Source organism: Pyrus communis, chromosome 17 (assembly GCF_041283825.1).
Source record: "Pyrus communis isolate YQ-2024b chromosome 17, ASM4128382v1, whole genome shotgun sequence".
Lineage (NCBI taxonomy): Eukaryota > Viridiplantae > Streptophyta > Magnoliopsida > Rosales > Rosaceae > Pyrus > Pyrus communis.
This window is the reverse complement of record NC_142581.1, coordinates 12,867,315-12,938,752: the sequence shown is the minus strand read 5'-3', so window position 1 is coordinate 12,938,752 and position 71,438 is coordinate 12,867,315. Positions and strand designations below refer to the sequence as shown.

The 71,438-nt window shown below is 38.5% G+C and overlaps 5 protein-coding genes and 2 long non-coding RNA genes across 9 annotated transcripts; 5 read left to right on the top strand and 2 right to left on the bottom strand.

Annotated features, from left to right (window-relative positions):
- Positions 1-1,354: 1,354 nt before the first annotated feature.
- Positions 1,355-3,122, top strand: LOC137721190 (uncharacterized). The gene is made up of 3 exons (XR_015958750.1): positions 1,355-1,651; positions 1,752-1,913; positions 2,015-3,122. It is a non-coding gene; the product is annotated as an uncharacterized LOC137721190 (long non-coding RNA).
- A 5,022-nt stretch (positions 3,123-8,144) lies between these two features.
- LOC137730590 (uncharacterized) lies at positions 8,145-9,662 on the top strand. The gene is made up of 3 exons (XR_015958101.1): positions 8,145-8,242; positions 8,343-8,504; positions 8,606-9,662. It is a non-coding gene; the product is annotated as an uncharacterized LOC137730590 (long non-coding RNA).
- Positions 9,663-11,965: 2,303 nt separating this feature from the next.
- On the top strand, positions 11,966-14,197 carry LOC137708841 (mitogen-activated protein kinase kinase kinase 20). Its single transcript, XM_068447997.2, has one exon. It carries the CDS (start codon positions 12,386-12,388, stop codon positions 13,454-13,456), a length of 1,071 nt encoding a protein of 356 aa, XP_068304098.2. The 5' UTR covers positions 11,966-12,385; the 3' UTR covers positions 13,457-14,197.
- On the bottom strand, positions 14,018-16,237 carry LOC137708842 (Reticulon family protein). 2 transcript variants are annotated; one of them, XM_068447998.2, is made up of 4 exons: positions 15,965-16,237; positions 15,007-15,148; positions 14,306-14,375; positions 14,018-14,196 (listed from the first exon to the last, which is right to left on the bottom strand). In XM_068447998.2, exons 1-4 carry the CDS (start codon positions 16,150-16,152, stop codon positions 14,057-14,059), a joined length of 540 nt encoding a protein of 179 aa, XP_068304099.2. In that variant the 5' UTR covers positions 16,153-16,237; the 3' UTR covers positions 14,018-14,056. The 2 variants fall into 2 exon arrangements, with proteins under 2 accessions (XP_068304099.2, XP_088546055.1); XM_088689929.1 differs by having other exon boundaries at positions 14,018-14,228; positions 15,965-16,235.
- An 11,447-nt stretch (positions 16,238-27,684) lies between these two features.
- LOC137709489 (putative mitochondrial adenine nucleotide transporter BTL1) lies at positions 27,685-31,627 on the bottom strand. 2 transcript variants are annotated; one of them, XM_088688648.1, is made up of 6 exons: positions 31,378-31,627; positions 30,950-31,105; positions 30,462-30,556; positions 29,485-29,818; positions 28,971-29,208; positions 27,685-28,294 (listed from the first exon to the last, which is right to left on the bottom strand). In XM_088688648.1, the coding sequence occupies exons 1-6, from the start codon at positions 31,411-31,413 to the stop codon at positions 28,044-28,046; spliced, it is 1,110 nt and encodes a 369-aa protein (XP_088544774.1). In that variant the 5' UTR covers positions 31,414-31,627; the 3' UTR covers positions 27,685-28,043. The 2 variants fall into 2 exon arrangements, with proteins under 2 accessions (XP_088544774.1, XP_068304683.2); XM_068448582.2 differs by having other exon boundaries at positions 30,950-31,130; positions 31,378-31,509.
- Positions 31,628-33,763: 2,136 nt separating this feature from the next.
- Positions 33,764-59,168, top strand: LOC137707838 (P-loop containing nucleoside triphosphate hydrolases superfamily protein). Its single transcript, XM_088689134.1, has 23 exons — positions 33,764-34,619; positions 36,252-37,618; positions 38,357-38,741; positions 38,854-38,970; positions 39,077-39,156; positions 39,475-39,621; positions 39,714-39,862; positions 39,953-40,083; positions 40,199-40,321; positions 40,453-40,526; positions 40,926-41,510; positions 41,637-41,748; positions 41,934-42,071; positions 51,380-51,700; positions 51,973-52,216; positions 52,345-53,615; positions 54,035-54,437; positions 54,530-55,443; positions 55,531-55,596; positions 55,677-55,802; positions 56,471-56,715; positions 56,877-58,099; positions 58,645-59,168. The coding sequence occupies exons 2-22, from the start codon at positions 37,488-37,490 to the stop codon at positions 58,072-58,074; spliced, it is 6,960 nt and encodes a 2,319-aa protein (XP_088545260.1). The 5' UTR covers positions 33,764-34,619; positions 36,252-37,487; the 3' UTR covers positions 58,075-58,099; positions 58,645-59,168.
- A 9,581-nt stretch (positions 59,169-68,749) lies between these two features.
- On the top strand, positions 68,750-69,538 carry LOC137709046 (uncharacterized). Its single transcript, XM_068448188.2, has one exon. It carries the CDS (start codon positions 68,790-68,792, stop codon positions 69,363-69,365), a length of 576 nt encoding a protein of 191 aa, XP_068304289.2. The 5' UTR covers positions 68,750-68,789; the 3' UTR covers positions 69,366-69,538.
- Positions 69,539-71,438: the final 1,900 nt, after the last annotated feature.

The window sequence follows — 71,438 nt, the reverse complement described above, 5'->3', positions numbered from 1 at the left end:
TGGGCAACTTAATTTGGTATCGAATTCGCTATCCACAAGATTTGAACCAGACCATGGTACTAAGTGGCTAGTTTTTTAAAGGGTAAATTACAAAAAAACTACCTTAACTATTGGGTCATTAACAGTTTCATACCTCATCTTTAAAAAGTTTCAATGTCATACATTTACTTACGAATTTGTTGCAATGTTTTACCCCCGTTACGTTGTCTGTCAATTCCTCTGTTATATGCTGACGTGGCTTTTGCTGTGTCCCACCCTCCATATGTGAACTTTCACATTGGTTTCTGATACACGTGGATCATCTAAAAGGATGACACGTGTATATTACAAAAAAAAAAAAAAAAAATTAAAAATTAAAAAAAAAAAAAATTTTAAATAACCAAAAAAATTTGTTTTTTAAAATTTCCCTCGTGAAGCGTGCAATTCGAATTGAAGTCTAAAGCCCCAACCGTGCAATTCCATTCCATTTCTTCATTTCAGTTCCCAAATCAAAGAACCCCAACCCTAATTTCATATCACTCACCCCAAATCGCCGCCCAACTCGCGATTAATAGTTCATTCAGCGAAAACCCTAAGTTCGTCTTGTCGTCACCTACCTCCCGTTTGTTCATTTTTGTTGAAAACCCTAAGTTCTTTTGGTTTTCGAAGGATTTGACAGTATTTCGAAGGATTCGAAAGGGGGTGGAATGTGCGCGAGGATCCCGAGCAAACGACGCCTACCTACTGTAAGTACAAATTTTAGTTCGTTTTGTGCTTCGTTGCTTCCCTTATTTTATTCCCATTATTCTGGGTTTGTTGATTCCAAAATCTTTGTTGGCGATCTGTGGGTTTCATTGATTGTTTATTCGAAATGCTTACTGATATGTTGTAGAATGGGGGTCATGTGGGTGCTTTGTTTATTGTTGTCGAGAAAAAGGTTGTTTGGGTGCTGGTTGTCACAACCCGTCCCGGAATTTTAATTCCGAGGATGTGAAGTTATGAAAATGCCCTTAAACGGGACTAAGGGGCGTAAAATATGTTGTAACTTGATGATTTGGGGATTGGGTAGGATCCCACCTCCCTCAAATCTCTCCCTCATTCCTGCATCTTGTCTCTCTCTCTCTCCTCCCTCACAAATCTCTCATTCTCTGAGAGTTCTCTCTCTCTCCTTCGAACTCACACAGACCACCCACAAACCACCCCAAAATTATACCAACGAAGGATCTAAGACCACCATCGTACTCCTGAAGACCACACGAACACGATGGTACCAATTTCAGGTGAGTTTCACTTCGGAAAACCTGGATTTCAATTTCACTGTGCGTGTGCACTGTTCATGCACACGTAAAACTTGATGTTTTCTGGGATTTTGAAGCTTGTAGGAAGCTTGGTGAGGTCCTAAGGAAGCTCGGAGTGCTTCGTTTGAAGGATTTGGACGTCGGGATCACAAACTGTAAGTTCGGCCGAATTTTCGTATTTTTGGAAAAGTTTGATTCCGTTGTTTTTAGGCCCTAAAACTAGTCCAACGTGGTAGATTATGATTAGGGCTTCATTTTGGTATAAATTACGTGAAAAATGGACATAGGAACACGGAGAATGACAAGTTCAAAGTTTGGCCGGAACTGTCGGGGCTTTTTCCGGTGAAACCACGGCGAGTTAGGGGTCGAGATAGGTATGGATGTGTTCGTCTCGTCAATACCTTCAATTTGATATATAGTACGTTGAAAATGGTTAAGAAATGAAGAAGTTATGACACTTTGAAATTTACCCAGAAATTCCGGCAAAACACTATTTCCGGCGAAACCAGTCCGGCGACGCGAGGAAGAAGACGCGCGCGTGGGCAGCGCGTGAACAGTGCGCGTGGGGGCGCGTGAGAGCTCCAAATTGAGTTCTGAAAATTGTCACGCGTTCGTGACGTCGTGTAGATCACCGTGGTATATTCATACACCCAAATTGAGCAACGTATGAGAAAGTTATGGACGAATGTTTGGTGTATGTGCGTTAAATAACGTCAATTTGGTTACTTTTTGTATAGGTGAAAATTATACAGAGGAAGAATGTAACCAATCTAGGGGAGGCTCAGGGACCTACGAGACGTCGATGTGATATGTGAGTGGGCAGTTATTTTTCAGTATATATATATATACGTATGCTTGACGTATTTCCCAGAAAACGTATTTTAAAAGAAATACGAATTAAATATCCTGTCATATATGCATCATATTTTAATATGTGCATTACCATAATTATGCATACTGTTGCAAGGTGCTGAGGAGGCCCAGGTAAGTGCCAGGTAAGTGGTATTCATGTTTGTATGCAATATTAGTAGTTGAGATGTTTAGAGAGCTCATAATCTGCACCCCCGGTGTTAGTGCTCCCGCCCAGGGCCAGGGCACAGTCCTTCACGTGATGTTCACCAGCACCACACGCTCGCCTTGGATCCAAGTTAGGTGCAAGCCTTGTCGTACAGACCACATTAGGTGGTTCCGACTCGTAGGTGACCCGCGATTATTCGCACAGTCTTCACGTGATCGTAGCACTAGAGCGTATATATTACACCCAGTCTTGTCGTACAGACCACGTTAGGTGGTTCCGACTCGTGTGCAGATTCAGATGTTGAGTTGAGATTGGAGCTCTATATGCAGCGGTACATGTCACGTTAGGTGACTCCCGGCTGCCAGATTATATGTTATTGATGTGAATTATGCTTGAGCATTTACATTTGATTATGAGATTCTGTTGTGGCATATTCTCGAGCATGAATGGCATATTGCAAGCATGATTGATATATCTTTGAGCATGACTGGCATATCTATACATACGTATATATGTTATTTTCTGGGAAACTATACTTGTTTTACAGCGAGGGGTTAGTATATGCAAAAGAGAAAAGAAGGTTTTGAATACGTTCGTTTTGCTGACCCACTCAATTTTGTTTTGCGCCCCTCCAGGTTCAAGATTTGCAAAGGTGTGGTGACTACGAGGAAATTCAACGGTGTTCTGACAGAATGGACCAAATAAGGACTCACATTCGGGTGTTTCATTTTAGAAGTTGTATATCTTTAAAGCTTCCGAACTGTGCAAATGGTTACGTCACTCTCACGTGACGGCCAGCATGCCCTCCTTCGGGACGGGGTGTGTCAGTTGGTATCAGAGCCTAGTTTCAATCTTGGACATCTTGAGAAGTTCTAGTGAATTCTGTCAGAACTACACCGCCTCGTAGCAAACCACGTAGTTAGAGGAATTTAGTCTCCCTGATTTAGCTGTTAGGGGAAAGTATTATTTTGGTGATTCAGTATATTATCAAAAAGGGACATTTTAAGATGGGTTATAAGTTGAATTTGAATCACCTTATGAAATGATGAACCTGAGGGAGCAAAGTGATGGATTAACCGATTGGAAAAGATGTTTTAGATTATGCAAGTCAAAGGAATCTTCCTTTTGACAGAAGGGTTGAGACGATTACCTGGTTTGAGTTATGAACTTGTATCCTGGTGGAAACAGGAGTATAATTCGTTGTCACCGGAGGAAACAACCGGTTGAGAATTGTTTAAGGACTTGTTTAAAGAAAAGAATTATTTCTTTTGGCATCTTATGATGGTAGAAAGCTGACGATCAATGAGTATTATAGAAAGTTCTCAGACTTGCCTCGTCCCATTCGAATATTGCTGCTATTTTGATTGAAGTGTTATATTGTTTTAGGCTGGGTGGCATAAGGCAGTGGTATTTTGGGTGACCACTATCCATTGTAATTCTTACCAGGAATATACAAGATGTTGTTGAGCCTTGAGGACTCTGAGAACATGTTCAGCGAGAGTAAAGAAGAATGATAAAAGTATGGGAATCAAAAGAGGACGATAAAGTTAATGATTCGTCATATCAAGAATATAGAAAGATTCGGAACTTCAAAAGAAGTGAAGCTAATTCTAGTTCTTTTGGCAAAGGTTTTAATGCCATTGATCAGAGGTGAAGTGATAGATGTATTGGTAATCTCAGATCTCAGAGACAAGGTGATTTTGGTAAGGGAAATGTACCTTTGTGCTGTAGGTACAATAATGGACACCTTTGAGAATGTAGGCAAGAAAGCATTGGGCGCTTTACAAGTGGATAGATGGGACATAGAACTGCAAATTATGTCCAAAGCCAACAGAGGCCCTAACAGTCTTCTTTGCCACAACTGGCGCCGATCCAGCAAGTTCCTGGATATATTAATTATGGTCAGTTAGGCCGTGGTGTACACGAGCGAAGTATTTACACTAATAGAGGTTGTGGGAGACAACAACAAGCCCAGGGATGTGTTAACCACACATCACTGCAAGATACTCAGAATTATTCGGATTTGATTAGGAGTACGATAATTATTCTTAATGACTTAGCTAAAGTCTATTTGTTGTTAATGTAGAAATTTTACGTTATTATTGTTATTGCCTAGAAAGTAGTATTTAAACGCGGTTGAGACGTGTGTATGTATTTTCTAATGAGTGGCAAAATAGTAATATTACACCCTCGAGAGTTGTTGCTTACTTATCGAGACAACGATGATTTATCAGTATTGCGGGCTGCAGACCGTAATATTAATAACTTATTCGTGGATTCGTTAAGCAAGCAAACCGGTAGGTTATCCTATGTTAGTATCGTACTTATTTAGAGTGCTCAGTAATAGTAGAGTATGTATTGTTGCCAGCTATTTTTGTTTCATTAGATTGTGGATTTCGATGTTATTCTAGAGCATTCTATTATGATACTTGGCATGACATACATTCATATTGTCTAGCATTTTTGAGATATATTACGTATATGAGTATATACTTTAATTCCGGGAAACCAGTTATTTTCCATCGGTCTGGATGACTAGAGATTACTTTTGTAAGTATGCAAAGTGGAGTGAGGCAGGCCGTTATTTATGCTGTGAGAGCAAAGAGATTATTATCAAAAGGCTGCCAAGGATATTTATCTCATGTGGTGCTAAGTGATGTCACTTCTAGTAGTGTGGAAGAAGTGGGAGTAGTCAAACATTTACCTGACGTTTTCCCTGAGAATTTACCTGGATTGCCACCAGTCAAAGATGTAGAGTTCACTATGGATTTGTCTCCAGGTACAAACCATATATTATAGAATGTGCCTTTTGAACTAAGAGAATTGGAAATTGGTTGATAAAGGTTTTTATTCAACCTAGTACATTACGTTGGGGGAACCCCAGTTTATTGGTGAGAAAGAAAATGGACTTTAAAGACTATCCATTGATTATAGACCATGGAATCGGGTAACGATTGAGAACCGTGATCCATGATGGTGTACTGATGTTTAATGAATCAGCTCAGAAGTATTTGTGTATTTTCTAAGTTTGACTTGAGGTCTGGATATTATTAGTTGAAGATTATCGGTGAGGATGCCCTTATGATAACTTTCAGGATTCGTTAAGGTCATTTCAAGTTTTGGTGATGCCATTCGGAGTGACGAATGCATCTACTACTTTATGAATTTGATGAATGAAGTATTCCAATGATATCTAGACCGATTTGTTGTTGTTGCTATTGAAAGGATTGATAAGACTAGAGCAAAGTATGCTAAACATCTTAAATTGGTATTGCAAAGATCGAGGGAACGTTGGGTGTATGCTAAGTTTAGCAAATGCTAAAGTTAAATGAATCAAGTGGCATTCTAAGATTTGCTATATCTGCTGAAGGTATTCAAGTGAATCCTTAAAAGGCAGCAGGAATTGAGAATTTGGAACAACCACGAATCGTGATTGGGATTCGGAGTTATCCTAGCTTAACAAGCTATCATGGACGGTTCGTGAAAGATTTTTCAGTCATTGCTTTGTCATTGACGAGATTGTTGAGAAAAGAGGTTATGTATGAGTGGGAAGGAAATTGTGAGCAAAGGATTCAACAACTGAAGTATTTCCTCACTCATGTACGTATTCTAGTATTCCCAGAAAATAGTGGTAATCATAAATTTTTAGTGATGTTTCTTGAATGGTATTGGATGCATGTTGATGCAAATGTTAGGGTGATTACATACGTTTCACGACAAAAGGAACCTCATGAAATGAATTACCCTACTGGTGATTTGGAAGTCATGATTATCATTCTTGCTGTGAAGTTATGAAGACATTATATTTGGTAAGAATGCAAGATTTTTACGAATCCAAAAAGTCTCCAATATCCATTACTTGGAAGGATTTTGATATAAGGCAGGGAAGGTGGATTGAATTGTTTAATGAACATGATTGTACGACCAGGGTGATCGTAAAATTGTTCTAGCTGATGCACTTGGTGAAAAGACGGTGGTAAGAATTAATGTCTGGCACGCTTGCCAAGATTGTCTTCTTGTGGATTGGAAATCAACTGAAGTAAAGTTGAGAATGAAAGATTGAGAAGAAGTTGTAATTGCTAATTTTCAAGTTAAGCCTTTTTAGTAAGGTCGTACTCAAGACTCAAATGGTTAACGAAGAAAATTAAGAATTAACCAAGGCAAAGAAAGAAGGGAAAAAGAAAGATTGCTGAGTTCGAGAATAGGATGGTTATGATTGAACTTGAGGTGATAGTTGATCAATGTACCAAGTTAGTACATTTACTCCAGTGTTGAGTAACAACCACAGTACAACAGTACTTATAAGTTTTATGGAGAAGAGATTTGGGTTACGGAACTGCTGAGTTTCTTAAGTATGTTGGTTGCACAGTTTCCAAAGTAACGCCATAAGGACCGTGAAATGTGTCGATTTTTGTTGAATTGTGGAAGAAATACTTCTGGATAGAGAAGATTCGATCACGAAAGAGTTTTTGGTAGGCCCTGAAACTATGGATGAGTCTTCTCAAAGTATTCAGGTGATTAAGTTTAACCTGAGAGTAGCCAGGAATGGCAAAAGAGATTAATAGTTGAACATGTCACTAATCGAGTGTTTAACGTAGACGATCTTATAATTTTGAAGTTTTTACTTTAGAAAAGTAAGATTGGCTGGGAAAGGAAAGCAAATTAAGTCCTAAGTACATCGGACTTTATGTGATCATCGAAGAGTAAGTGAAGTTGCTTGAATTACTTCCAGAGTTATTGTAAGAGCATGATGCGTTTCATGATTCAACATTTTTAGAAATTTCATCACAAAAAGAAATAGTGAGATTTGGAAAGGAGACAAAATAAGTCTTAAACACATCAGACCGTTTTTGACCACTAAAGGAATCGATGAAGTTGCATACAAGTGGTGATGTCTTCAGAATTTGCTAAGGTGCATAATGTATTATATTTCGATGCGTTGTCACTAGGTGGCAGATTCGTCACATGGAGTTCCGGTGCAACTATTGAGAATTAATCCGGATTAGACTGGTTGAGGAACCAAGGACGACTTTGGATTGGAAAAAGAATGTATTGAGAATTAAGACAGTGTGATTGGTAAAGAATTTGTGAAGAAAGCATTCAGTGGAAGAAATTACGTGGGAGAAGGAGAATCGGATGAGAGAGATTTATCCGAAGCTATGGTATGAGTTTAGATGATTAAGTTGGTTGTTGGAATTTCGGGGACGAAATTCTATAAGAAGGGAAGGTTGTCACAACCCGTCCCGGAATTTTAATTCCGAGGATGTGAAGTTATGAAAATGCCCTTAAACGGGACTAAGGGGCGTAAAATATGTTGTAACTTGATGATTTGGGGATTGGGTAGGATCCCACCTCCCTCAAATCTCTCCCTCATTCCTGCATCTTGTCTCTCTCTCTCTCCTCCCTCACAAATCTCTCATTCTCTGAGAGTTCTCTCTCTCTCCTTCGAACTCACACAGACCACCCACAAACCACCCCAAAATTATACCAACGAAGGATCTAAGACCACCATCGTACTCCTGAAGACCACACGAACACGATGGTACCAATTTCAGGTGAGTTTCACTTCGGAAAACCTGGATTTCAATTTCACTGTGCGTGTGCACTGTTCATGCACACGTAAAACTTGATGTTTTCTGGGATTTTGAAGCTTGTAGGAAGCTTGGTGAGGTCCTAAGGAAGCTCGGAGTGCTTCGTTTGAAGGATTTGGACGTCGGGATCACAAACTGTAAGTTCGGCCGAATTTTCGTATTTTTGGAAAAGTTTGATTCCGTTGTTTTTAGGCCCTAAAACTAGTCCAACGTGGTAGATTATGATTAGGGCTTCATTTTGGTATAAATTACGTGAAAAATGGACATAGGAACACGGAGAATGACAAGTTCAAAGTTTGGCCGGAACTGTCGGGGCTTTTTCCGGTGAAACCACGGCGAGTTAGGGGTCGAGATAGGTATGGATGTGTTCGTCTCGTCAATACCTTCAATTTGATATATAGTACGTTGAAAATGGTTAAGAAATGAAGAAGTTATGACACTTTGAAATTTACCCAGAAATTCCGGCAAAACACTATTTCCGGCGAAACCAGTCCGGCGACGCGAGGAAGAAGACGCGCGCGTGGGCAGCGCGTGAACAGTGCGCGTGGGGGCGCGTGAGAGCTCCAAATTGAGTTCTGAAAATTGTCACGCGTTCGTGACGTCGTGTAGATCACCGTGGTATATTCATACACCCAAATTGAGCAACGTATGAGAAAGTTATGGACGAATGTTTGGTGTATGTGCGTTAAATAACGTCAATTTGGTTACTTTTTGTATAGGTGAAAATTATACAGAGGAAGAATGTAACCAATCTAGGGGAGGCTCAGGGACCTACGAGACGTCGATGTGATATGTGAGTGGGCAGTTATTTTTCAGTATATATATATATATACGTATGCTTGACGTATTTCCCAGAAAACGTATTTTAAAAGAAATACGAATTAAATATCCTGTCATATATGCATCATATTTTAATATGTGCATTACCATAATTATGCATACTGTTGCATGGTGCTGAGGAGGCCCAGGTAAGTGCCAGGTAAGTGGTATTCATGTTTGTATGCAATATTAGTAGTTGAGATGTTTAGAGAGCTCATAATCTGCACCCCCGGTGTTAGTGCTCCCGCCCAGGGCCAGGGCACAGTCCTTCACGTGATGTTCACCAGCACCACACGCTCGCCTTGGATCCAAGTTAGGTGCAAGCCTTGTCGTACAGACCACATTAGGTGGTTCCGACTCGTAGGTGACCCGCGATTATTCGCACAGTCTTCACGTGATCGTAGCACTAGAGCGTATATATTACACCCAGTCTTGTCGTACAGACCACGTTAGGTGGTTCCGACTCGTGTGCAGATTCAGATGTTGAGTTGAGATTGGAGCTCTATATGCAGCGGTACATGTCACGTTAGGTGACTCCCGGCTGCCAGATTATATGTTATTGATGTGAATTATGCTTGAGCATTTACATTTGATTATGAGATTCTGTTGTGGCATATTCTCGAGCATGAATGGCATATTGCAAGCATGATTGATATATCTTTGAGCATGACTGGCATATCTATACATACGTATATATGTTATTTTCTGGGAAACTATACTTGTTTTACAGCGAGGGGTTAGTATATGCAAAAGAGAAAAGAAGGTTTTGAATACGTTCGTTTTGCTGACCCACTCAATTTTGTTTTGCGCCCCTCCAGGTTCAAGATTTGCAAAGGTGTGGTGACTACGAGGAAATTCAACGGTGTTCTGACAGAATGGACCAAATAAGGACTCACATTCGGGTGTTTCATTTTAGAAGTTGTATATCTTTAAAGCTTCCGAACTGTGCAAATGGTTACGTCACTCTCACGTGACGGCCAGCATGCCCTCCTTCGGGACGGGGTGTGTCACTGGTGGTCTAGGGAGTCCGATGGGTGCTTTGTATATTGTTGTCGGGGAAAAGGTAGTTTGGATGCTGGTGGTCCTGGGGGTCCTTTGGATTATTGTTTAACAAAAGTTCAAATTTGGGTGCTTTTATTTTGTTTATTCTAATGTTGGATAATGGAAGGTCTTTTTGGTGTTTTGTTTGTTGGAGATGGGTGGGTTGTTTTCAAATTGATTCAAAATGCTTACTGATTTGTTGGATAATAGGGTCCTTTTAGGTCCTTTTGTGCTTTTGTCTGTGATGTGCTTTGTGCTTTGTGCTTTGCTTTGTTGTTGGCTGTTGAATATGTTGAATTGCAATTTTTTACATTTGGGGTGAGTGTGTTCCTAAGGTTTGTTGGCTACACTAACTGGGGTCCTTTTGGTGCTTTTTTGTTGGTGAAAAAGATGTAGTGTTTTCTTTGTGTTAGGGCTTAGGGCTTAGGGCTTATGGGGCTTAGGCAAAAGCCTATTATAACTATGCTGCAAATGATTCACACTGTTGATGAAGAGAATTCAAATGAGGCGAGGTATAATGATGAAGCAAGTAGGAGATCTTTGCCCTAAGATTAAGAAGAAGTTGGAAGAAGCCAAACTCTTAAGTGGCAGATGCATTGCACAATGGTCAAGAGAGAAAAACCTAAGGATTATGTGGATGCTTACTATTCAAAGGCACGGTACTTGGAAGTTTATTCTCACTTAACAATGTCAATGAATGGTATGTCATTGTGGGAGGATACTAAAAACCCACCAATCTTGCCTCCATTATATACAAGGCAACCTGGAAGACCAAGGAAGAAGAGAAACAAAGAAGCTGCTAAATTGGAGAAAGATGGTGAACAAACTCCCACCAACCCACCAAATAATCATAAAGGTCCTCCTAAGCCACTTAAGCTAGGAAGGAAAGGGCAAGGTGCTTTGAAGTGTACTATATGCAAGCAAGAAGGACATAATTCAAGGACCCATCATCGACATCTTCCTCCAAGGGACAAATAAGTAACATTTTGTACTTTCTTTAATCCTTTCACCCTTTAATCCTTTATTGAATGATTTTATCCTTTGTTATAGGCATCCAACCAGCAAAAGGGAGAGCATCATCATCAGCCGAAGCTGCACCTAGAAAGAGAACAAGGAAATCTAAGGTAAAAACTTAATCCTCTCCTTTGTAGTTTACAACAGCAAGTTTAGTTTAGAACCTTGCTTTGCATCTGACCTTTTGTAATGAACATTGAAATTAGGCATCACAAATAGAGGATGGTTCATCTACAAATCCTGAAGCTCATTCACCGAGAGCCACCAAGCAGAGAGACAAGGCAAACCAAGACCTAAAGATGCCAGAAATTATAACAAATTACTATTTTTTTAGTTCATGTTTTATGTGCAATAGGGACTGAAATTATGGTACATGGGTTCTGGAATTAGACATCACAAACATTGAATTTCTTTTGTTTTTTTTTTGAACTGATTAGGAACCTGAAAATGCACTATTTTGCTAGATGGATTTCAGTAGGTTTTTTGAATCAATGCACTGTGCATTTTGGGATATTTAAGGATGTCTAATGGATATCTTTGTAAATGTTGGATGGATTAACGATGCCATATGAACTATAGTTCATCTTTTGGTCTTTGCAAATGTTTTGTTTGAAGTGGACTTTGTGTTCATCTTTTGGTTATATCATGTCTTTATGTAGGATTTGTGTTTATCTCTAGCTTACATCATGTGTTTATGTAGAATTTCCATTTGGTTTTTTTAGGTTGTATTATCTTCCAAAATCGGACCCGTTAAAAAATTAATTGTTTTTAATAATATTTTTTTTGCTGCCGTGGACTAGTTTTGGCAGGAAAAATTATGTTGAAAAAAAATTTCAAAATTTTTTTTTGAAAAAATGACGTGGAAATCAATTTCGGCGGGAAATTTATGTGGCAGACCATGGGGAAGTTCATATGTGGAGATGGTGGGACCCAACTTCAGCCACGTCAGCATATAATGGAGGAATTAACAGACAACGTAACGGAGGTAGAATATTGCAACAAATTCGTATATAAGGTATGATATTGAAACTTTTTAAAGATGAGGTATGAAACCGTTAATGACTTAATAGTTGAGGTAATTCTGTGTAATTTACCATTTTTTCAATTCTAATTTGCTAATTTGACTTGAAATGAGGTAATTGGGTAAGTTGGTTAAGATGGGCCAGATGGCGTAAGATCTACGGTCGAAGATATTTCAAATTTCAAATTTACGAAAGTATGTGATGTATTAAGATATTTTCTTTTGGTTGCATTAATTGGAGCGTAAGAACACCGCGAAGAAAATATGACCGTTGGAGACATAATTCCCTCCGCGCGCTTTCTTATATAAGCCCCAATCCCTGAATTCCAACTCCCACTAGGAAATCCAAACTCTACTTCCCCCCAAATCCTCCTTACACAGTAGCGAATAGCGACCGCCTTCAATCCAACCAAACCCTAGAATTTTTTATTTCAATCGCGATTCTTTCGTCTTCGTCTTCTGCGTCGATCACTGACGCCGCCGACTTCACTCCTCCGCCGCCAACCAGTTCAGTCTCTCTGTTTCTTCTCTGATTACTCTGATTCTCTTCTTACCCATTCCATCGGTGCCTCTTTTGATCATTTTTTTCTGAACCCAGAAAACAATGGGTTCGATGAAGAGGAAGAGACCGGACGAACCAGAGAAGAGCTTTTTCCGTTCGAAATTCGAGTGGGTTCGAGGGCCGATGCTCGGGAGTGGGGGATTCGGGTCGGTTTATCTGGCGACCGTGAAAAAGTCCAAGTTGGGTTGCGAGGGTTTCCCGACGGTGATGGCGGTGAAAACCTTCTCCAAGTCGAATGAGCTCGCGACGGAAAGTTCGTATCTGACCCTGTTTCGGGACTGCCCCTTTATTATCGGAAGCTATGGAACAAATCTGACCATTGGGGACGATGGTCACTTGAAGTGTAATGTGTTTTTGGAGTATGCCGATGGAGGAACAATTGGGGATTTGATCGAGAAATCGGGCGGTTCAGGGTTGTGCGAATCGGATGTGAGCAAGTATACCAAAGCGATTCTGAAAGGGCTTGAGTACATTCATGAAAGGGGTTACGTGCATTGTGATTTGAAGCCGGATAACATATTGCTTGTGAGATCTGATTCTGGTTTTGTGCCGAAAATTGGGGACTTCGGGTTGGCAAAGATGGCGATGCAGAAGCTGTCACGCCAAGGCACATCAATGTATTTTTCTCCCGAAACTGTGACTCACAAAATTCAGGAGCAGCCTTCCGATATTTGGGCAGTAGGTTGCATTGTACTCGGGATGTTAACGGGGAGACAGCCATGGGAAGTGAAGGGCGGCGCTGACCTAAAGCCTCTTATTGCTTCAAAACTTCCCAATGTTCCTGGCTGGTTATCAGAAGATGCTAAAGACTTTTTGCGAAAATGCCTAGTGAGGGACCCTTTCAAGAGATCCACAGCTGCTGAGCTATTGAAGCACTCGTTCGTGACAAAACTGGACAGGGTTGGAGAGGTTGAACCAGTAAAGGAGGTTGCTTCAGTGTCATCTCCGGAGCAATGCGATTATGGAAGCTTTATACCCCTTGGAAGCTGGAGTTCTGAAGAGGCAGTAGATTTTGGGCCAATTCCTCCTGTGGCAGTCTTGAACCCTAGACCGGTTATTCCAAGCACGGCTTGCCAAAAGGCGTCAAATTTTGCTGTAATGGGTGCAGCTTAGCTTTAATTGTTTCCATACCTGTTGACAAAGTCAGGGATGTGTACAGTGCAGCCATCTTCCGAAGGAGGTTGAGCTTGAGGAGTAAGTCTGATTATGTCCCCAAACATTTACTACAGTTAAGGCGCCGATTCTTCCTCTGGCACTCATGAGTCCAAGACCTGTGATTCCAACAACAGCGCATCAAAGGACTCAACTTTTGCAATAGAGGGTGCAGCTTAAGTCGAATTGTTCTGCTGTTCATGGATTGGTGTAATACTTCATTATTCCACATCTGTAATTGTAAATTTTGACATGTAATATCTTCTTGGTGGCTGTATCGATTTCACTTTATATATATGGAATAATAGTTCCACTTTGATCCATTTATCTTTGTTTCCTTTTGTAGTTTTTAAGTTGCAGTTCTCAAGCTCATTCAACAGTTCAAGCTTTATGCCTTTTTCGAAACTTGTCAAAATATAAGTTGTTCACAAGTTGTAAAGCTCATTGAGCTTCTCCGATCCTTGCCCTTTTTCAATTTTTACGACACAATGATTCAACACCGTGTTAAGTAAAGGCACAAGGTTGTAGCAAAAGCCAGCATTTATTCAGCAATAGGGTCATTTAATCAACAATTTGTACAGTATCACTCTCGGCAGCATCTTCCTCGGTTAGATCAGTTGTTCTCCTCAGAAATCGAGACAAACATCCACTGATTGACTCACTATTCTCCGCAACCATATAAAGGCAAAACAAGCATAGTCCTGTTTCAGGTGCAAACTCAATACATGTCACCCTGAGCCAAAAGACCAAACTACTTTAAATCATTTCAGCTACGGAGAGGTAGGTAACGGATTTAAGAAACCAACGTACCAATATAGGCAACTGTAAGACCTGAAATCAACCGTCCCAAAGCCGATAGCATGTAGAGACTAAACAGTATCTGGAGAAAGATTTACGTTGCATCTGTTAGCTGTGCGCAACCATCCCAACAAAAAGGAAAAACAAAAAAGATCAATTTGATGGACTAGCAGAGGCAAAAATTGTTCTTCAAGCAGAATGCTTTTATTAGAGCAAAGAACCTGCCACCACAAGCTGCCTTACTTAGGTTTAAGGTTCCACAAATAGATTGATATCTTGAAAAAATATAGTGAGGGCGACATGTACTCTGTGAAAAACTTTGTTCTCTTGTGTACTTCTATTAAAATTAAATTTCAGCTTCCACTTTGTTCTTAGAATATAATTTATAGTAAAACAAAGGTACATTATAAATTGTGCTCCCAGTGGTGTGAGATTCGTCATCAACATAAACATCGAAGTCTTCCCAATGAGAAACACACATGTGCAGATAAACAACATGCTTATGCGGTTATATGCCAAAAGAAATCAAAATTCTGACAATTTCCAAGTGCTTAATACAGGTTTTTAACACCTCTCCCTTGATACTTAAAGCAAGCGGCACTATATCTAAATGTAAGCTTTTGAAATTTATCATCCATACCAGCTAAGTTCTAGAAACTCTGCAACACCTCATATCAAGACAAAAATCCTTTTTAGGCATCAAGCATTCTTACCTTGAAAAACAACCTCTTGTCATGCCCTGTGGCCGCAACCCTCAATACAGACTCAGCTGCTCCTACGGTATTGGCTAACCACGCAACAATGCTATTAGCAGTGTCCTGCGAAATCTGCCACTCAAGTGGATCCACTGGTACCCTAATCAACAATAAAATTAGATATTTGAACACAAAGATTACCATTCACCGCTACAATATTATCAAGTACGTAAAATCATTATATGACATCGAGGCCTCTTATGAAATGGCACCATTGACATGTTTTTCGTTTGAAACTGACAGCATTTAATTTCAAAGAAATCACAATTTTTCAGTTCATCTATCATGGTACTAAGTACTAACTCTGGTACTTCTTCAATGCCCCATAACCTATTAAATTTCCAAATGCATCCACTAAATACAACCAAGAGTGTAGAAGAGCATCACAATCCAAACAAAACCCAAATTTCTTTAAGTATTTGTACTCAAACCGAATTAAGTACAAAAAAAGAAATTGCATTCACATTCGACCATTACCGGATAAAACCTGGTCCCCAAATCAGCCAACAACCCAATTACAAGAACTCAGAATCCCTAATCCACCATTAGTATAGTATCAATTGTAAAATTCATCTTTTGACATCGAACCCCCTAATCGATTCATCTATCATAGCAGTAACTTAATCTACTTACATTCGAATGCATTCATTCAATGCAACCCTACCAAAATCTAAACCAAAACCAAATTTCTCAAAAGCATTTGTAATCACACTAAATCAAATTATAACAAATTTGCATTCAGCTTCAAACAAAATCAGATTAAACCCCAAAACCCCAATCCAGCCAACAACCCAATAACAAGACCATAGAATCCCTAATTCCTCAAAAATCAAAACCCAGAAAAACAAACCACTCTCCTGAATTTTCCGGGGAGGCAGAGGGGAAGGGGAAAAAAGGGAAATGTGGGAGGACTTACGAGACGTTCATTTGGCGAAAGAGGAGGCCGAGAATGGCAAGTGAGCAGAGGAGGACGTTGAAGACGTCGGAGACGAGAGAGAGGAGGCTGGAGTTGCGGAGGGCGCAGTGGTAATAGACTAAGCTTCCGCATATTAGCACGACCGCCGGCTTCCCTACTTCCGATCGGTAATCCACCATTTCCTTCATTCCTTCGTTTCTTCATTTCCTCATTTCCTCATCTCTTCATCTGGATGTGTGTTCCTTCACTCTGTTTTTTTCTTCATTTTTTGGTCAAATCCGTTACTGGGCTCAGATATTTGGCAAATTTTTATTTATTGTATATTTGTAAAATAGATGTTCTTTATTTTAATTTTTGAGTTTTTTTTTTTTTTTTGAACAAATTGCAACAATTATGATTGATTATTTGAGTTTGTTTCCACAAACTAAAGAAAAAGCATTTGACTAAGAAAAAACAATGCAAATTAAAACAAAATTATATTTTAATAATGGTTATACACCGTGTGACACACCCCGACCGAGATCGGAGCGTGCTGGCCGTCACACGAAGGTGACGTAGCCATGTGCACGTGCGGAAGCTAATAAGATAGTAATATAAAAGTACGAACAATTAAAAACTAGCATACAAGGTACCAATACAAGTGCTAGTAAGTGAGATACAAATTCAGAGCAGGTCTATAGCAGCCCAATAAAAACGATAACAGTAGTACGCCCGAAGGCGACCCTACAATGTGGAGTGTCTGTCAGAACGCCGAAAAGCTCTCAAGGGAAACCACCGCAACGGCTAAGCAACTAGAACCTGGAGGGGCGCAAAACAAAAGCGTGAGTGGGCAAAAACAAATCTCTTTGAAAACCATTTAGCAAAATACAATCTAACCCCTCGCCGTAAAACCTGTATACTTCCCAGAAAATAAACATATAAACGTATGTATAGATATACCAAACATGCTTAAGGGTATGCCAATCATGCTCACTATATGCCATGTCAAAATCTCATAATGATATGCAAATGCTCAGGTATGAGTCATATCAATCGCATAATCCTCTGGCAGCCGGAGTCACCTAACGTGACCTGTACGGCTGCATATAGAGCTCAAATCTCAACTCAATATCTAAACCTGCCCACGAGTCGGAACCACCTAAAGGGGTCTGTACGACAGGCCTGGGTGTAACATGTATATACGCTCTAGTGCTACGATCACGTGAAGGCTGTGCGAATAATCGCGGGTCACCTACGAGTCGGAACCACCTACTGTGGTCTGTACGACAAGCCTATGCACCTAGCTTGGATCCAAGCTGAGCGTATGGTGCGGGAGGTGAACAACACGTGAAGGACTGTGCCCTACTCTGGGCGGGAGCACTAACACCGGGGGTGCAGGTTATGAGCTCTCTAAGCATCTCTAACCACTATTTAATGCAATCGTTAAATAACGCTTACCTGGCACTTACCTATGCCTCCACAGCACCCACATATAAATATATATGACATATGCATAATTGAATATATAATTAAACGTATATGCCACAACTCATGCATAACCACCAATTATATATAAAAGAAATGGCATATAACGAAGCATTTATACTAATTTCTGGGAATTAATATGTATATAGGTATATACGGAAAACAAAAGCCCACTCACTGATATGTAGAAGGGTCGTAGCCCCCCTGTCTCGCGTGTGCACGCTCGTCCTCTGGGTACGTGTCACCTAAATGCGAAACAACTATAAAAACGTTAACTTTAAAGCACATAACTAACTTCTCGTAATAACTTCTCATACATTGCTCAAAATGGACAAATGAATATACCAACGTGCTCTACACAACCTCAGGATCACAACCATATTTTTAAAATAATTTTTGGACCCCGCACGCGCCCCCACGCGCCAGCACAGGCACGGACCTACGCGCCCCCCACGCGCGGCCACGTGCCAGGCACACTGACAGTGTCAACAGACGCCGTCAGGAATATTCCGTTAAACTGACGGAATATTCCGTTAAAACTAACCGGATCCATTAACGGCGTTAGGAATATTCCGTCAGAATTGACGGAATATTCCGTCGCCTTCTTCCTTCGATCGCCGGCGACGTCGCCGGCGCCGGAAACTGGGAAAACCTGCAACTTGGGTTTTCTCGCTCATTTTTCATCCGTTTTTCGTGATTCTTGGACCAAATGAAAGCCCTAGACTAGTAGCACATGTCCCAACAAGTTTTAAGGGCTAAAACTAAGAGATTATACCTGTGCAATTTCTCCAAAACCGGCCAACTTAGAACAGGACGATCCCGACGTCCAATTTTGTCCAACGAAGCACTCCGAGGCTCCTTGGGACCTCACCAACACATCTACAAGCTTCAAAAGTCCAAAAACTCAATGTATAAATTTTGCATGAACAGTACACAATTCGGACCACTTCGAAACGACGTGAAAATGGTAGTTTTCTTACCTGAAAATGGTACCACTAGACTCCTCTCAGCTTCACGAGCTCGATGGTGTACCTGGCTCCCTCGATCTACTAAGATTTGAGGGGTTTTGGGGTTGTCCGTACCGTTTCTAAGGAAGAAGAGAGGGAGAGAGCACGGGAGAGACAGAGAGAAGGCAGAAGGAGAGAGAGAGACAGTGTCTGTGTGTGTGGGAGTGTGTGTGTGGTCCAACACATGCCACACCACACAAAGCAACCCACAACGTGACAAAAACGAACTAGGGGCAATAAGGTAATTTCACACGTGCGTTTTAATAATCCCGGGACGGGATGTCACAACCTTCCCACCTTAAAAGAATTTCGTCCCGAAATTCAAAACAACCCAGTAACCACCCCTAGTGGCCAAAGAACAAACGAGGATACAAATCCCTCATCCGGTCTTCTGTCTCCCACGTAGCTTCCTCAACTGAATGATTCCTCCACAAAACCTTCACCAAATTCACCGTCTTGTTCCTCAGAACCCTCTCTTTCCAATCGATGATCGTCACCGGTTCCTTGTCATACGTCAAATCTGGATTAATCTCTAACGGTTGAGGAGGTATCACATGAGATGGATCAGCAACATAGTGTCGGAGCATGGACACGTGAAAAACATTATGCACTCTAGCTAACTCCGGAGGCAACTCCAACCTGTAAGCTACCTCACCAACTCGTTCTGTGACCACGTATGGTCCAATGTACCTGGGACTCAACTTCCCCTTCTTTCCGAACCGCACAACACCTCTCCACGGTGAAAGCTTCAGAAATACCCAATCTCCGACCTCATAAGTTCTGTCCGTAGCATGCCGATCCGCTAGACTCTTCTGCCTGTCCTGAGCTGCTTTCAGGTTAGACTTAATCACCTGAACATTCTGATTAGTCTCCTCAACAATCTCTGGACCTACTAAGACTCTCTCGCCAACCTCTGACCAACACAATGGTGTGCGACAAGCTCTGCCATACAAGGCCTCAAATGGCGCCATGCCAATGCTCGAATGAAAACTATTGTTGTAAGCAAATTCCATCAAATCTAACCGTTGGTGCCAAGCGTCACCAAACTGCAACACCGAAGCTCGCAGCATATCCTCCAAAGTCTGAATAGTTCTCTCTGACTGTCCGTCTGTCTGTGGATGATACGCCGTACTGTAAAGTAATCTCGTGCCTAAAGCTTCCTGGAAAGCTACCCAAAATTTCGATGTAAAACGTGGATCACGATCCGAGACAATACTCACCGGAACACCATGGTACTTCACAACCTTTGAGATGAACAACTCCGCTAACCGGCTCAAAGAATACTTCTCTCTTACCGGAATAAAATGAGCCGACTTAGTGAGTCGATCAACGATCACCCAAATGCCGTCAAAGCCATTTTGTGTACGCGGCAACTTGTACACAAAATCCATGGTGATATTTTCCCATTTCCACTCTGGAACGGGAAGCGGCTGCAACAACCCAAACGGCTTCTTCCTCTCTGCTTTAACTTGCTGACAAACAGCACACCTGCTCACATACTCGGCTATCTCCCTCTTCATACCCGGCCAATAATAAAATGGTCGAATGGTATGATACATTTTAGTAGCTCCTGGATGCATGGCATAAGCCGAGATATGTGCTTCATCGAGAATTTCTTTCTTCAACTCCACACTATTAGGCACGAACATTCTACCTTCTAGCATCAACATGCCATCTGAATCCCGAACTCTGAGGTCTCGCCTCCTTCCTTGCTCTCGAGCTTGAATAAGTTCTTGAGTCTCCTGATCAGCTACCTGAGCTTCAAGCACCCGATCAACAAGTATCGGTCTAACTTGAAAATTAGCAAGTAGCGCCACTTCTCGATCTTCGGCTTCTAGCCTTACTCCCGTAGCACGCAAGTCCACCAAAAGAGGAACACGACTAGCGTACAACGCGTTAATACGGCCCTGTGACTTCCTGCTAAGTGCATCAGCCACTACGTTCGCACGACCAGGATGATAATCAATCGTGCAATCGTAATCGCTGAGCAACTCCAACCACCTCCGCTGACGAAGATTAAGTTCTTTCTGAGTAAAGAGATACTGGAGACTCTTGTGATCTGTAAAGATCCTGCACTTTTCCCCATAAAGATAGTGTCTCCACAACTTCAATGCAAAGATGATAGCAGCCTACTCCAAATCATGTGTAGGGTAATTCATCTCATGAGGTTTCAACTGCCGCGAAGCATAAGCAATCACCCTACCATGCTGCATCAATACACATCCCAGACCATTCAAGGAAGCATTGCTATAAACCTCGAAATCACCACTATCGTCTGGGAGTGCCAAAACAGGTGCATGAGTGAGACAATGTTTCAACTGCTGGAAACTCTGCTCACACCTATCATCCCACTCAAATTTAACATCCTTCCTCGTTAACCTCGTCAACGGCAAGGCAATCATCGAAAAATCCTTAACGAACCTCCGATAATACCCTGCCAAACCAAGGAAACTTCTCACCTCGGTGACGGTTCGCGGCTGCTCCCAACTCTCCATAGCTGCAACCTTCTGAGGGTCAACCAAAATACCCTGAGCAGAAATGACGTGTCCCAAGAACGCAACTTGGTCTAACCAGAACTGGCACTTGCTAAACTTAGCATATAACTGGTGTTCCCTCAACCTCTTCAACACCAACGTAAGATGTCGAACATGCTCCGCTTTCGACTTAGAATACACCAGAATATCGTCAATGAAGACAATGACAAATCTATCCAAGTAAGGCTGGAATACTCGGTTCATCAAGTCCATAAAGGCGGCTGGTGCATTCGTCAACCCAAATGGCATAACCAGAAACTCGTAATGACCATAACGAGTCCTGAACGCCGTCTTAGGGACATCACCCCTACTGATCTTCAGCTGATAGTAACCAGACCTCAAATCAATCTTAGAGAACACACAAGCACCTCTCAGCTGATCAAACAAATCATCGATACGAGGCAAGGGATAACGGTTTTTAATCGTCACCCGATTGAGTTGCCTGTAGTCGATGCACAGCCTTAAAGTTCCATCCTTCTTCATCACAAACAACACTGGAGCGCCCCAAGGCGAAGTACTAGGCTGGATAAATCCCTTATCCACTAACTCTTGCAGCTGAACTTTCAATTCCCTCAACTCCGCGGGAGCCATACGATAAGGAGTTAAAGAAATGGGATTAGTACCTGGAAGCAATTCAATAGTGAACTCTACGTCTCGATCTGGGGGTAAACCAGGTAAATCCTCGGGAAATACATCAGGGAAGTGTCTGACCACTCTCACATCCTCCACTCTGCTAGGAACAGCCTCATCTAGTACCACGTGAGCCAGATACCCCTGACAACCCTTAGTTAACAACTTCTTCGCTCGCAACGCCGAAATAACGCCATACCTCACCCCACTCTGCTCACCCACGAAAGTAACCACAGGTAGTCCCGGTCGGTGAAACGTGACTACTTTCCCGTAACAGTCAATGTTGGCACGATAGAAGTGCAACCAATCCGTGCCCAGAATCACATCAAAGTCCACAATATCTAACGGGATAAGATCGGCTGACAGGGCAACACCCTCTACGATCACCAGACATCCTGGGTACACACAATCTACAACGCAACTCTCTCCCCTAGGCATAACAAACTCTAAATCATACCCTAGAGGTGTGGGGCGAGGTTGCGTCACTTGAGCAAACGTATGAGAAATTATGGAATGTGTAGCTCCACAATCAATTAAGACTCTAGCGAAACAACCAAGAATGTTCAACGTACCCATAATCAAGTCTGGGTTGTTCTGAGCGTCCTGCAGAGAAATATTGTGAAGACGCCCCTGTCCCTGCTGACGCCCACCGCGGCCTCGGCTCGCCTGAACGCCGCGTCCCTGAGCACCACGCCCCTGACTGGGCTGGCCTGACTGTCTCGAAGACCCTGCACTGCTAGTGGCAATCTCCCCCTGCTGATACTGTCCTCCCTGATACCACTGTGAACCACCCGTTGGAGCTGGAGGATACGGCATATAGCCGCCCGAATACTGGGGATAGCCACCCTGGGAATAGGGATCCTGGGGATACTGATACTGCCCCGGAGCATAAGGAACAGCATCACCCTGATAATGGTAAGCACCACCTCGACTCGTCTGGCCGTAACTACTAGGACCCTGGATCTGCTGGAGCGGTGCAGGCGGCGGCATAAAGGTCTGCTGTGGTTTCTGCTGCTGCTGACCCTGGGGACAATTCGCCGCTCTATGTCCCACCTATCCACACGTGAAGCAACCACTGCTACCACGTCTACACTCGCCGAAATGCCGGTTGTTACACCTGCGGCAAATAGGGGCTCTACCTCGACCACCATCGCCCTGCCTCTGGCCTCTAGCGCCACCAGAAAATCTACCTCCACGACCCTGTCCAGTGGCACTGAAGCCACCACTCGAAGAACTAGAACTAGCTCCACCTCTTTTGAAGTTTTGAGTCTGACGGGGCCCGAGCGATGCCTGACCTTTGCCTTTGTCATCTTTCTTCTGGTTGCCTTCCTTCTCTTCATCAGTATCGCTCGACATATTCTCGGAGTCCTCGATCCTTAACAGTATCTCATAGAAGTCCCGGTAAGTCTCGCTGTGGACCGTAGACGCCATAGAACGCCACTTCTTCCTGGTGCCCAGACAGAAAAGACGGAGCATCTCCGCCGGATTACCAGCGACATCAGGGTGATAACGAGACAAGTCCGTAAACTTACGGTAGTACTCATTCGCTGACATCTTCCGCTGTTTTAACTCGGAAAACTCCTGTTTCTTACGGTCAGTGTACTCAGGGGGCACGTACCTTCTCCTAAACAACCCCGTAAAAACATTCCAATCAATCCTCTGATCCGGAGTCAACCTACGAAGCTCCTGCTCCCACCAAGCTGCCGACTCCGTATCTAGAAACCAAGCGGTCGTCTCAACCCACCTCTCCATAGGCAAGTTCCCCTGATTATGCAGCACCCGGAAAGTCTTCTCTATGTGTTCTAGCCAGCGCTCTGCGCTCTCGGGTCCCTCACTGCCCTTAAACTTATCCAGCTTCAAATTGTACATAGTCTCCAGATGAGTCCTCTGGGGAGGGCGCATCACTGCCTGAAGGGCTGTAGCAAAAGCTTCCCCCAACTGAGTAATATCGGGGAAAATGGGCTCAGAAGAGCGACGGGGTTCCCGACGAGGCGGCATAGTTCTGACAGAAGACACCAAAATTATTAGAATACTCACAAGGACACAGGACTGCCAAACCTAGGCTCTGATACCAAACTGACACACCCCGACCGAGATCGGAGCGTGCTGGCCGTCACACGAAGGTGACGTAGCCATGTGCACGTGCGGAAGCTAATAAGATAGTAATATGAAAGTACGAACAATTAAAAACTAGCATACAAGGTACCAATACAAGTGCTAGTAAGTGAGATACAAATTCAGAGCAGGTCTATAGCAGCCCAATAAAAACGATAACAGTAGTACGCCCGAAGGCGACCCTACAATGTGGAGTGTCTGTCAGAACGCCGAAAAGCTCTCAAGGGAAACCACCGCAACGGCTAAGCAACTAGAACCTGGAGGGGCGCAAAACAAAAGCGTGAGTGGGCAAAAACAAATCTCTTTGAAAACCATTTAGCAAAATACAATCTAACCCCTCGCCGTAAAACCTGTATACTTCCCAGAAAATAAACATATAAACGTATGTATAGATATACCAAACATGCTTAAGGGTATGCCAATCATGCTCACTATATGCCATGTCAAAATCTCATAATGATATGCAAATGCTCAGGTATGAGTCATATCAATCGCATAATCCTCTGGCAGCCGGAGTCACCTAACGTGACCTGTACGGCTGCATATAGAGCTCAAATCTCAACTCAATATCTAAACCTGCCCACGAGTCGGAACCACCTAAAGGGGTCTGTACGACAGGCCTGGGTGTAACATGTATATACGCTCTAGTGCTACGATCACGTGAAGGCTGTGCGAATAATCGCGGGTCACCTACGAGTCGGAACCACCTACTGTGGTCTGTACGACAAGCCTATGCACCTAGCTTGGATCCAAGCTGAGCGTATGGTGCGGGAGGTGAACAACACGTGAAGGACTGTGCCCTACTCTGGGCGGGAGCACTAACACCGGGGGTGCAGGTTATGAGCTCTCTAAGCATCTCTAACCACTATTTAATGCAATCGTTAAATAACGCTTACCTGGCACTTACCTATGCCTCCACAGCACCCACATATAAATATATATGACATATGCATAATTGAATATATAATTAAACGTATATGCCACAACTCATGCATAACCACCAATTATATATAAAAGAAATGGCATATAACGAAGCATTTATACTAATTTCTGGGAATTAATATGTATATAGGTATATACGGAAAACAAAAGCCCACTCACTGATATGTAGAAGGGTCGTAGCCCCCCTGTCTCGCGTGTGCACGCTCGTCCTCTGGGTACGTGTCACCTAAATGCGAAACAACTATAAAAACGTTAACTTTAAAGCACATAACTAACTTCTCGTAATAACTTCTCATACATTGCTCAAAATGGACAAATGAATATACCAACGTGCTCTACACAACCTCAGGATCACAACCATATTTTTAAAATAATTTTTGGACCCCGCACGCGCCCCCACGCGCCAGCACAGGCACGGACCTACGCGCCCCCCACGCGCGGCCACGTGCCAGGCACACTGACAGTGTCAACAGACGCCGTCAGGAATATTCCGTTAAACTGACGGAATATTCCGTTAAAACTAACCGGATCCATTAACGGCGTTAGGAATATTCCGTCAGAATTGACGGAATATTCCGTCGCCTTCTTCCTTCGATCGCCGGCGACGTCGCCGGCGCCGGAAACTGGGAAAACCTGCAACTTGGGTTTTCTCGCTCATTTTTCATCCGTTTTTCGTGATTCTTGGACCAAATGAAAGCCCTAGACTAGTAGCACATGTCCCAACAAGTTTTAAGGGCTAAAACTAAGAGATTATACCTGTGCAATTTCTCCAAAACCGGCCAACTTAGAACAGGACGATCCCGACGTCCAATTTTGTCCAACGAAGCACTCCGAGGCTCCTTGGGACCTCACCAACACATCTACAAGCTTCAAAAGTCCAAAAACTCAATGTATAAATTTTGCATGAACAGTACACAATTCGGACCACTTCGAAACGACGTGAAAATGGTAGTTTTCTTACCTGAAAATGGTACCACTAGACTCCTCTCAGCTTCACGAGCTCGATGGTGTACCTGGCTCCCTCGATCTACTAAGATTTGAGGGGTTTTGGGGTTGTCCGTACCGTTTCTAAGGAAGAAGAGAGGGAGAGAGCACGGGAGAGACAGAGAGAAGGCAGAAGGAGAGAGAGAGACAGTGTCTGTGTGTGTGGGAGTGTGTGTGTGGTCCAACACATGCCACACCACACAAAGCAACCCACAACGTGACAAAAACGAACTAGGGGCAATAAGGTAATTTCACACGTGCGTTTTAATAATCCCGGGACGGGATGTCACACCGTGGGCTTCTATACTTTTATACAAATTAAACGCATATATATATATATATATATATATATATATATTTATAATAAATGATAAGATAATGCACGCTAATTCAACTAAACTATGGGGGAGGAAAAAATTTCAATCCAAAATGCAGTAGATTGAAGAAGAAGGGTTGTTTTTAGAAGCAAGATAGAGTTTCTTCTACTTTCTGTTACTTTGGAGTTTGGATCCATTATTTTGACAAAAAATATTTTTTTCTTATTTAACACACCCAATTTTAATCCCAACTTTAAAAAAAAGTTGTTTTTAAAATAATTTTAACAATGCTAAACCAACCCTAAATGGTGTCATAACTTTCATTTGGCTTTAATTTTTTTTTTTTTTTCTGTTTTCACTATTTGTTTTTTTTGTCGGATTTTCTTTTTCTGGTTTTCATGGTTTTGGAACGCACTCTCTTATAACATTTTTATTCTTTTTGTTAATTCCATCCATTTTCTGTTAAATTTTCAAAAAAAAACAATTTTGAGACAAATAATAATTTCTGATCCAAAAACTTTTATTAACGCAAACAAGAATAAAACAGAATTTTGATCAACTAGAGTCCGGAACCAAAGTTTTCCATATATAAATAAGCTTCTTCTCAAAGCTCCTACGACTCCCACCTAGGGGTGACTTTGGATATCCCCTCAATTTCTTTCAATTTTATTTTGTTGTCTTACATAATTTTTAGAGTTATAATGGTGGTTGTCATCGTGGGAAGAGATTAAAATTGAGACATATGTACAAGAAGAAGAAAAAAAAAGTTAAATCATATCATTTGATCTAGTCACTTGCTGTCAACTTTATTAAGGTGAAAACTAAACTGATTGCGTTGTGAATGTTTTAGCATAACTCCTAGACGCCTTTCAAAATGTGATCACGTATTCCCTACCCACAAATGCGTAAAATGCCTTAGCGAAGCCACCAGGTTCCTTCTTAAGAATAAAGAAAAAACCTTTTTCAATTGCTGTAACTCGCGTTTTCTTATTTTGTCTCCTTTTTATCTCTTTTGTCTATGAAAGAAAGATGCAGGTTAATCCTAGTACATCTTAAAAGTATTTTTCATTTTCAAATGAAAATTCCGCTTGGGATTACTAGTTTTCTGGAAGGTTACTTTGATCCGATGTGAACTTGCTTATAAAGTGATGCCGGAGCTCGGCATGGCCTTCAGAACAGCTTGCACCTCGCCCTCGGAAAATTAAAGGAAAAATTAACAATGAGGAAGTGAAAATTGTAGCAATGCTCTCTCAACTAAAAATTCATGACCATTGGCACCAAAACATGCAGTTATGGTCATTTTCATCTACTTCGTCAAAATTCTATCAAAATGAGTTATGTTCGAATGATCATTGCTAGAATTGGATTAAAATTGAGAGATCATTGCTCCAATTGAGTTAAAGTTAAGAGATCATTTTTCCAATTAGGTTAAAGTTGAGAGATCATTACTCCAATTGAGTTAAAGTTAAGAGATCATTTCTTTAATTAGGTTAAAGTTGAGGAATCATTGCTGCAATTGTTCTCATTTGGTTTTCCATATTTGCCCATTAGCTTCATGTGCATAACATGTGACTTAATTTGACAAAAGTTCTAACGGAGTTGACGAAAACGACCATAGCTGCACATTTTGATGAGTTAAGAGACCAATGCTTATAAAATTTTAATTGAGGGCTCATTGCTACAATTTCCAAGTACAAAATCATTGCTGAATTGGGCGAAATTTGAACTTATATGGCAAAAAAAGTATATTGATAAAAAGGCACTATGTTGTAATGGTACAACACATTCATCGGTACTTCATATTCCTTGTAAGGCACATAACTGAAGCTCAGCTGACCGTTTGGTTAAAAAAACAACCGGAAACCAGCCCCAACCGAAAACCGAAAACCGAAAAAAGAAGAAGAAGAAAGTAAAACTCTCAACGGATGCAAGATCAACCAAACTAGCCTAGGCCTGCGTAAAACAACCTAGACGTAACTTCAACGAATTAGTCGACACCTCCCGCCTGGTAATTTACACCAGTTGAGATCCCAATGTGAGTTTAAACTATGATCCTATGTGAAACCTTGCTTGAGCTTGTTACAGCTTATAAGGTATGTCCCTGAACAAGCAATATGTCCTTCCAAGCTTCATAAAACATCCAGGTGATGCCGGAGGATGGCATGACCTTCAAGCAGCTTGCACCCCACCCTCTGTAAAGTCCCCGCAAACCTTCTTCCCGGATGACTTCTGAAAGTGCTGCTAACATGTGCGGTGGGCACTTGCCTTTCAAAGCTCCAACCATCAGCCGTTTCCTGGCCACCTCCAATGGAAAGCTGATTGTGCTAGCCGTAAAACCTAGACATGTTCAAGTAAGCTATTAGATAATCAAGTGGTCAGGATACGATACTATACTCTGTGAAGAAAATTATTCATCCAATCATTGAAAATTATTCATCCAATCATTCAGCAAAAGAGCGCCGATGTTTCAAAGTTCTGCATACAAGTTGCAAAATTGACAAGTAATTTTACTCAGTCTACTTCCCTAATTATGCAGTTCATTCATATTTCTTGTGTCCAAGAGGTGGAAGACCTGAGACTATCAGAATAAAGTCGGTGAACTACAACTTCATTGTCCAATAATCGATAAGTAGCCCAAACAAATCAACATAACTCTTCCATACTTCTAATTAGTAATTTACACAAAAATTACATAAATTGTTGCATCACACTGACATTAACAAAAGCTTTTTCCACAGGATGCATGTTTTACTAAACTGATGAACAAAAGGTTATATGCCGTCGGTAGGCAAAATACTCAAAATAGAATGCAAAAAGAAAATGCTTCAATAATCTTCACGACTTGAGACATATTATTCTTTAAAAAATGGACCATGACATAAGAATTAGGATCCACAATGTCCAAAAACTAATCAAACCCGAAACAAGATTTGAAAGGGAAAAGAAAAAGAGAGGTAAATGGTTTGCACTATCTTTTCAATTTGATTTACATAACCAAGGCCAAGTTTCTGACCTGCAAGAGCTCCGACCAGTAGCATCTCAGGACGGTTAAGAGACTCTTTATTCTTTGCTTGACAGTAGGATTTCTTCAATTTCTCATACATGAAATAGTAACATGTACTGTAAGGAAGCATCCCAATAAGTGTAGGTGAAAGACCAGAATAGCATGCAGCAATCCCACCCTCCTTATAAATCTTGCTGATTGCAATGCTTAAACTGGGATACGCCTCAGGAGACACGGTCAGCCGATCCTGTTGTATGAAATTAGAAGAAAGACACAATAAATAGTTAAATACCAAGAAAAAGTGTCAAACATTAGCAGTTCCTAATTAAAACATTGTACAGTGAAATCGTAAGGAGATGTAATCCAAGAGGATATAAAACGCAGAATATATTTCCACATGAACACACGAAAACCACACATATAAATGAAACACGGAAGATGAGATAGATAACATAGTCATCAGAAATGATATAATGTAGAGCAGGCCAGACTAAATTTCTATCCTCATAAAGTGTACCCGTACCTTTAGAACTTCAAGGGGATGACACACAAGTGTGCTAACAACTCCGGCAGCAGCACCAGCCACAGCGACAGGGGAAATCCAGGAGATAGAGAAGTTCAAGGTTACAGGACCAATCTGCACCTTTGGGGATTCACCCTGCTTCCACTTTTCTTGTGTCGATGTCATTGCTCGTTTAATGCACTCAAATGTTCCAAACTCAACAGCTTGTGTGGGGATTATGCGAAGCATGTTGACTGCATTTCCAGCCCACAGTCCTTGCCACCCTTGCTTCTCAATGACCTCTAAGAAACTGCCACAAATGTGTCTAGATCCGACACCAACTACCATTCTGGTTCTGCACATATCAAATCCAACAAATTATGATCATGTATCAACACTTACAAAATAATCTTCATGAATTACATGTCATTACATATTTTCAAAATGGTCTGAATGAAAATAATCTTCATGAGTTACATGTCATTACGTATTTTTCAAAATGGTCTGAATGTAAGCTATTTGAAATTCAAATCGTTAAAAAAACCACTTATAAGAAACCCTTGGAAAATCCTCTAACTTCCCTAGACTTTTTCCAAAACTGTAACATGTTAGTGGAAGAAATTAAATAAATTTGTCCCATAGCTCAGCCACCCTCACATAAACTCGATCGAACACTACAACATTGAAATTCATATAGGGGAGTGTTATTAAACATACCACATTAGGATCAATTCATAACAAAATCTATTCCATTTTTTTTTTTTAATTAAAACAAGACTATTTCCATCCGTCCCCATTACATCTCAGTACCTTATATACGGAGTCTACAGACATCAAATATAAACCCAACATTGTTGTCTTCAGGACTTTCGTTGTTAAATGAGCTAATTTCGGGTAGGATAACACTTCTTCACTTATATATGCTCATATAAACACAAAGCATCAAATGCAATGACTACTGACAACATTTTAAAGAGGGTGAAACAGCAACCACTAACCTGATGGTCTCAAGAGGAGCAAGAACAGCTTTGGTCATTGCCCCTGCTAAAGCGCCGCTTAAGAACTCTCTAACTTCTCTCGTCTTCGAGAAATCCTGAAGCACATCAAGGCACACTTTGTGTGATACCAATGACAAAATAGCATGGTATTTTATTTTTGGCCCTTAAAATTATGCCCAATAAATCGATATGAAATTCTATTGAAGAATGATACCAAAAGTCCCATCTTTTTCAATATTTGAACTTTTCCAAAAAAGAGGCATCTCATTCTCAGAGTTCAGGGACACAATAATTAAACAAAAGAAACAAATTAGATGGCAAATTTCCACACTGGGTTTTTGTTCCTGAACAAAAATTATCCATATAACTCCATTTCCCTAACTTTTATGCCATTTTCTCAGCAACCAAACAGACCAATAAGAAAAAAAATAAAAAATTTCCCTTCAGATTATAATCAAGAGGCGCAAAAAAGAAGTTGGGGGACTTACTCTGAGGGGCTGGGAGAGGTCAGGGAGCTGAAATCGGAGCTCGAATTTCGGGTGGGCAGCCTCCTTCTCAAGCTCAAGCTTTTTGGGAAGTATGGCCATACTGTACACATCCCCAAAAACCCCACCACCACTGCACTTCTTCTCCTTCTTCAGAGACTGTGATTCAAATGCCATGCTTTTCCTTATCAGTATCAAAAAGCAACGCAAAATCCCCCAAAATAAAAAAACTATTCAATCAAATGCAGATATCTGTATCAAAAAATGAAATAAATTCCAAAAGAATATGCAATCTTTTTTTCTTAGATTCTTATTGCATAAAGCCTGCACACACACACACACATATATATATATATATATATATATATATATATTTGAAGAAACGGAGAGAGAGAGAGAGAGAGAGGGACGTGGGTTTGGAATTGACATGCCTGAGAGAGGGAGAGGGAGTGGGGTTTTGGGGACATTGATTTTTCTTTCGGGGGTTTGGTTTTTTGCTGCCTTTTGTGACCCGCCGAGTCTCTCGTCAAGTTTCTCAAACGTTTATGCTGTGGTTGTTTAAAGTTTCTTGGGTATTTATGGCGACACACAAGGGAGAACACTTGGCCACTCTCCCATTTGCGCACCGCAACCCTACGCGCCCAACAATTGAGACGGTAGAAAGATAAGGAGGGAAACCATGATTTACGAGTGTTTTATGAGAGCAACTCCACCCCTATCCACTTTGAGCCAGCACCCAGCCCATTTATCCACTTAATTGAACAGTAACAGACTCAATGAACAGTAATAGGCCAAAGCATCTCCACCCCAAAAAAAAATGTGCTGGCACCTAGTCTAAAAATGCGCTGGCACAAACGATCTCCACCCCTACAAAATGCGCTGGCACCCAGTCCATTTAAAATATTAAATAATTTTTTTATAAAATAATAAATAAAAAAATAGTTTTAATTTCGGATATGATTTTTAACCAATCTCGTCACGCCACGTGTCATTATCCGAACGTACTATTTTTTGAATAGATTTCCGCTAAGATGGAAGATGAGGGTTAGGTATTTATAGAAAAAAAAAATTAATTTTTTAAAATTTTTCTGTATTTTTTTAAAATTTTTGACATTTATTAATTAATTTTTAATAAATTTTAATGTTGTAATTAATCGGGACCGTTGGATTTGAAAAATAATCAAATCCAACAGCACTCATTACGCCACGTGGCCAACGGTCAAATTTCTGACCGTTGGGCCTTTTTTTTTTTTTTTTTTTTTTAAATTTTGGTGAAATAAACGTGGACCGTTGATCTGTGATCGGACGGTCCAATTTAAAATTGAAATTGAAAATTTTTTTTCCCTTGGAAATCCAACGGCCTAAAAAACTAGCCGTTGGAAATCCAACGGCTCTGAGGAGGCTACGTATCCTTCACCCCGGACGACTGCAAGTGGGCCTGCACGCGGGCCCCAGCGCCTGCACAGCCTGTCGGCTACGCGCCCCGGGCACCGCGTGTGTTGCACGCGCCAGAAACAGACCGGGGAATGGGTCTGTCCATTTTGGGCTGGGCTGTTGACTGGCACGGGCTGGGTGCCAGTCAATTGCACGGGCTGGAGCAGAAAAATGTGGTGCCAGTCCATTTTCTTCACTTGGTGCCAGTCCATTGGGCATGGGCTGGAGTTGCTCTGATATGTTTTGGCTTATGAGTGTTTTCAATTCGGATTTTGAAAATTTTTTAATAAATCACCTTTTGTTTGATGCATGACATAATTTGGTTAGGATTTATATTGACACGTCATTAGCTCTTTTAAATTATTACTCTCCTAATCATTTAAACCTAGTACTTCGGACATGGGCCTCAACCTTAAAACCTGAACTCAAATTTGGAATTGGTTGGGATGTTTAGGTTCAGGTTTCAAAACCCACAGTTCAAGTTTGGAATGAGAACTCGGAGGGTTTAGAGGGTCGTGTTCATATTAGTATCTTTTGTCTGCATTTAGGTTTTGTTTGGTAGTTCGTACAACATACCCGATAGGATTAATAATGAAAATCTACTTATTTGATGCCATTTTGTACTAAATTATCGGCTGACTAATAATCTAGATCCGCTTATTTTGTGCAGTCTACACCTACTAACTAATAAACCTTTAAAGGGATTGAGAAATGAATTATTTCTGAATCCTTTCTTCCTAATCTACTAAATCAGGAATCTGTGTTGTTGAAATTTAATTCAACGACAACAAACATGAGCCCACTTTAAAAATTATAATAACTTCAGCCGTTGTATCAATTTTCAATGGCACGAATTCTTTGATTTAGTGGATTAGAAAGAAAGGATCAGAAGAGGCTTCGTCTCTCTCCTCGTTCTTCTTACTCCAGACCGACCAGCAAGGCCATAATTGGCTAATCAAGAAGGCCAAGGCCGCATAGCCAGCTCGACAAGCTTCCCTCATGGAACCCAAATTCGATTCTAACCACCGCGTCGGTTCTGGCCATGAAAACCCAGAACCCGGCCACGACCGGCATCCACTGCTTCGCAAGGATGTGTTGTAAAACCAGAAAATAGATTAAGTGTTTTCTGTAGAATGAGTGAAAGGGATGCGATAATAATTCTGCAATCGTTTCCAATACCCAATTTTGGAATCCTTCCAATTCTGCAACCCTTCCAAGATCAGCGCCTCTCTCTACAATCCTTCCAAGATCCAAGGTCTATGCGGGGACTGGAGGCGAAGTCAGTTCGTGCTTGGATGATGGGTATTTTGGATTGAACAAATTTTTGTTGTGGTGATTATGGCTGGCATTGGGTAGCTCACGGGTTTTGTGATTTGTTTTGGGTTTTGTTCGTGCTCGGAAGTTGGAAGAAAATTAAGCAAATTGAAGCTGGAAGTATTGTTTTGTTGGTTTTGGTTCTTTTTCATTAATAATCATTTTTTCCCCCTTATTATTTTGATTTTCTCTTATCCCGTATAGTATCAATATAGTATAAAATAATACGATCATTAATCTGATATTGCACCAAGGCAGACTGAAATAATCAGTACAATTCATAATTATTTATCTTATCCGACTGAATTAATCAGTACAATCTGAGCTGCCAAACGAGGCTTTAAGGGGTTCAAGTGATCAAGTATAAGATGTCTACAATTTGAATTCGAAGCCGCATGTCTAGACTTGTGATCTTGGTAACAATCCGACTTATTTATGTGAATTACGTATTATTACACTACTAGCGTAAACTACCTATTATAATACTACCAACTTGATGTATCTTGTTCATTCTCGTTACATACATGATGCGGTACCTCTTTATTTTGAGATCTCTTTTGCTACTAAAGCAAAGTAAAAATAAAACTTTCTAAATCCCGTCCATAAACATTGGGTTTCTTTCAATACGTTAACAGAATTACAAAGAAAACTTGGAGGGCAACCGCTAATGTACGAGACGAAACATCAACATAGCATGTCAAGAGATCAAAATACCCGCCAAAACTTCTGCCTCGAAATTAGCCTTGATGAAAATATACTCCTCGAGATTAGCTTGATGAAAACATATTGGACAAATAACCCTTGGTTTATTAGGCCATATCCACAAATTTAAAATAATCCATGTCAAAGTGTGCAAAGTCCTTATCGAGCAAGAGGGCTATTTCGTAACCAGCAAGAGGCTATGTCTTAGTTGGCATTTGAAAGGGTGACTACTTGAGTACTGCTAGCCCATCGAGCTACATTTAGCCTTCTGGACAGCACTTTTGTAAATAAAAATATAAATTATTAGTATATAACCACGCATTGCTAGATATGGGACAAATATAGACAGGACTGCACGTTAATGAAAATACACTTTAGCCCTTCCATACGGGAGATGACCACACCTTTTATAGGGAAAATATTTAAAAATTACACTACATTTAAATGAAAAAATTTAAAATTACTAAGGAATTTTAAAATGATGGGATTTTATTTTTTAGAATTTGTGAATTTTCTTGTTTGGTTAATCTAAAAGAACAATCAAATTGAAAACGAAATTTGTTATTTTTAAGCTCTCAACTATAGAAATTAGGAAATGACACCAATTTACATAGAATTTAAACTTGGGCATTGAAGGTCCCAAATTCCAAGTTTTTTTTATTTCATGCGGAAATTTGAAATTTCTATGTTTATGAAACCAAACCAGAGAATTGATGCGTGTTAATTTATAAATTCTGACTTTTATCTAAATTTTAAGTTTATTTTTCTCATTTAAACATAATGTTACTCTCTCGTGTAAAGAGTTATTCATTTTGACACCTAAATCATATTACAAATGTAAAAAATTATTCGTTTTGTAATTTTAACTAATGTGATTTGCGATTAAAAAGAGGACTCCTACGAAACCCAAAAGACAACATAAATCCAGACTTTCTGGGTGAGATTCCGATGTCCAGACCCATCACCCACGTTATGAGATACTTGCATGGATGATTTGGGACCGTCTAAAACGACACAAGTGGACAAAGTATGAGAGTTGAAAGCCAATGGAGTTTTCAAAGCTACGAACGTAATGCTGTCATCCAAAAGTTTACACTCGTTCTACTGACTACCATTACTTCGTTTGGCTTGAAAAACGAGCTTGTTAAAAGACGGTGGTGCAACTTCTAATCTGCTATATTTCATTCAGAGCGATTGATTGGAATAGGACTAAAATTATTATTTGACGCTAGCCTTGATTTTATAATTTAGCTGATTATTTCAATCGAATAAGATAAATAGTCATCGAATAGTATTTACTAAATTAATCAGATATTTGATGTAATATCAGACTAATAACTGAATTATTTATGTTTTTACTATTGTCCTTATCTAGAAACCCACACACTTTTCGAATCCATCTTCAAAATAAAAAGCTAATAAAAAAAGCCTCAAAATCAGAACAAAACCTAATTTAAAAAAAAAAAAATTGCCCAGATAAAATCTTTCCTAATTTTCAAATTCCATCATCGATTTCCAGGCAAGGTTCTAAAATCCAGTTGAAAAAAACCCAGACCCAGATCACAAAAAACAGCAGCAAAAAGATAACCCAAATTGCACTTAATTTCAAACACCCAAATGACTAAATTTCTCAAATATCACCAACTCATGATTAAAAACTGAAACCCCATACAATACTGAAAACCCCAAATTGAATTCAAATGTTGTGAGACGAGAGAGAAGCTCTCTTTGTGCTGTGGTCGGTGCGAGACAGCGAGACGGTTGGTGCAATTGGTCTTTCTCTCTTTATGGGCGTCTCCAATTATCAGACGGAGAGCAAAGATGGCGGGGAGAATAGAGACGGCGAGAGAAGGAGACATGGAGAATGGCGAGGGCAAGAGAGAGAGCTGAGTTTGCGCAAGACAGAGGAAAGAGAATCCGAGTAAATAATACATGTGTTTTGGACGGTTTTACTAAGCATGTCTATACAATATAAAATATGTATGCTGGTTAAATTAATTCGGTACTTATTTAATACGAGAACATTAAATGACCGGATTAGTATTATTAGTCTTATCTGGTCTCTTTGACAAACCATGCTTAAACTTAGCTTGATCTGAAAGGTTAATTAACAATTAAACAAGCTCTTATATGGGCTTATTTTAGGTCATTAAAAATAAGAGGCCTAGTTAGATCTAACCCAACCAAAGCTAATTTCTACAACTAGTCCAATTTAAGTCAATTTTATGTATCAACAAGTGTGCTCTTAACGAGTCGATTTTTCCCACAATTGTACACAAGCATGCCAATTTCTTGTTTGGCCATGTTTTTCAAGCAAAATTCCAATTTCATTGGATTAGTGATACTCATTTCCAATGAGTGGAAGGATGTTGATGTTCAAGGGCTTATCTCACGCAGATTCAGAAAGACAAGCCAACAAGTCAACGGTCCACTACTATTAATGGATATTGTCACCCAATGTATATCTTACTGCTTACACGACACACATGTGTAAGAGTTTTATAAAAAAATGTGTTGCCTAACTTGTATCTAATAACTTTTGTTGTGCTTTTAACCAAAGCACTCTCAACAACGAAAAAAAAAAAATTCATAAACAAAAGTGATTTGAAAATCAAGGAAAAATTAATGAAAATGGTTTGAAAATTTTGAGTTTTAACGATAAAGACAAAATAAAGAGTAAAATGAATAGTAACAAGATTGAATTTTTAAGATAAAAATGTAATTTTTCGTTAAAATAAATACTACCGAAAGTTTTTCGTTAAAATTATCTTAGAATCAAACATTCTTGGACGTACCCCCTAAAGTCCAGTAGTTGATCAGCCCACGAAGCCCAATTACCCCAAAGGGGAGATGGCGGTAAAATGCGTCCGGACATCGAACTTGCCCTTTCCAAGTTTTAATCACATTTAAATGACCCGTATACCCCTCCCCGGCGTCCAAATTCCAATCCCTATTTATTCTCCTTTTTCCCTCTCTCCCTCTCTCTCTCTCTCTACCATCTGAGTTTCTCAGACTCGTGCTCTCCCTCCATGGTCTCTCTCTCTACAGAAAACCCTAGTTAATTGTAATTCAAGAAATTCGAACAGGATCAATGGAGAAGAAACTATCATCGAGAAGAGAGCTGTTGGACCGCTGGAGAGTCATTGAGGAGGAAGCGGACGAAGACGACGATCGCATTGACCCCTCCAAACGGCACCGTCTCCACCACAACAAAGAACAATGGTGCCCCCCCTCTCTCACTTAGATTTTAGTTTAGTTCCGTTTATCATTGTTTTCAAAAAGCGTAATCTTTTGAAATGGGAAACAGTTATCATTATTGATTTTATTTACATTCTAGCTGGTTTTTGTTAGTAATCTTGTTCGGGTTTGGTGGTATAAGTAAATTGAAGAAGTTGAGTTAGGAGCGGAAATGTTGAATTCGATTAGCAGCGTAGGAAATGGAAGCATGTGGGAGATGGAAAGTGTGATTTTTAGTGAGTGGAGGTAAGAAATGGAAGAAATAGAGAACTTTAGTTTATTACTATTACACTAAGACTACAAGCATCGACATTGTTGTTTAACCGATTGTGATCCTTAGCGGAGTTGTAAGAAACAAACTACATTATTAGGATGTTTGTTTCTGTCTATGGTTCACATTAACTTCTTCATGGATTTGTCTGATCGAGGAACTCTTACGTGGAGAAGCAGTTTTTCAGTTCAACCTTCTTTCTTAACTGTTACCCCTTTAAAGTAAATAAATTTTAAACATAGACTTATTTACGAGATATTTTGAGCTACCGATTCATCTCTCACTTTCTTTCTCTTTGCTGCGCAAGATTGAATTCAAGAACCACGTGAACCTGAGAATGCGAGCATGCATGCTCCAAGTTTATTTGATGGTTTGCTATTCGTAATGAGTTGACAGGCTCTATATGTATTTGTTTATTTTTAACATTTAGGATTTATTTGGCATTGTTTCAGGTTTGCAGATGCATTTAGTTTCTTGATCTGTTTGCCAAAAGAAAATCATATTTGGTGTGGGTCGTGGGACTTAATGGGGCCTCTTCTGGAGACATTTTATAACTACTTCAAAGATGACAATGCTGATTCTCCTCTTAGACAACTATGGAGGAGAATCTCTGAGGAAATGCGGCAGTGCATCCAGTGCATTTCCCAGCACTATCAAGCCCAAGAGATGTATATCATGGAGTATGAGACAAGTTCTATTGGTCCCCTCTTGGATGTTTTGCGAAGTCTCGATGAGGAAAGAGTGACACAGCACTTGATAGAGATAAATACTAAATTAGCCCGAAAAGAATATGATGCTGCCCGTGATAATGCAGAAGTCATTAGTGTCATGTATGAGGTATGTCAGTGTTCTCTTATGGACTTATTTTGTATGATACGGTTAGCATAGTATAACTTATTCAGAATGGAATTGACATTGATTTGATTGTTTTTTGTTAATTGGTTCACAGGTTCTAATGTTCCCTGTATTATTGGATGATGAGTCCTTATTCACTGAGTTTGAAAGATTCATTGAAGCAGTTGACAGCATGCATGAACTGGCTCTGGCTGGACAGCAACAGTTTCCGGTATTTTGTTGATAGATTTATTTCTAGATGTTTGTTAATTAGCTTTCATTTTACTTAAATAAGCGTAATTCTTCTTTCCTTATAGAGTGAATCTGTTTTCTGTTAGGGTGTTTATGCATTATTTTTCTTCAAGAGAAGAGTGCGCTCTGTTGGTCATCGTCTAGCTGGTTCTATGGGAAAACTGAGGTACTGTTTCTTGAGTTTCAATATTCATCATTCAGATGATTATATCAACAAGTCAGTTTTGTTTTTGGGTTCTTTGCACTATGGTGGATAAAGGAGGAGGTGGCAGGTGTTTAAACATTCTACATTGTAATGTTTGAATGTGTAAGTGGTTGCTGCCTCCCAAGTTCCCAACCCACCCCCAAATCACACTTTTGGTTGGCACTGTCATTGGTATGCAGTACTAGACTATGTACATTTTGGAAATGCTTTATGTTTCAACTTTAATTGTAATTCTTTCTTTTGCATTTTGTTTTCATTTTTTATTCTCTTCATGCATAGGAGAGCAACAGATTTGGAACCCTTGCAGCCTATACTTAAGAAATTCATCGGCTTCTTGGAGACTGAAGTGTTACCGTCAACTTTGAAAACTTCAAGGCCCAGAGTGCAGTTGGATCGTACATCCATATGGGTTGGAATAAAATCTCTGTAGGAACATCTGGATAAACCTGTTTATTACTGACCATTATTTTTCTTTTTCCATTTTTCTTGCTAATGATTCTTTTGTGTGTTTTATTAAGGCTTGGGTTTTTGGAACCTCCAGCTTTTGAAGAAGGGATATTAGAGCGCTATCCTATTTTTCTTGATATTGTACTCAACCATATTAGTGGCGATTCATCGGAATTCTCTCATGCAGTTTCTTGCTTGAGAATACTCTTTGAAATGCTTGGTACATACCTATTTTATATTTTCAATCAAATGTTGGGATTCTGTTTACAACGCTCAGAGTTTTTTCTTTATCATTGTGGCTTGGCTTAAGGTTGTAAGCTTTGGTTGAGATCAACACTGTCTCCAAGTGTGATGCGGAATACTCTGATAGGGCAGTGTTTTCATACTCGAAGCGAGAAAAGCCATAAGGATATTTTTGATCTTCTTCAGCCTTTTCTGCAGGCATGTCCAAGATATTCCACAACTTTTAGTGACAGTTATGTAGTCTATTTTTTACATGCTAGTAGGAGTGATTCTGACTTTACTCATCTGATAAGTGCAAGTCCAATTTATGCAGTCTCTTGAAGCTTTGCAAGATGGGGAACATGAAAAACAGCGCAGGCATTTTCTCTATTTTCTCCTCATTCAGGTGCCTGCGAGCAGTAACTTCAGTGGCTTAACGAGGCAAAAGGCTTGTCAGGTTCTTATTTCTTTCTGGAGATTGTTTCTCTTTTACAGGCTTTCTCTAGTGTATCCTGTCATTGCTACAATAAGACACTTCTATTTTTTCTGGATTGTGCTTACTTTATTTATTGCAAAATTGTATTTCAGATAGCACTCCTTATTATACATCGAGGCTACACGATGAACCCGCCTTGTCCTCCTTCTGAATGCGCACATATGTGGTATGCAATTTATCTGTCATGGATTTGACATTCTGTGGAGGCCTTTCTTGATTATGAATAAATTAATAGACAAAACAAATGACAAAACCATTTATGCTTTCACTTTTCAGTTTCAAATGTGTATTTTCTGTCTTTCGTTTTTGCCAACATATTATTCAAAATTATTGGAGGGAAAGGAGGAGACTTTAAAATGAATCTATGTTTCTCCTGGGTTGAGTGTTGCAAGGAATTATAGTTTCATCATCATATTCCCTTCCTAATGGCTTATAAAGCGAATGTAAAAGAATGGTTAGCGATTTCTGCATATGGGTGGTAAATCACGTATTTGTTTTTGTTTGTGTTGGTCAATGGTTCTGCACAATATTGCTGTTGCCTCATTAATCTGTTTGTATTTGTCAGGGGCCCTTCTCTTGTGTCATCGTTAAAGGATTCTTCACTTCACAATTCTCTAAGGCAACCTGCCTTTGATCTGATACAAACTATCATGGTGTCTGATGCTGCTGTGTTAGTAAGCACAGTGCTAAATACCCACCTAAACCTTTGTTCTGAAAGAAGCATGTCTTATGAGTTGAATGATGAAGATGATGAGGGGCTTCCATTTGCTGAGAATACAAAAGAGCAGGATAATAGCTCATGGAGTGAATTTAGCATACAAAGTAAAATTGCATCCCGGGAATTTAGAGAGTGGATGTGCATTCCAATGTTATGGATTGATGTCCTTGCTGACATCAATCCATCAGTTCTTCCTATATCATTTTCCAAGGCTGTTTTGTGGGCACGATCTCGTTTTCCTATGGTAGAACCAGTGACTGGTGCAGAAACGGCCCTTCCAGTCAGAACCTGGCTTTCATCATCTTCTGCAGAAATATCTTCAACCTTTGGGTGGAAGGTTCCTACTGGTTCTGACGATGGTGGAGATGTAGTGTCAAAGAATGCAATAAAAGCCTCGACAATGCCTCTTCCTCTAATACGAACATTCAACAGGTTTTTTTTCATTAAATGCTGTTATATTTTTGTTGGTTTCTGTGCTGTAGCTTTGATGTTGTGCGTGCTTTGTTCCTGGTTGATTTGGTCCTAATAATAACATGGTGGTGTGTAACCGTGTTACAGGTTAACAACACATTTTCTGGTTCATGTGGGGCAGGGGGAACTTCGTAAGCATTGGACGTGGGAGCCAAGGATGGGTGAAAGCTTGTTCCTCTCACTTATAGATCCCAATGATGTAAATACTTGATTTGAACAATTATTTGAACATTTAGGCTGAAAGAAAAAAAAAAAAAGTTTGTAACTCAGATGCCACTTCATTTTATCTCGTAATGTTATCATTCAATCATACTTACAAAAATGTTTACATCTTGTATGGTATCTTTATTCATTTTGTATGACACAAATTTATATGTGATGCAGGATGTAAGGAAATTTGGCAAGTCAATCCTGGAACAGGTTTCCAATACACAGGGTCTTGCTTGTAGTTTGACATTCCTATGTTCTTATAGGTCTTCATTGTCTGCTGTCTTTTTGGGCTTGAGACATGCTGTGAAACTGGTAATACTTTTGTTTCATTGAATTTCCTGAAAGTTGAAACTACTGATGTATAGTACCAGCATGTAGTTTACCTATCTGTGTTTCATGTAGTATATAACTAAGTACATCTGTACATGCTCAATTTATTTGAGCTCTAAAAGTTTGTTCAAGTCTCTCTCTCTCTCTCTCTCTCTCTCTCTCTCTCTCTCTGAGCCGTAGTGTATTAAATGGACACCTTTTTAGTGGGTAAAAGAGTCTAAATGTTGTGATCCATGTTGGGATAAACATTCATGTTTCCTCTAATTGGAATGTGAAGGCATATGGTTCCTTTTACTTACGTCAGGAAACCAGTCACAGATAGACCCTATGTTTAATGGGTAGTGATAGGAGCATATTCATGCGACTTAAATGGCTTGTTCTCGTGCATTTACGTTATGTTTCTTTAGTTATTTTAGTACTTTAAGCTATTTTCGTGTGTTTGTAGGTCCAAAGGGCTAAAGGAGCAAAAAGATGCATTTTGGAGACTTTTGGAGCACTTTTGGGCTAAGGACGGATAGCTTATGCTTGAAGCCAAAGTGTTGGACGAAATTGAAGACCTAATTGGAGCCAAAGTGTTGGAACCTTATTCTTTTTAGTTTTAGGACATTTAAACCTTTCCTAATCCCAATCATGCCATGCATAACACACATCCATTCTAACACATTGTCATTGCACATGCATTTCCTTCATTAGTTAACCCACATGCACTTATCACTTATCATCACCACTTAACCACTTATCATATCACTTATCACTTATCACTTAACATATCATCCACCTACTTCACCTACAACATCCACCTACTTCACCTACAACATCCACTTCACCTACAACATCCACCTACTTCACCTACAACATCCACCTACTTCACCTACAACATCCACTTCACCTACAACATCCACCTACTTCACCTACAACATCCACCTACTTCACCTACAAATGACATAGCCATATGTTCCCTCCACTACTCCTATAAATACCCTTGCATTCATTCATTCATGGACATCTCATTTTCATACACAACACACCACAAACACATCCCTTTCTCTCTTAGCCTTGAGTCTCCCTTAGAATCCAAAAACCATCTTTCCATTTCCATCACTCCTCACTCCATTCCACACTTCCATTCCCCCAAACCAACTATCCTTAGACCTTATGCTACAATAAAGAGGAAGAGAAGAGGGCCTAAACGTTCATACAATTCAAGTTTGAGTTGTTGGAATGTTTAGGTGTTTCTTTGATTTCAATGTTTAATTTTAATTCTCTTTGTTTTGTATGAGGAACTAAACCCCCCCTTAGCTAGGGGGTGATTCGAAATATATGTTTATGCTTGCATTTTGATTTGATTACTTCTAATTGCATTTCATAAGTTGTTGATTCAATTTGTTTAACCGTTTGATTGATAACTTATTTATGTATGTTTATTAAGAATGCGCGCTTAATTTTCATGCATGAATATGACGCTAGAATATAAGTGATTTTCACCTAATCGTTATGTACTTATATTCACAAGTAGTGGAGGTTGCTTATAAACAATCGCGTTAAATGAATTCTTGGCACGAGTTTCATGCTCATCATAGTAACGAATGCCTCGTCAACACTTATAGTTTTCATAATGCTTAATGATCTTTGATTGTATCTTTATTGTGCTGTTCACGTAAAGGACTTTTGGAGAATGTTGTGAATTGCGTTGCGCTAACCCATCCAATTCATTAACTTAAGGAAAACTTGACGGTTAATTTAAGCGGACCTAATTAACTTGGAGTGTTGAGAATTAATGATTTATTGAAATGCAATTGGAAATCGTTTTATTATGCAAGTATAACATGTATGGAGATGAACCCCTTAGCTAGCATTCATCCATTCAATTCCATCACATTCATATTTACATTCTGTCTAGTTTATTAACTTGTTTCGTTATTTCAATTTTCGTAAAACCTAAACCCCCCTTTACTTTCTTGTTCTTTAATGCTTAGAATCTGTTTAGTTTATGTTTTAAAGTATTTTTGAATTCTTTGAGTCTAGTTTAGTGTTTTATATTGTGTTTTTATGTTTTTGAGTCAAATTCAAGTGATTAACAATCCCTCCTAATCCCCGGTCCAGAACGATCCCTACTTATACATATACTATAATTTGACGAAAAGAGGGTTTAATTTGTGTGCGTATAAATCACGCATCAAATTTTGGCGCCGTTGCCGGGGATTAGAAAATTTGCTAATCCCTTGGATTGTTTGTTTCTGTATTGTCTTTTAGATTTAGTTTTTTTTTTTTTTTTTTTATATTTGTGTTTTGTTTGTTAAGAACAAGATGGCACTTGATAATGCTTCTCTTTTGTCACAACTCATGGAAAGGTCCCAAATGCAAAGAGTTGATATATTTAATCTTCAATCAAGGAATAACGTGTTTTCCAATACTTACAATTCGGATTGGAGTGATCATTCAAACTCTATGTGGTGGGAACCTCAAAATGCTCAACAAGGAGGATATTGGCAGCCACCACAACCTCATATTCAATATGCCCAACCAAATTTAAGTTCGTCAATAAATTATAACCAAAAGCTTGATGAATTAATTTGTTTGGTGCAGGGCTTACAAAATCAAGACAATGAGGCTCAACAAGAAGGATATTGGCAGCCGTATGAGGAGTTCTATTCAACACCTATGCAGCCACCACAACCTGCCCAAAGTAATGTAGGTAATTCAAATGATAATGATACGATTTTTCAATTACTTACTACTCTGGAAAAGCAAATTGGGCAGATAGCGGAGTTCGAAGGACAATTTTGCGACCAAGGCGAACTCCCTAGTTCAACCATTGCAAATCATAAGGGAGAATTTGAAACTGCCAAGGAAATCATGTTGAGAAGTGACAAGGAGGTTGGAACGGACCCTCAACCATCAAAATCAAATCACAAGGAAGAGGAATACACCCAACCCACGGAAAGGGTGGAAACACCTTTGCCGGAGGCTCCTATTGCTCCTATGCCATCTAATACAGGTATGGTTGTTCCAAATTTCATTATTTTTAACCCTATTCCTTGCAGATTCATGACTTCCAAGGAAGAAGAAGGTGAAAAAGACATCTTGGAAGCCCTTCCAAAGGTGACAAGTAGGGAATGTCATGAATCCATCAAAGAGGACGTTCTTGAAACCACAAAATCCAAAGAAGTTAAATTTGATGACATTGGACAAGTAATAACCATCACTTGCAATCTGGCCAAGTCCAATATCCCTGAAACTTTCAAAGGAGTGGTATTTGTCATTGAGTTCTTGTCGGACAAAACAAGTAAGTATTTTTTTCCAAATTCCATTAGATTTTATACTAACTTGCTATTTTTTTTGAATCAGGCACCTACACTAGAATTCAAACCAATGCCGGTTCACTTCAATTATCACCTTCCATTCAAGGACCAATTCCATGCCGTTTGATTTTATTTATGTTAAAAAAAAAAAAAAAAAAAAAAAAAAAAAAAAGAAAAAGAAAAAAAAAGAAAGATACTAAACATGGAGAAAGGTGGAGCTTCACAAAGGTTGTTTGCGTGAGGTCCCACTACGAGGCGCAGAAGCGGAAGGCGCAGAAGTGGGAGGCATAGAAGCGGGAGGCATCGAAGCGGAAGGCATCGGAGCGGGAGGCATCGGAGCTAGAGCATTCCAAGCCTCAATACTTGGCCAAGCGCTGGATGACCCAGGAAAAAGGTGCCTCTGGAGATAAGACGCAAGCCTTTGACGGTCACTGTGAATTCGACCCTCAGATTCTTGCAGCTCATCAAGCTTCCTCTTCATCCCCGACGAATAGTTATTTGCAAGCACATGCAAACTTCTATTCTCGTACTTAAGCTGCTGGATCTCTTGCTTAAGTCTTTCCACCTCTGCCATCAACGATTCCACCTGACGGGAGCGGGCAAGCAGGCGTAGGCCCATGTTGGACACAGAGCTCGCACACTGAACACTAAGTGCGAGGGACTCTTGAACGGCCAACTCATCGGACCGTCCTGACAGCAGCCTACTATCTTTTGGAGTGAGGAGGTTTTTAGCTACTATTGTAGCTGTTGTGGCGTCCTGCATCACAGAGTCTTCACCTGAAAGAGGACCGTTAGAAGATAAAAAAGAAGGGCGCCATACATTACCTTGACGGGGCGCAACCGGATCGCTGCTGAGACTCAAATCTAAGCTAAGGTTCGATGAGTTTGCCATTTTTTTCAAAAGTGTTCAAAGAGAAGGGGTGGATGGAGTTAAAAATTTCACAAAGGGCTGGAGTCGAGTTTCAGGAATGGGAAATCTTCAGAGTGTGTTTGTTGTGGTGATCGATAGCTCAATAAAAAAAGCCAAGGCGACGCGTCCACCGATTCAAAAAGCCGGAATTTCCGGCGTAATTTTGGCGACGCTTTCTCTGCTTTTCAGATGACGCGTGCAGCTTTGTCAAAAGATTTCTTCTTTTCAGACAACACGTGGAGGCCATCACCGCAACTACATATCTTTAGCCGACAAGCGCAAAGTTCGGCGACGCTTTCTCTGCTTTTCAGAAGACGCGTGCAACTTTGTCAAAAGGAGTCGCATCTGCACTACCACGTGTCGTTCAGAAAGCGAAGGGGCGTCGTTCAGAAATCGAAGGGGCGTCGTTCAGAAATCGAAGGGGCGCCTGCTCAGAAATCGAAGAGGCGAATTCAAAGATCGAAGAGGCGCCACTATTTCAAAAAGCCGGAGTTGCGGGATCAAAACGTTTGTCGACAAAGGTAAAAAGTACCACCACTTGCTATTATCTCTATATATGTCGACCTTCATCTTTTATGGCAGGGCAAACCTGAAGAAAATGCCCAACTCTCCCTCACCTCTGAGGGCGCACTCCCAGCAAAACCTTTCGAAATACTCAATTCTTTCTTCTTCCCCAAAGATGATACCAGATGCCTGGAGTACATATGACCCAGGAGGAAGCAGCACAACAAATACATGTGCTGATTCATTCACCGCTTCTTCAAAAGCAAAGGTATCTCATATCATCAAGGTCAAAAGCAAAAGTATCTCATATCATGCTCTTTCCCTGTCTTTTTCTTTTTCCTTGTTCTTACTCGCATGGCAAAGTAAAAGAAGCAATCAGCCGGCACTTGGAGTCAGTCTTCCGATCTGGAGCCAACTGCCTGGGATCTATTCCTGATTGCTTACCTAGCGTTGCTCTCGAGTAGTCATCTTCAACGGTTGATACACTTCCGGAGAAGGGACCACTTCTGCAAAGGGGAGCGAGTAAGGCAAGTGAAAATGATACATTGAAGCATGTGGAGACAAACATAGGCTGAGTTATCCTCCAACCCTTTTCAATACGAATTGGAAAGATTGAACAAAGAAACAGACCAAAAGGGTATGCTCAGACCTTCGGGGGAGACCAAAAGAACCATCCTGCTGCCCAGTTCAAGAAGTAGCACAAAGGAAAATCAATGATGGGCGGAAACCAGTTCGAGAGTAAGCCTGTGGAATCATCAAGATCAAGCCTCAATGCAATCAACAAAGAGAAGAGGGAATTTACACTCCATAACCAGATTTGCGTCCCTAAACTCTTCTCTTTGTTAATTACATTCTGCCATGTTTAGTATGTTTAGTTGTTGTTTGTGTGTTTACTTATGTTTTGTGTGAATCTATGCTTAAAACATTGAGGACAATGTTTGATTTAAGTGTGGGGGGGTAACTAATGTTGTTAATGCAAATTCGTGGGATTTTATCACCCATAACTTCAAATGTTGTTCCTTGCTGTTTTAAGGTGTTTTTAAGTTGTTTTAGAGTGTTTTAGTATGTTTTGTTTTTATAACTCCGAAAAGCACATAAAAATTTGAAAAATTGTTTTGAAAAGCCTAAAAAGAGTGTTTTGAGTCGTTTTTGTGAGTTTGTGTCTTAGGGTACCTTCCAACACAATGATAAGGATTTGGTTTGTAATTGCATGACTGTTAAAAAGAGTTATAAACATAGAGAAAAGTTTGATTTACTCTTGGTTTATGCTTAGTTATGGTTATAATGTATGACTTCACATGCAATCATAAAAGAAAAATTCGTTTTTGTAACATGCTTGAAGGAAGGAACTCAAACAAACGCTACAACCCTGTGAGACTCGAGCCATTACCTTCTTTGGAGAGTTATTTTCTGTGATTCTTTGTTTTCTAAAGTTGTTGAATGATCTCATTATTCCTTGCTTGGTTGCTACTTAGAATGCAATTGTATCATGATAGAACTAAATGCTAGAACTTATATCCGTTTCATTCAAAGCATGATATTGAGTTGCATAACATATATCAAGATGAAGTTGTGTAGTTGCCACCATAGCCAAATAGCCTTACTTCCCATATTTCGTATATATTGTAAGTCTTAACACCGTTGAGCCTCGTTTAACCTATTTTCTTTGCTAACCATATCACCCCTTACCTAGCCTAGATTAGGACCATCCGTACCCTTGTTCTTAAAAGATAGTGAGCATGACTTAAATGAATTCCTTTTGAGTACATTTTGCAAGAAAATGAGTGTGGGGGAGTAAAAGTTTGTTCTTAAGTTTGTATGTTTTGAGAGTCAAAAGAAAAGAAAAAAAAAAAAAATTGTGAAAAACATATGAAAAAGAAAAACAGAAAAGAAGAGAAAAGAAAGAAAAAAAAAAAAAAAAAAGAGCTTGTTCCCCCTTGTTGTTCAAAAGTTGAGTTTTCATTCAAAAGTGAATTCTACGTTAATTCAAATGCTTTGCTCGCTATTTCTTTAAGAACCTTTGTTTTCCATATACCTTCTTTGTTAGCCAAATACCTTTAGCCCCGTTACACCCCTTTGACTTCTATCTTGATCGTTATGTGTTCAATAATGTGGAGTTTGAAATTGATATGAGCTTATGGAATCACTGGTTCTCATTCTAAGTAGTAGCATTCCATTCATGAGATCATATTCATGTCATTATCGTAAATCCAGAAAATGCTTTCCTTGTTATAACATATGTGAGTGTTCGTCTACATGTTTACATCAATCTTCTCACATATAACTAGTGTAGGGTGTGTAGTCAGAAAATCTGTGTGAAAAACGAGTGCATATCTTGTAAGGATTTGAGCAATTTCTCTAAGGCATGTTACTACATTCGAAATGTGTTTTAAATGCTTAATTGTGAACTAGTATGTGGTGACTATGATTAAGAATGTACTTAAGTGTAATGATGGCAAAAATCTGTGGGAATGATGATTTTTAACTTGTCATGTGCTTTGGAAATCCCTAAGACGGTTGTTGGAAGGTTTAGGTTGTGTTTTACTTGTTTTGTTTCGTTTGGTTTTGTTTTGTTTTTCTTTCTGTTTTGCTCGAGGACTAGCAAAAGATAAGTGTGGGGGTATTTGATAGGAGCATATTCATGCGACTTAAATGGCTTGTTCTCGTGCATTTACGTTATGTTTCTTTAGTTATTTTAGTACTTTAAGCTATTTTCGTGTGTTTGTAGGTCCAAAGGGCTAAAGGAGCAAAAAGATGCATTTTGGAGACTTTTGGAGCACTTTTGGGCTAAGGACGGATAGCTTATGCTTGAAGCCAAAGTGTTGGACGAAATTGAAGACCTAATTGGAGCCAAAGTGTTGGAACCTTATTCTTTTTAGTTTTAGGACATTTAAACCTTTCCTAATCCCAATCATGCCATGCATAACACACATCCATTCTAACACATTGTCATTGCACATGCATTTCCTTCATTAGTTAACCCACATGCACTTATCACTTATCATCACCACTTAACCACTTATCATATCACTTATCACTTATCACTTAACATATCATCCACCTACTTCACCTACAACATCCACCTACTTCACCTACAACATCCACTTCACCTACAACATCCACCTACTTCACCTACAACATCCACCTACTTCACCTACAACATCCACTTCACCTACAACATCCACCTACTTCACCTACAACATCCACCTACTTCACCTACAAATGACATAGCCATATGTTCCCTCCACTACTCCTATAAATACCCTTGCATTCATTCATTCATGGACATCTCATTTTCATACACAACACACCACAAACACATCCCTTTCTCTCTTAGCCTTGAGTCTCCCTTAGAATCCAAAAACCATCTTTCCATTTCCATCACTCCTCACTCCATTCCACACTTCCATTCCCCCAAACCAACTATCCTTAGACCTTATGCTACAATAAAGAGGAAGAGAAGAGGGCCTAAACGTTCATACAATTCAAGTTTGAGTTGTTGGAATGTTTAGGTGTTTCTTTGATTTCAATGTTTAATTTTAATTCTCTTTGTTTTGTATGAGGAACTAAACCCCCCCTTAGCTAGGGGGTGATTCGAAATATATGTTTATGCTTGCATTTTGATTTGATTACTTCTAATTGCATTTCATAAGTTGTTGATTCAATTTGTTTAACCGTTTGATTGATAACTTATTTATGTATGTTTATTAAGAATGCGCGCTTAATTTTCATGCATGAATATGACGCTAGAATATAAGTGATTTTCACCTAATCGTTATGTACTTATATTCACAAGTAGTGGAGGTTGCTTATAAACAATCGCGTTAAATGAATTCTTGGCACGAGTTTCATGCTCATCATAGTAACGAATGCCTCGTCAACACTTATAGTTTTCATAATGCTTAATGATCTTTGATTGTATCTTTATTGTGCTGTTCACGTAAAGGACTTTTGGAGAATGTTGTGAATTGCGTTGCGCTAACCCATCCAATTCATTAACTTAAGGAAAACTTGACGGTTAATTTAAGCGGACCTAATTAACTTGGAGTGTTGAGAATTAATGATTTATTGAAATGCAATTGGAAATCGTTTTATTATGCAAGTATAACATGTATGGAGATGAACCCCTTAGCTAGCATTCATCCATTCAATTCCATCACATTCATATTTACATTCTGTCTAGTTTATTAACTTGTTTCGTTATTTCAATTTTCGTAAAACCTAAACCCCCCTTTACTTTCTTGTTCTTTAATGCTTAGAATCTGTTTAGTTTATGTTTTAAAGTATTTTTGAATTCTTTGAGTCTAGTTTAGTGTTTTATATTGTGTTTTTATGTTTTTGAGTCAAATTCAAGTGATTAACAATCCCTCCTAATCCCCGGTCCAGAACGATCCCTACTTATACATATACTATAATTTGACGAAAAGAGGGTTTAATTTGTGTGCGTATAAATCACGCATCAGGTAGAACATAAGTTCTGAAACTCTGGTTATGATGTCGTCTTACGGTGATAGATTTTCCTATTTTCCTTACTGTAATACTCTTTTTGAACTACAGTTCATTCCAATTTTCAGGTCCAACTGGATATTGTTTTATTAAAGTTTCAGACTCTGCATCATTTTTTCTTTGTTCTGCGGAGACTACTTATTGATGGGGATTCACGTGCTGCGGATATTCCAGAATCTGACCACTTAAATATGGCAAAATTCTCTTCCCAAGGTGGATTTCTCAGGCAGCCAGTCTTTGATTCATCCCCTCCCAACAATGGGCATTCACCAAATGTTGACCTAAATTTACTGAAAAGATTTTATAACTTGATATCGGAAACTGCATGGCCTTCCATCTGCAGGTGCTTATTAGAAGGAAAAGCATTTATTGATAACAGTATTAATCAGGTAGTGTTTCTAATTGTAAATAATAATGTACTTTGGTAATCTCATATTGAAGACAACTTATTTGTATTTACTTATGGGTAGTAGTAGCATTTGTTTCCCTTTGGGTAGGTGGTGGGGTAACTTATCAAATGAAGTAAAGTATGTATATTTGTGTTTGTCTGATACTAAAGAAAAGAAGGAAAATTGAACATCAGTTTCTTTGGCTTGGTTCGATTAAGCTGGAATCTTCTTATATTTTTATTAAATTTTTTATTTTATTTTATTTTTTTCAGATGACTTGTGTACGCATACTTGAGATCCTCCCATGTGTATTTGAAAGAATATACTCTGGCGTACGGGAAAACACATGTGACTTCTCATGGCTACATGATTTTATGGATTGGGGAAAGTCATCACTTAAAACTGTGGTTGTATACTGGCAACGAACAATCACATCCTTGTTAAAGCTGCTGAAAGGGTCATATAACAGTGCTATTGCATCGACAATCAGCACCATTGAAAATCTCATGTCATGTGGTGAGCTTTCCATACTGAAATAGATTGATGCAAACCATCTTGCAATACTCCATTTCTTCTGTTGAAGCAGTGACCATTTTTCAGCACTGAAAGTAACATTTTCTTTATGTTTTTTTGCCTTCTACTAGATTGCGTTTCCATGGATGAATTGATGGAACAAGTGTCATGCCTTTCTGTTTCTCTATCTAAGGAAGCCTCTTCTAGTATTGGAAAGACCGACCTCTGTTCAAATGCCTTGTTTCCTGAAGGCTTATCTTTTGAGAAGTATTCAGCTCCTTATGTGCAACCCTTGTCCATCAAGGATCCAGATGTCCAAATCTTGCACTCACCATCGGTGGATAATAGAAAGCATAGAGATGACATGATTGTCCTTTCTGATGAGGAAACTAAAGCTGTTTCACCAGATGAAGTAATTTTGTCTGATACTAAGGTGAGTCGGTGTATGGCGGATGACAAGACAATTGCTCCTAATGATGACAAAAGCACTTCGTATACCGAATCTGTGAAGAAGGTTTCTGGTGTTTATACATCCAAGTTTTATTTGAAGGCCTTTGAGAAAAGAGATGCTACAGATAGTGCTCACTTGGCTGTTCAGAAACGGGAGATTGATAGATCTATAGGAAAACTGCCATCTGTTTCCTCCCTGAAATCAAAAGACGAAGATAATAGCAGGAAAGCATTAACATCTGATAGCAATATAGCTGATTCTGAAAAATTCCAGAATAGAACTAGTACTAGTAACTCATATGATAGTACGGTTAGTTCCAAAAAGTTGAATCAAGCTCCCAACGCTTCATTGAAAGAGATAGTAAGTGATGCCAAAGACAATTCCTTGGAGTCTTCTCTCAATTCGGCCAAGCATCAGCAGTCACCTTTGGAAAAAATTAGCATTGCTGCTCCTAAACGACAACTCATTCAGCTTAAATCACCTTTGCAGAACAGGCCTGGCCATTTACAAAGGCTGGAAGCTCGAGTGAAAAGGTTCAAGCCGCCAAAGCTTGATGACTGGTATAGACCTATCTTAGAATTAGATTACTTTTCACTGGTGGGGGTAGCATCTGGAAGTGAAAATGATAACCAAAAACGTGCAAAATTAAAGGAGGTTCCTGTGCAGTTCCAATCACCTGAACAGTATGTTGAAATTTTTTGTCCATTGGTTTTGGAGGAGTTTAAAGCACAGTTACATAGTTCTTTTATAGAAATGTCTTCATGGGAAGAGATATATTTTGGAACTTTATCAGTGCTTTCAGTTGAAAGAATTGATGATTTTCATCATGTTCGCTTTGCTCACGATGACAATGATTCTACAATGTCAAGCAACTTTTCAGAAAATGACCTAGTATTACTAACAAAAGAGCCCCCCCAAAAATCTTCTCATGATGTTCATGTGCTTGGGAAGGTACTCTTTCATATTATTCATGCAGCTAGTTAGTATTTTATTTGTTGTGATTTACCTGTCTTTGTCTCCAGTTGACTCAGAACTTTGATAAGTGATGATCAGGATGTTGTGTAGTTTGTTGATGAAAATTGACATCTTGCTAAAAATAGTAAGAACGAAAAAGATTAGCGAAACCTGACTTCTAAATTTTAATCACTTATGGTTGCACAGAAGTATTATTAAACTTTTATTCTGCACATTCTTATAAGGGTGCTATTAGGCTAGATTCATGTCCATACCATTGAATTTTTTGTTTATATATTGTAGAAGATGAACTGTGTAAGCAAGTTTAGGCTGCATGTATATGCACTTTATTATATCATTCACGAGACCAGGTTTCTTTTAAGTTCTTTTATGCTAAAATAATGTGTGCTTCTCAGGTGGAGAGGCGTGAGTGGGACAATAAAAGAAGGTTAAGTATACTACTCATCAGGTTTTATCTGTTGAATGGTACGTCACGTTTACATCAAGCCAGAAGGAACCTCCTTGAACGCAGTAAATGGCATGCAAGTCGTATTATGAACATTACACCTCAACTTCGTGAATTTCAGGCATTATCATCACTAAAGGATATCCCTTTACTTCCAGTTATTTTGAAGCCTGCGAATGATTCTTATGATTCTAGTGAAAGCAAGGAAGTAGATCTGAGCAAACTGTCTCAACCATTGCAGCGTATACTGAAGTCATCCTTTAATGACAGTCAACTTCAAGCTATTAGTGTTGCCACTGGAACACCTAGGCGGAAGAAAGATTTTGAATTATCCCTTATTCAGGGTCCTCCAGGTTTGTGGTTTACCTGGTTAACTTTCAGATCTGAAATATTGCTTGAGTTATCATTTACTAATTGGGTTTAATTCCATATATCATATATGTAGGTACTGGTAAGACAAGAACAATTGTGGCCATTGTCAGCGCTTTGCTTGCTTCCCCTACCCATAGGACAGATCCTGACGAAAAAATTCATGATCTCAGTTTGAAGCAAATTTCAGTTCCCAAGATTAACCAGGCTGCTGCTGTTGCAAGGGCGTGGCAGGATGCAGCCTTGGCCAGACAAATAAACGAGGATGCCCAAAGGAATATGAACGCTGTAGAAAGTTGCTTGAGAGGAAGGGTGCTCATCTGTGCCCAGTCTAATGCTGCTGTTGATGAATTAGTGTCAAGGATTTCTAGCCAAGGGCTGTATGGAAGTGATGGAAAGATGTATAAGCCATATCTTGTGCGGGTTGGGAATGCAAAAACAGTTCATCCAAATTCGCTACCATTCTTCATTGATACACTTGTTGATCAACGGTTGGTGGATGAGAAGATGAAATTGACAGACACAAAGAATGATTCGAGTGTCGATTCTTCAACTACACTGCGCTCTAATCTTGAAAAGTTAGTCGATCGAATTAGATTCTATGAAGCCAAACGTGCTAACTTAAATGATCGGGATCCTGACCTTAAAAAGTCTTCTGTAGATGATAATTATAAGGGGGATGATGGGAAGGACATGTCTGATGCAGAAATATCTTTCAAGTTAAGAAAACTTTATGAGCAAAAGAAGCAAATTTATAAGGATCTTAGTATTGTTCAGCAGCAGGAGAAGAAAACTAATGAAGAAATCAGAGGACTTAAATATAAATTGCGGAAGTCTATACTAAGAGAAGCTGCAATAGTGGTAACTACATTAAGTGGCTGCGGGGGAGATCTTTATGGAGTGTGCTCTGAATCTATGTCAAGTCATAAGTTTGGCAGTCCACCTGAACATACTCTTTTTGATGCTGTTGTTATTGATGAAGCTGCTCAAGTAAAGTTTGTCAAGTTCTTAAGAATTTTATCAGTGGTTGTGTATTGTTTCTTTCCTGCCTTCTAACATTGGTCTTTGTTACAACAGGCTCTGGAACCTGCTACTCTGATTCCTCTTCAGCTTTTAAAGTCTAGGGGTACCCAATGTATCATGGTAATAATGCTTAACTTGATCACGTGTCAATATTGTTTTGTGTTGTTTGGAAGTGCTGACATTTGAAATTAATGTTAAAGGTTGGTGATCCAAAGCAGCTTCCTGCAACTGTTCTTTCAAATGTTGCCAGTAAATTTCTTTATGAGTGTAGCATGTTTGAACGTTTACAAAGGGCTGGACACCGTGTTATCATGCTGACCAAACAGGTAGATTATACAGATTATAGTATAAATCTGATGGAGTTTGTGCATCTATTTGTAATTTCTCTCACTTTTGTTGGCATTGATTGTGTTTGAGGAATGGGGAACCATTTCCCTTCAAATGAACATAATAGATCTTTATTTTGCCATCATTGGTTTATTGTTAAACTTCTGGACACTGGCTGTGCATCAAAAAGCATGAACATTAATATTTGTAATTTGCCCGTACACTTCTAGTCGGTTGTGATGTGTGTGGTCTTTGACAACTGATCCTAGTCTTTCTTGAACGTTCATATTATTGGAATTTTTTGTAATTTCCAATTTTATTTACTTGTGTCATCTTTGCAAATATTGGTTGCTTGATTGAAAAATTAAGTGGACATCCGTCTTACTGCAGAGAATGACACCCATGCCTTCTATCAAAGTAATTTTCTCAGTGTTACATAATCCCCGACTATAATAATATCTTGTTTATATTTAAACTTTTTCATTTTACATGATCCCGCATTATTGTTTGTAAACTTTATACTCACTCACTACCACCACTGCCTGCTGCTTCTGTTGCTACATGTTATTTTACTCTTGCTGCCGCTGTTTCTGGATGAGGTGGGGTATGAATATCTTTCTTGTTTAAAATGCTAAGATATTTTCTTAGACGTTACTATTGTTTGCAGTATAGGATGCACCCAGAAATATGTCTGTTTCCTTCTTTGCATTTTTATGAGAAGAAGTTGCTGAATGGCGATCATATGTCCAGCAAATCAGCATTATTTCACGAGACTGAAGGTCTTGGACCTTATGTATTTTATGATGTTATTGATGGCCGGGAGCATCGTGGTAAGAATGCCAGTGGGCTGTCCCTTTATAATGAACATGAAGCTGATGCTGCAGTTGAATTACTCAAGTTTTTCAAAAACAGGTACCAAGTTCTTTTTTTTTTTTTTTTTTTTTTTCAAAATCGGTGGTTCAAATTAAGCCGGTGGTTCAAATTTATATTTGATGTTGCCTAGGTACCCAGTCTTCTTTCAAGATTAGTTATTGATTTTTGGTTGATGCTCATATAGTGGATATGTTGCTTAGGTACCCTTCTGAATTTGTTGGTGGAAGAATTGGCATCATAACTCCATATAAGAGTCAGCTCTCGCTGTTGCGTTCTCGTTTTTCTAGTGCCTTTGGATCCTCTACCATGGATGATATGGAACTTAATACTGTTGATGGCTTCCAAGGTCGGGAGGTTGATATACTGATACTTTCCACTGTTAGAGCGGCAGAGCCAAGCTCTGCTGCACCTGGAAGCAATTCTAGCAGTATCGGATTTGTTGCTGATGTAAGACGGATGAATGTTGCCTTGACCAGAGCCAAGTTCTCACTTTGGATTTTGGGTAATGCAAGGACTTTGCAGACAAACCAAAACTGGGCTGCTCTTGTGAAAGACGCTCAAAAGAGAAATTTGGTTAAAACAGCTAAAAAGCCATACAAGGACATGTTCAAAACAGCTTCTGAGCAAAAGTCTGGTAATCGTTCATTGGAGCCACAACATGTTCAAAAGGTTAAAGATGCAAGTCTGCATGCAAGGAAATATGCAAAGGAAGCACATGAAAGAAAAACAAAACACATTGATCATGTTCGGAGTAAAAGAAGACTTGGTGCTAGTGAACCAGATGTTTCAGCAACTAAAGATGATACCAGAATTAAAATAGTGCAGGCCAGAGATGAATATGATTTACCACTGAAGGATGGCTTTTCTACTGTCACTCCAGATGCCCACGGTAAAAATTCCAAGGATGTCAAGTCCACAGAGTCAGAGGAACGTGTTACAGATAGTGAAAGTAGAGATAAAGATAGCAAAAAAAGGAACATTAATTTGGACAATACTCAAACTGGTAAGAGGAAAAACAGATTTGAAAATTCAAAAAGGGATGCAGATAACTCTGAACAAAGAACAGATGACGGTGGACCTATGAAATTGCGAGAGTCAAAAAGGGCTAAGAGATCTTTTGATGGTGACAGAAGCCAGAAAAAGCAAGTTTTACCTCCCTCAGATCAAACAAAGGATGCAAGTGATGGAGGTGGAGCTTCAAATCAAGTTGCAACTTCTTTAGATTTAATTGCAAAAAGGAAAAAACAGCGAGAAGCTGTTGATGCTATACTTTGCTCATCTCTGATTCCTTCAAAGAAGTCTGAAAAATCAATAAACCCCGTGCCTGCTAAAAGACCTCAATCGTTTTCCTCAACTGCAAGCGGTGGCATAAAACCACCCAAGTCAAGGAAAGATTGACTGGCCTGTTTTGGTGTTTTGTCAGGTATGATTTCTCTTATAGCATTAGAAAATTGGTGGTTAGCAAATTGCTCTATGAATACATATATTTTATTGGTAGCATTTTAAATCTGGTCATGGTTGTGACCCTTGTTATTTGAAAGCTTCGTAAGCCTGAGGTGGCATTCTCGGTGGAATAACAATTATATTGAAACTGAATTGTCTGCAGGAATAATAATTATGTTGTGAAATTTCATCCTGAAATTTCTCAATGACATGCTCATGTGGCATCTTCTCTCGTTATTGTGGAGTGGAAGGATGGATAGGTTGTGGGTTCGATAATCATTAGCTGCGTGATTGAAGTTACCAATATGACTTAGAAACTCATATTAGGCAATGAACTGTTGGTTATATTTGGTGCGGCATTTCTCTTTCACCCCATACTAAGCATCAGCGTTTGCACTGTATTGAACGTTCGTGTACTAGTCCTTTTAGTTCCAGTAGATATCTATTATTAGAAGTTAAGTAAGTGTTGTGAGACATCGAGATTGTTGAATGTATTTGTAATCAAACTCTTCTATATGTTTGCAGTTTTGCCCAGAATTCTCAATCTGTGAACTTTCTCGTGCAACCCAGAATATACAGCTGACTGCTTGCTTACAACGAGCCTAAGTTTTCCATTCATTTATTTGAGATTTGAAGAACGTCGTAAGCTTTTGCAGACTTCTATAGAGAATGTACAGCTGACTGCTGGCTTACAATATGCAGTATTTGGTTGCATCCCTCTACCGTCACAACGAGCAGGAGAGGAGGTCCGATTTGAAGGTGTTTCATCTGAAAATTTCTGGTATGCCATTGTAAAATAGTCTTTTGATAGGTGTGCCACAATTGGTTTAGCTGTATCCTTTCTATGGTTTTTGGAAGATCATGTGTATATATCAGTCAGTGTAAATACTAGTAATTGTGCTCTTCTTTAATTCAGAACTTTTCGTCCCATAAACCTCTTATCGACCAAAGCAATTTCATCAAGGTAGATTGTTATAGTTTATTGAAAGTCTCAGTTGTATTGCCATGGTTGTGCAAAGAAATGAATATACTTGGTTTTCTTGTGTGTATGGTGCCATTGTTTTACGATGACGAATTACCGTTTGACACATCTCTAAAACTTTTGCTTTTGCCATTTTAACGAGTTACATTTGCTTGTGTCAGACTAGATTTGCATAAAGGAAGGAATGATTTGTTCTATAGTCTCTATCCCTCAATCTTCAAATGCATTTTCACCTAATATTAGAGTAATGTTAAGTAGATTAAATTTGTAGATTAATTGCAAATTAAATGATGTATCACTAATAAGAAACATGCATGTTAATCAACACTTAATTAATAATGGGTAATGCTAGGTAGGCCAAACCAACTAATGTATCATCAATAAGAAATAAACAAGTTAATCAACACTTAGGTAATAATCTAATAATCAACAACGATGTCATTTGGTTTAAAAATTTAGTCTCTCTATCATTACTCATTAATAATCCAATCTTCAACTTTCATGTTATTTAATTTACAAAATTTTATTTACAAATTTAATCTTCTTAACATTACCCATATACTATGCATGCATCTCTACCATAAGATAATCTAGTAACTTATCCTTTTCAATTAATCCTTAATATCTGATGCCAGAAAATAATCTAGTTACTTATTCATTCCAATTCAATCTAATCCTTAATACCAAACGACCATAAGAATTCACCTCTTACATGTTCCAACCCGCACGTGACTCGTGCCCTCGAAATATTAGAACCAAGAATCCCTAGCTCAAACTTATTGGGGGAGGGGATCGGTATAATAACTTGGTGATTTATCGTATTTTGGGATAACTAATTGTACAATCATTGCCTTGGCATTTCATGTATCAACCATGCAACAATATATACTCAATGTGACCGGAATATGTAATGATATAGCACGTGTTATTATACAAATGGTGGGATATATGTGTTAAAAAGTTAATAACTTAAAAAATACAATTTCCCACCAGTTATATTAAAACATGTAGTGTACCATCCGTATTCTAATCACAATGAAAAATTTCTCCTAAGACTCCTCGAAATGTTAAAATTCTAAACGTAAGAATTTAGCTAGAAACCTTTGTAAGTGTCCAAAATTTAGCTTGTTAGTTTTTTTGTTTGTTTGCTTTGGTAAGCTGTCCAAAGTTTAGTTACTTATCAAAACTTGCACATTTGGAGGGAGGGCATGCATATTTTACCGAAAGAGGCAATGAATTTGTAAACCTCAAGCTATGAAGAAACTGAAATGTCACTGTACCCTAAGCCAAATATAGAAAGCAAAATATTGAAAGAAGCTAGGAAATTGTCGATACGATCAAATGCATGCATCTGTATATGGATATGTGTAACAGTAAGTATGGTCAACCGAATTGATATTGTTCTCTATTTTTTGAAAAAAAATGGTTAGATTCAGGCTAGAACAATTGTAGATTTGTTCAACGTGTTGTCTAACTAATTCATATTCTATGTAATGTACATCCAAACCTTCTAAAGAAAAAGAGCATAGTCGTAGACATGTTTAGAATACTTTAGTTAGACTGATAATGCATGTTGAAAATGTAATTCATCAACGGTTTGAATAAACTTAATTACATAGATCTGAATGAATAATTCTTTTAAAATAAATTATTAGAAGTGGTCGTAGTTCTTTTCGGAGGTGTGATTGTTCCGGAAATCGATGCATTTCATTTGCTAAAAATTAATTAAGGTATGTATAATCTTATTGCTGAAGGGTGAAGCAATCTTACCCACCACAGGGAAATCATGTGAGATGCTGCATGCATGCACGTGATTTGGAGCAGTCGGGTAATTAATCAGAGTTGTCACCTATTATTTTGGACATGTGATGTGATGAATTTCTCTAACGGGCTTTCAGATGTAGTCATCTATTCTTTTATCTTATGCGGCGTTGCTTGCTTATGATTAAGCAAGTGCCCTCTCTCTCTCTCTCTCTCTCTCTCTCTCTCTCTCTCTCTCTCTCTCTCTCTCTCTCTCTCTCTCTCTCTCTCTCTCTCTCAACTATTGTCTATCATGAAATGATTTCCACAAATTCCTCATGGTGAATTGTTTCACACTCTCCTCATTTAGCACATATCTTAATTTTCGTTTTGGGATTCACACTACTTTGGCATCTATTGGTATAAAATAATAGTGTTTTTCAAAATGATCTATAAGATTGGTTTAACTTCTCACTTTGATTTTTAATATTTGAAATTATTAGAAATGATCCCTGACTTGGTCCACCATCATTGATTTGGCCCTTGCATGAAAAAGTCTGTTAAATAAGTACCAAATGACAAAAATACCCTCAATTTAATAAACAACGGGCTAAAATGTTTTGACAAAGATTGAGGATATTTTTGTCATTTTATCCTTATTCAATGGAGAACGGAATGACCAAAATGATTGATAGTGGATAAGAATTACTTCTATCGATTTCGAATCTTAGGGACCAAAATAAGGAGTTATGCTAATCTTAGAGATCATTTTGGATAAAAAGTCAAAATATTATGTTACATTTTCACATGTAACTATATGTTACGTTTTCATATATCAATTAACTGTAAAGCTATATGTTTAGCTTTTTCTCAATAGTCTAACAATTACAAAAGAACATCATTATAATCTAATACTTCCATGTTTATGATTTTAAATTAGTTATATAGACCCATGTTTAGGGATAAATTTTTATTTTTTTTTAATAAAACAAATTGATATTTTTTCACCCTCCCGAACTTGCCAATTATTTGGGGTGAATAAACGATCATTGTATAATTAGGTTTATACCAAGGGCGGAGATGGAAATTTAAGTAGAGGTGACTAATATTTCATTGCCTGAAAGCTTACAATTATTGTGGCCTGTATTTAATTGAGAGAAGAGGGAGACGTGTGACAATAGAGAGAATGAAACATGGAGAATAAGCTTGAGGAATTCTGTGTGTTATTCCCCAAAACTTGTGCCTTTCTTATTAAGGAGATAAACTTGCTTTCCAAGTAATACAACATTTAATAGGAAAGATCTAGATCTTGAAGGATTCCTAATCTATCTTTACTTAGGATTTACACAATCATATATGTATTAGAATGTATATCTCAACAACAATGCTATTTTAAAGATACAACTAGAACTAGTAAAAGTATGATTTTTCTCTAATTGTATTTAGTTGGGGGGCTAAATTGCCAAAGTATTATATATATTATATGTAGTAAAAACAGTCAAACGACCTTATATGGTATTTAATTTTGCGAAAAATCTGGGCCGTGCTATAGCCAAGGGAAATTACACATAGCTCCGCCCTTGGTTTATCCATAACGTTGTACATATATAATTTCTCGCTGGAACTCAATACATAATACGATTGAGAATTCACATATGTAAGAGAAATACAACAATGAAATCTTATCTTATTAAGTATGTCTGATATATAAAACCCTAGAACGTCACTACGTTCATGCTTGAGAAATGTTATAAAAAAATATGCATAATCATTTTTTCTAATAATTTTTGTCAGAATCCATACCAATTATAGTGGCCATAGTATTCTTGTTGTGAGCTTGATCATCATTCGTTTTCTTTTATCATGAAAAAAAGGGCATGACTGGAGAGGGCCCATAAAGATATGCTAAATTAACAGTGGCCGGAAAATATATATGATATGTGTAGTGGTAGAACAATATATGATTGGGTTGGAAGGATCCCATTGGGATTTGCTTGCTTTATTTTTGAGAAGTAGAATTGATATATTATTTATATATTACATGGAAAAATTGAGTCAGTCAGAGAGAGTATCCAAATTTTATTTGTTATGGGTTCACATTTTGTGAGAGTGACCCCGTTCAGCTCACTTGGTTTCTTTATTCCATGCAAACCTGCAACTGATGTTGCCTCGATCAGATAGGCAACTTGAGAAAAGACCTGACCCTTGCCACATGATATCTCCTTCTGCATGCAGTATCAGTATCAATACTAGGAGAGATGCACCTCGATCTTTTAGCCACATATCTCTTTCTACTGCATTAATGCGTGCATGCATGCATTTGCATTCTCACTCATTGCAGCCCCAAGAGAAGCTAATTATATGCGTATTTGTATTCATTATATATTGGGAGCTCTCATATATACACGGAAATAAACTTTCCACGTAAATGATCGTGTTGTTTTATTTTTCGATGAAAACAAATTACAACTGGGAATACATGAGCAGTATATATCTGTACACACACACACACACACATAGTAGCTAGATCATTCTTCACACGGGATAACACAAAAGGATCGTCATCATTTTTATTGATTGCTAGCAATTATTGAATTTAATTGGTTACAAAATGTTGAGTAATGCTAGGAAGATTATGCATTTTGTAGTACAGTTTAAAATTAACCATATTATGTGTCAAGTGATGTGTAAAGAGAAAATTTTCATGCACAAGAGATATATTGTTAATAATGAATCTCACACTAAAGAGAGGAGACTCCTAATATGAGATTATAAGTTGGGTCACTTCTCATATTATGCATGGTGGAACCTCAACTTTTTTCATATATCTAGCTATATCCCTCTCTTTGTGATTGATCGTGTGACTTATCAAGTGGTCATCGAGAAAGAGAGGAATATCAAGATATACCCATGTGGTATTCGAATTTTTGTGCAAAAAATATCGTACTCCCAACAATGTTCAAAACTATTCAAAGAAGCTTTTATGTGAAATATATATTGGTGATGAATTCAAGATAAAATGATTCTAAAAGAGTTGATCCTATATATTCCCTTCTAATCAATGTACATTGTTAAGTTTCTTCATACTAATTTAGTTGGTATAGATAGCACTGGAAAACAGCAAAGCTGACAAAAACATTGTTTGACAATTCTATTGGAATTTCAATCTATATAGCTATATAGCCTTTCAGTTTTCCTTTCTATCGTCCAAATGTACCAATTGCATCGTCTCCCAAGAGACTTCCCATCAAATTTTATAGATTATTAGTGTGTGTGTGTGTGTGTGTGTGTGTGTGTGTATGGTAGTCGATTGATCGTGATCTTGGAGGCACTGTATAACTAGGTGCGTGTAGCCTGTTTTTACACATGCATTGAGATTTTATATTTCTTTATTTGAACTGTTAATTCGTTAACTTAACGCCCATAATTAAGGGAGCTCATGTCATGTGTGATCAAGAAACAAAGAAAAATTACATTAGATTCCAAACCTTTCACAGAAGCCAGAATTAATAAATTAACCAATCCAAGTACGGACGTTTTTGCTCTTAAAGCACCTCTATGCATCATGTGCTTGGCAATCATCCAATGTTTAAAATAATGAAAGACACCTACCCCAACATCTAGATAATAACCAAATCCTTACCCTAATTAAAGAGGGTACATATATATTTCAAACCACCCTCAAGTGGTGGTAATGTTCATTATCTTATTTATTATCGTTAGATGAATTTAAATTTTAAAATTTGTGTCTATCCACTTTACAAATTTTGATATTTAAATTCATTTAACAAGAATAAATAAGGTAGTAAGTATCACCATCAGTTAAATGTGTTGAGCAAAATATTCTCAATTAAAGAACCCATTTACATCTAATTGTACGATTTGTTCATCTCCTTTGACCTTTGACCAAATAATTAGCGTGCATTATTACTTCCTATTTTAAGACATGTTGGTTGCATGACCAATGGTTTCTTTCTCAATCTGTTAATTGTTAAACTTAATTAGGATCCATTCCATAATGCATTATATTTAGATGCAAGTGAGATTTGCGGGTAGGGTCTTTTTCTTCAACCTATTATATCTCAGGTTCAAACTTTCCTTCTTACTTTGGGTGTAGATTAGTGTACGATATTACTTGTAATAAAAAAACACTCAGTATATTTGGTTGGGAGTTATCATAGAGCATCTCCAATGGAGTCCCCAAGAACATCTCCAATGGAAGATGCAATATACCTTGAAAACTCTGTAATGGAGAGATGCAAAATATCCACGTTGGCTAAAAATGTAAATAAAAACCTAAATTTACATTTTTGGTGGTGGGTCTCACCAATTTAAGAGAGAAAATTAAATAGAAATTAAAGTTTACATTTCTCATTGGAGTAGAATTCTCATTTACACCTCCCTAATAATATAAAATGAGAAAAAAAAAACTTGTGTGGGGATTAAAATGTCATTGAACTATGATGAGTGAGACTACTAACTACTTAAAACTTACCATGTGGTAAGCTATGATTATAATTTTTACCAGATATTCATATTTAAATTTCTCATAGTTAATGTTCCTCTTAATCAATACATATACCATTAGGGGAAAAAACATGAAGCATTTTAAAGAGAAATTTTGCAAGTAATTTTGAATGGAAAAATTCAAGGCCGAACGGAAGATAGAAAACTAACATCCTTGAGAAATTCCTAGACATAATTTCACTAGTGCCCAATATGTTACTGAGAAGGGTCTTTATTTCTTTCCTGTGATGATTACGCATTTTGTACCGCAGTTTAAAAGCATATATATTATGTATCAAGTGATGTGTAAAGAGAAAACTTTCATGCACCAAAGATAAATTGTTAATAATGAATCTAACATTGATGGAAGGACGGACCTAGCATGAGATTATAAGTGGAGCTACTCTCCATATTATACTTGGTGGAATCTCAAATTTCTTATATATATATATATATATATATATATATATATATATATATCTAGCTATCCCTCTTTTTGTGATCGATCGATCGCGTGACTTATCAAGTGATCATCAAGAAAGAGAAGAATATCAAGATATAACCTAGTAGAGAGAGGTGTTTTTTTCTTACAACCTATAACCAAATACAGAAACATTCATGATATGACATGTATGCATCAGTTGTCATATCTGATGTGTGGTATTAGCATTTTTGTGCAAAAATAATGTTACTCCCAACAACGTTCGAAATGGGAATAGATTCGGAGAAGATCTCTCCCATCAAAGCCCACCAATCAATTAATCCGGATCCTTGAAATTTGATCCAACAACTAAAATTATTATAACTTTTTAAGGACCATCTGTTTGTAGCCGTTGGATCAAATTTCAATTGTCCGGATTAATTAATTGGTGGGTTTTGGTGGAAGAGATACGGAGCTCTTCCCGTTCGAAACTATTCAAAGAAGCTTTTTTTGTGAATTATATATTGGTGAAGAATTCATGATAAAATGATTCTAATTAAAAGGGCTGATCCTATTCAATGATGTAGATTAATTAAGAGAAATATTAATTATGGAAATTTTAAAAGTGAATATATGGTATAATTATCACCAAAGCTACTATATGGCAAATTTTAGGTTGTTGGTAGTGCCACTCGACGGTGCAAACTAACCCCTCTACAAAATTTTCTCGTAAAATGGGATTAAATATAGTTTGACTAACTTAAAAATTAGTAAGATGTGAAAAATTGCATCTCTATTAATCACAATCTCTATCACGCTTGTAAATCTAGAGAGTGAGAAAGAAGATCTTAAGAGCTCCTCTAGCATTAATTATTTTTTTTTTAATAAATTTTTGGAAAAAAAATTCTATTTCTATTGGTTGAACTAACCTCCATATAATTATGGTTTCCTAAATTAGAGAGTATGGTTTCCTCAACAAAAAAAAAATAAAAAAAATTAGAGAGTATGGTTGGAATAATTTTTTTAAAGATCAAGCTCCTAACATGTTTGAATCTACTTGGAGAAGAATACCACTAGATTCAACAAAGGGCATAACTTTGAAGTGAATATCAGTTTAGTTCCCTAATGATATCAAATAGAGAAACTTGGGCATAACTTTCAAGTAAGCCTTACACTAATCATTTATTAATCCAGTGTTAGTCAAACGATTAGAAAAGCCACATAATTAATGAACATAAGGCCGAATGAAAAGGACTTCCATGTTCTCTATATGTACCTGCGTGTCAACTTGTAGGGTAAGCATTATTTTATTTGATCATTTCTCTTTAATTTCCGATTAAAATAAGGTCATATCACATGGAATACCATTGGGTGCCATCTTCCACGTTCTTTTAAGCATTTCAAAACATTATAATCTAAAAAGAGATTCAATTGGAAACGTTACATAGACATCAAGTGTGGATATCAAGATGCATTGTGTTAAGATCATCTCCAGTTATGGAGCGATAAATGTAAAAAGTAATATTTTAAAGGCTATCTTTAGAACTAAATTTTTTTCATTTCTAATCATGCAGGGTTATATTTTGTTTCTCTTCATATTGTATTACTTTCTGACCAAACTTAGCCCGTCCTAATGCCAAACTCAATCTGATTCTATTTAGTCCTTTGAATGGAGGTTAATTTTGTCAATTTAAAGACTAAATGTGGCTTACAGCCCTTGATAGGATATTGCCTAAGAGCAGTTCCCTAATAAAACCATCTGCAATAAGAAAATACTATCTTCCGAAAGTTTTCTGACATCCAAACATGCATGAGCATAGTCAGAGGTAAAAAGTAACTCAACTCCTAATTCATAAATATGAATCTTCTACTGCATACAAAGGCTTGGTTGTTATCAGGTATATATATATTCTACATGAGTATAGCAATATAGCATCGAGATATATCTTTTACCACATTACTTCGAAATATATTCCGATTTGATGCAAGAATTTTCAATAAAAACTGGGTGAGTGTGATCCAATAACATATAGATCTAATAAAAAAAAATATATATATAATTGCAGGGATCCAATGGAGTGGATTGGCCAAAAATATTAGTGAAAAAAAGTGTACGGATAAACATTTATATATGTATATATTGAACACGCTAATTTGAGTTCGTAGGTGCAATGAAACTTCCCTATACTACTAGATTCCATTTGGGATATGATTATTTATAAGCTTAAATTGGTAGAGAGCTTTCATTGTGGGATATTGTTGCAAATCTTTGTAAGGCTATTTAATCATTATTGTCATGATCAATAGACTAGTTAATAGTAAAACATGAATTAATTTAATTTGAAAAGTAGCCAAATTTTGAACATGCATGCTAAGGCTTTCTCAATTTTAAAATTTTAACCACTCAAGGGTATAATTCAAACACTGCTCGATGGAGCTCGACCGGTTATGTAAAACTATTGAAGAAGAATAAGGGTTTAGTTTTTCAAATTTCCCCTATTGCTTACAGGGGTGTACGGATAACACATACATTTTTACTTTTCACATACCTTTATTAATTTCTATCGCTTGATCTTCTTCAATCCATCTGATTTGACTGCCATAATTTAAAAAAGTGTGAGAAGTAAAAAAGAATGTGAATATCATACCCCTTGCTTATATTCTAGTGTTGGTGAAAGAGTGGTGATGAAGAGTAAATAAAGCAGTAAAATAAAATGCAAAAACCAAGATAGTCAGGCTTCAGAAACCTGGAAGGTAGCAGCTACCAATGGGCACCACCTCGGTATTAAACAACAAAAGACCTCGATGGGGTTATGATTCTTGAGGCAGTTGCCCCAGCCGGCGTACCAGAAATTTAATGATAATGCAATATAAAATATCCCCTTAGTATTAAAATATTCCAATCAATTCATCACTCCAAGCCTCCCAACTCCTTTAAATCCTGCCACCTGCTTCAGACTTTACACCAAAGAACACAAAACCCAGCTTTTTTCTGCATCTGCTAGCCCCCATTTCTGCTTCATGGATTCAAAGAAGTCTAACAAGATTAGGGAGATTGTTAGGCTCCAACAGATCCTAAAGAAGTGGAAAAAGCTAGCAAATGCTTCTAAGAGCACCACCACAACCAATTCCTCATCAGCTAATACCATAGTGATGAATAATGCCAATAGTACTACTACTAGTACTAGCAGCAATGGCAGCAGCAGAAGCATGAAGTTCTTCAAGAGAACACTCTCCTTCACAGACGTTTCCGCGGCTCAAAATGACATCGTGCCAAAAGGGTTTCTTGCCATGTGTGTTGGGAAGGAGCTGAAGAGATTTATCATCCCAACTGAGTACTTGGGTCACCAAGCTTTTCGGATTCTGCTCCAGGAAGCCGAAGAGGAATTCGGGTTTCAGCAAGAAGGTGTGCTCAAGATTCCATGTGAAGTGTCAGTGTTTGAGAAGATCTTGAAAATGGTTGAAGAGAAAAGGGAGGTGTTTTCCTTGCACAATGAGTTTGGATTCATTAATGCAGAGAAAGACATGATTGGTTTTTGCTCATCTCCATCAGATTGTGAGCTTACACCATCTCATCACCCTCAAATGTGCAGATGAAGAATACTTTTGATATAGTTTGATATTATATGTTCTTCCCCATCTTTTTTCTTCTTTCTTTTGCTTTATTTTGTGAAGATAATGTAATGGAAGAGGGCAGAGTGTGCTTAGAGGAGGATTTAGGGTTGGATTAATAAGGTGATTTCTTGTTCTACATGAAAATTATTAGTTAATAGTTGGATTGATGATCTTCAATTATGATCCAAGTTATGTTGTATCTACCAACATATAAGGATATGAAACTTTCATCTTAATTGAAGAACCAAAATATTATTCAGTTTAAATTTAATGTCGTAATTTTGTGATTTTCATCCTATGAGTTAGTGATAAGAGGAAAAACATATTATTTCCAAAAATTTGACTCCAAGCCAAATGAGAAATTTGGAAAAATAATCAAAATTTGAATATAGAATTATAGCTATCTTTTTAAATTTATGATAGGTATAACCAAAAGTTGATATGAAAGTACTAATATACCCTTAATGATTAAGATTTTTACAAAACAAATTCAAGGCCTCATCTCAACAACCTGAGAATTCCAGCCCTCTCAAAAAACTTTTGCCAATTTCTGATTATCAACATCAAAAGCTAAATTTGCAACAAATACCTTGGCCTCCTCCTGTGGCTCGACATTCGAATTGTCCTCTCTCTCTCTCTCTCCTCAAAGACCCAATTTTCTTGTTGCTGTCGCTTTGTCAATGGTGAGCATGTTGTCATCTCCACCCCAATCCAAGGTCTAGGCTACGAAGGGGACGGAGGAGAAGAAGTGGGTTTTGCTCTTGAGGGACAGCTTCTTTGTTTTCCACACTCTAAAGTTCACTCATTTTTCTTCTTGAGAGATTATATTCACATAACCCAAATTACTTGCCCCACATTCTTTTATTTTTTAGATATTTTACACACCACTAACACTTGATAAAAAAATATAAAAAATTAAAAGGATGTGAGGGAAGTAATTTGAGATGTGTGAATATAATCTCTATTCTTCTTTCCCTTCTGTAGACCAGAAAATCACTTAAAATCCCAAGCTTCTTCCGAACTCAGCAACCAAGATTCAAATATGCATAAGGAGTTTCAGTCAAATGAGGAAACTTTCAGTCAATTGAACCACATCAACTCTTTCCTTCTATTTTTGGACTAAATTTTGTGCTGAAAAACAAGAACAATCAAGTGTGAAGGAAAACATTGAAGATCGGGAAGTGTAAAGCAGCAAAATCATTTGGGTTTTGAGAGTCTTTGGATTTGTTTTGTTAAAAGTTATAGTCATTAAGGGTATATTAGTATTTTTATATAAACTTTTGGTTATAATTATCATTAATTTTAAAAGTTGGCTATAATTCTATATGGAGTTCAAATTTTGGTTATTTTTCCAAATTTCTATAGAAGGGAGTTCGAAAAGTGAGGAATCAAATCATCTTCATATGATGAGTTAATTGATGACTTTCTTTGTTTTGGAAGAAGACAACATAAAGATAGGAATGCTGAGAACTGGAATAGATGACCATTTTCCAGTAGCTAGCCCATATACTTGGACAAATGGTTAGTTGTCATTGGCAAATAGCAAATCAAATGGTTACCCAAGCAAGAACAATGATAAGCTAATGAAGAGGAGTGGGAGACTGAAACACCAGTTCAACCATTTATTTATTTCCTACCCAGAAACCCAACAAAAGGATGCTATTTTCATGCAACAATTTTTTAGAGTAAGAACCTCAAATTGAAGTCTTGCCTTATAATTTTTTTTGGCTCTCTCTGTTTTATTTGGATGCTCATATTCTAATTAATGTGGTATCGAGTTTGCTATTTTTGGTTCCAACCGCCACACAATATATTTGTTCAAGTAGCAGGGTTGAAATGTCATCACACGTAAGGAAACCTGTGAGAATTTTACCACACCAAAAAAGGAAGCTTTGCATGGTAGCTTAAGTAATCTTGAGCCAATCCCTCATATGGGTAATCAATTTTAGGGTGAAACTTCTGATAAACCAGAGTCCTCTCTGGTTCCTGCAACACGTTCCCACTCCAACAAGGATAAGGTTCTTTACTCCACAAGGACACGCAAGCAGCAGCCCA

Coding starts and splice junctions, on each gene's coding strand:
- LOC137709046 (XM_068448188.2), top strand. CDS start 68,790: ATGGATTCAAAGAAGTCTAACAAGATTAGGGAGATTGTTAGGCTCCAA.
- LOC137707838 (XM_088689134.1), top strand. CDS start 37,488: ATGGAGAAGAAACTATCATCGAGAAGAGAGCTGTTGGACCGCTGGAGA. Junction 54,438..54,529: donor CCTTATTCAGGGTCCTCCAG/GTTTGTGGTTTA, acceptor TCATATATGTAG/GTACTGGTAAGACAAGAACA. Junction 55,597..55,676: donor GGGGTACCCAATGTATCATG/GTAATAATGCTT, acceptor TTAATGTTAAAG/GTTGGTGATCCAAAGCAGCT.
- LOC137708842 (XM_068447998.2), bottom strand. CDS start 16,152: ATGAAGGAAATGGTGGATTACCGATCGGAAGTAGGGAAGCCGGCGGTC. Junction 15,149..15,964: donor TTTCGCCAAATGAACGTCTC/GTAAGTCCTCCC, acceptor ATTGTTGATTAG/GGTACCAGTGGATCCACTTG. Junction 14,376..15,006: donor ACAAGAGGTTGTTTTTCAAG/GTAAGAATGCTT, acceptor ATCTTTCTCCAG/ATACTGTTTAGTCTCTACAT.
- LOC137708841 (XM_068447997.2), top strand. CDS start 12,386: ATGGGTTCGATGAAGAGGAAGAGACCGGACGAACCAGAGAAGAGCTTT.
- LOC137709489 (XM_088688648.1), bottom strand. CDS start 31,413: ATGTCCCCAAAACCCCACTCCCTCTCCCTCTCTCAG. Junction 31,106..31,377: donor ACTCCCTCTCCCTCTCTCAG/GCATGTCAATTC, acceptor TTTGAATCACAG/TCTCTGAAGAAGGAGAAGAA. Junction 30,557..30,949: donor ACCTCTCCCAGCCCCTCAGA/GTAAGTCCCCCA, acceptor GATGTGCTTCAG/GATTTCTCGAAGACGAGAGA.